The sequence below is a fragment of the Ochotona curzoniae genome, unplaced genomic scaffold (genome assembly GCF_017591425.1).
Source record: "Ochotona curzoniae isolate NIBS_2020 unplaced genomic scaffold, NIBS_Ocur_1.0 scaffold_1037, whole genome shotgun sequence".
Lineage (NCBI taxonomy): Eukaryota > Metazoa > Chordata > Mammalia > Lagomorpha > Ochotonidae > Ochotona > Ochotona curzoniae.
In genome coordinates, this window is record NW_024467083.1 from 34511553 (window position 1) to 34579177 (window position 67625).

General features: G+C 57.0%; 4 protein-coding genes across 5 annotated transcripts; 2 read left to right on the top strand and 2 right to left on the bottom strand.

Moving 5' to 3' along the window:
* Positions 1-713: 713 nt before the first annotated feature.
* Positions 714-2498, top strand: HAPLN2 (hyaluronan and proteoglycan link protein 2). Its single transcript, XM_040998842.1, has 5 exons — positions 714-804; positions 1037-1390; positions 1556-1672; positions 1805-1987; positions 2166-2498. The coding sequence occupies exons 1-5, from the start codon at positions 714-716 to the stop codon at positions 2447-2449; spliced, it is 1029 nt and encodes a 342-aa protein (XP_040854776.1). The 3' UTR covers positions 2450-2498.
* A 13811-nt stretch (positions 2499-16309) lies between these two features.
* BCAN (brevican) lies at positions 16310-28719 on the top strand. The gene is made up of 13 exons (XM_040998843.1): positions 16310-16404; positions 17005-17376; positions 17673-17847; positions 18105-18232; positions 18645-18938; positions 20781-21002; positions 21539-22171; positions 25057-25164; positions 25699-25857; positions 26441-26523; positions 26807-26951; positions 27157-27347; positions 28612-28719. The coding sequence occupies exons 1-13, from the start codon at positions 16314-16316 to the stop codon at positions 28717-28719; spliced, it is 2709 nt and encodes a 902-aa protein (XP_040854777.1). The 5' UTR covers positions 16310-16313.
* Positions 28720-36531: 7812 nt separating this feature from the next.
* On the bottom strand, positions 36532-44416 carry NES (nestin). Its single transcript, XM_040999373.1, has 5 exons — positions 43526-44416; positions 42449-42573; positions 41037-41110; positions 39692-40782; positions 36532-39625 (listed from the first exon to the last, which is right to left on the bottom strand). Exons 1-5 carry the CDS (start codon positions 44312-44314, stop codon positions 36977-36979), a joined length of 4728 nt encoding a protein of 1575 aa, XP_040855307.1. The 5' UTR covers positions 44315-44416; the 3' UTR covers positions 36532-36976.
* A 17777-nt stretch (positions 44417-62193) lies between these two features.
* CRABP2 (cellular retinoic acid binding protein 2) lies at positions 62194-67120 on the bottom strand. 2 transcript variants are annotated; one of them, XM_040999049.1, is made up of 4 exons: positions 67051-67120; positions 63071-63249; positions 62748-62864; positions 62194-62316 (listed from the first exon to the last, which is right to left on the bottom strand). In XM_040999049.1, the coding sequence occupies exons 1-4, from the start codon at positions 67118-67120 to the stop codon at positions 62266-62268; spliced, it is 417 nt and encodes a 138-aa protein (XP_040854983.1). In that variant the 3' UTR covers positions 62194-62265. The 2 variants fall into 2 exon arrangements, with proteins under 2 accessions (XP_040854983.1, XP_040854984.1); XM_040999050.1 differs by lacking the exon at positions 62748-62864.
* Positions 67121-67625: the final 505 nt, after the last annotated feature.

A 67625-nucleotide genomic window follows, 5' to 3' on the forward strand; every position in this document is an offset into this window, starting at 1 on the left:
CCCAAGGCTTTGGGCTGTCCTTGACTGCTTTCCCAGGCCACAAGCAGGGAGCTGGATGGGAAGTGCAGCAGCTGGGACACAACCAATGGCTATATGGGATGCCAGCTCTGCAGGCAGCCCCTAAAAGCACTTTCTGAGCAAAACCCCTGGCCAGTTGCGATGGAGCACGTTGCACAACAGTGTGGCAATCTAGGGGTTGAGGAATGTTCCCTGGAGAAGGAATGTCTCCCTCAGACTGCCGCCTGTGAGAAGGAGGTGACCCTGGACGGGAGCTGCTGCTCAGGTTGCCCCAGACATGGGGCAGAGGACAAGGAGCGTGGAGCGCCCTAGGGTGGGGTCAGGAGACCAGATGTAGGGACCCCTGGGCCCAGCACCTGAATGACCCACTTGGGGATGGAGGAAGGGAAGAAGATCCATTCAGGCGGCCCTCCTGATGGCCAGCTCAGGAAGCAGGGCTTGTGACAAGAGGGAACAGCAGGACAAAATGAGAAGACAGGACCTGCTGACTTTGGATGAGAGAGAAAAACAGAGAGAGAGAGAGAGTTGTTGTTGTCTTCTCCTCACACTCCAACCTGGTTATCTTCCTTTTGCTACTGTTTCCAGCCCCCCTAGGTTTCAGCTGGACAGGCCCCTCCAGGATCCACCATCCTTTCCTGAAGTCCTTTGGGAGCCCACCCTTGTGGCCTGCAGGCGCTGCCAGGCGACTCCCTGCCATGCCCGGCCAACTCACCCCCCTTGCCCTCTGCGGCTTCCTTCTCCCTTGGATCTTCGCCACCATAATCCACAAAGCACTGGGAGATCCAGGTAAGACCCCAGCCCAGCCCTCGGACCTGGGTTCTGCCTGGGGAAAGGTGGGAAGGGTAGCAGTTGCAGGTCCCCCCTGCGGGGTGGAGTCCTGTGAGAGGACCACACAGGGCGGCATGGAGTGGGGGAGGCCGGCAAAGCAGGATGTGCGGGTGTGTGGAGTGGAGTCTGGATGGGCACACGGGGCAGCGAGGGTCAGGGGGTTGCCGCCACTGTGGCCCCCTCTGCTCAGCACCCCACCCGGGCCCCCACTACCTCCTGTCCCCCATCCACGAGGTCATTCACTCTCGCCGTGGGGCCACGGCCACGCTGCCCTGCGTCCTGGGCGCCTCGCCTCCCAGCTACAAGGTGCGCTGGAGCAAAGTGGAGCCGGGCGAGCTCCGCGAGACGGTGATCCTCATTACCAACGGGCTGCACGCACGCGGCTACGGGCCCCTGGGCGACCGCGCCCGCATGCGGAGGGGGCACCGGCTGGACGCCTCCCTGGTCATCGCGGACGTGCGCCTGGAGGACGAGGGCCGCTACCGCTGCGAGCTCATCAACGGCATTGAGGACGAGAGCGTGGCGCTGACCTTGCGTCTGGAGGGTGAGTCCGCTCGCTCGCAGCTGGCCAGCTCTGGGGCTGCCCCGCCTCAGGACCCTGTAGCTCCTTCCCGGCGTCTCTCTGCTCTGCATCCCCTCGACGCCCCACCGCACCTTGGTCTGCTGGCCCTCCCCAGCTCTCACCGCCGACCCATTTTCAATTCTCCAGGTGTTGTGTTCCCGTACCAACCCAGCCGGGGCCGGTACCAGTTCAATTACTACGAGGCAAAGCAGGCGTGCGAGGAGCAGGACGGACGTCTGGCCACCTACGCCCAGCTGTACCAGGGTGAGCGGGCCAGGGTTGTGCCAGGGACCCCCATCGGGGGGCACCGGCAGGGGAAAGGGCCTGGCCCCTGCTGTGACACTTGTATCCCTCTCCCCGTTCCCCTCAACTCTGATCCCTGCTGCGTCCCGCTAGCCTGGACAGAGGGTCTGGACTGGTGCAACGCGGGCTGGCTGCTCGAGGGCTCGGTGCGCTATCCGGTGCTCACGGCGCGCGCCCCGTGCGGCGGCCGAGGCAGGCCGGGCATCCGCAGCTACGGGCCCCGCGACCGTAAGCGCGACCATTACGACGCCTTCTGCTTCACCTCGGCGCTGGCTGGTGAGGGCGGAGGAGGCCGGGCTCGGGGAGGGTCTGTGGGAGCCGGAGGAGAACTGTCTCCCGGAGGGAAAATCAAAGACATCGTCGTGCCCCGCTCGGCACTGCCCACCCAGCTCTCCGCGCCCCGCCAGGCAGGACCCCAGCCGGGGCCGTGCGGTGATGCGCTCCACTCCCCCAGGCCAGGTGTTCTTCGTGCCCGGGCGGCTGACACTGTCTGAAGCGCACGCGGCGTGCCGGCGGCGCGGGGCTGCGGTAGCCAAGGTCGGCCACCTCTACGCCGCCTGGAAGTTCTCGGGGTTGGACCAGTGCGACGGCGGCTGGCTGGCAGACGGCAGCGTGCGCTTTCCCATCACCGCGCCGCGGCCCCGCTGCGGGGGCCTCCCCGATCCCGGGGTGCGCAGCTTCGGCTTCCCCAGACCGCAGCAGGCGGCCTACGGGACCTACTGCTACGCTGAGAAGTAGCGACGCGACTCCAGCCTCGGGCTCGGGGGTCGCCTCGGGGTCTGCTCACACCCCTGCACACCTGCCGAGGCTGCGGGCCACAGACCCCGGCTGGCCGGGCCTGGAGGAGGGAGGACGTGGCACCCTGGGCGGTGGAGGTAGGGGTGTATTCCTTGGGGCCGCGCACTGCAGATGTGCTGAGCGGTTCGTGAGCCTCATTGGGCTCTCAGGAGAGAGGGGCGCACTTGGGCCTCAGCTGACCCCCCTGTACATCAATAAAGTTAACTTGTGGACCTCCTTGTATCGGACGGTGCTGCATGCGCTGCGAAGCGCTGGGCCCGTTGGGGATATGAGGGCCTTGATCCTGGACCATTTACCTGAGAAAGCAGAGGTGTTCCCATGCAGTGGGTCTGCGCAAGAGAGGGTCCCCTCGCCCCAGGGCACCCCTTAAGCCAGTAGAGTATGAGACCAGAGCTGTGGTTGTGCCAGGCGCCACGAGAGGGCGCCGCACACTCACCTAAATTCACTCCGGTTCCAGTCTCTCTCTCTCTCTCTCTCTCTCTCTTTCACACACACACACACACACACACACACACACACACACACACAAGCAGACGCAACCACTACCCGCTAGACTGCAATGTTAGTAAGCTAAGCCTGTACAGATTTCAAATGTGTTTGTGCACTTTCGGTCTCCAGAAGCGATTATTGGACGTTATTATTATTATTATATAAGCAATTATATATATAATTGCAAAGTCAGCTATACAGAGAGGAGGAGAGACAGAGAGGAAGATCTTCCACCCGATGATTCACTCCCCAGGTAAACACAATGACCAGTGCTACGTTGATCCAAAGCCAGGAGCCAGGAGCTTCTTCTGGGTCTCCCACACAAGTGCAGGGTCCCAAGACTTTGGGCCGTCCTCCACTGCTTTCCCAGGCCACAAGCAGGGAGCTGGATGGGAAGTGGAGCTTTCAGGATTAGAAGCGGCGCTCATATGGGATCCTGGTGCATTCAAGGCGAGGACTTTAGCTGTGCTGGGCCCTGGGCTATGATATTTTGAGGGACGTATTTATTTGCAAGAGTTACAGAACAAGAGGGAGGGACACACACACACAAGCTCTTCCCTCTGCTGATTCACTCCTTAGATAGCTTCATTGGTCAGGGTTGAGCCAATCCGAAGCCAGGAGCTTCTTCCGTGTCTCCTATACGAATGTAAGGGCTCAAGTACGTGGGCCATCCTCTGTTGCTTTCCAGGCCACAAGCAGCTAGCTGAAAGGGAAGTGGAGCTGCCGGGTCTTGAACTGGTGCTCCTATGGGATCCCAGTGCATGCAAGGCAAGGACTGTAGCTGCGAGACTACCGCACCAGGCCCCAAAATAAATAAATCTTAACAACAACAACAAAAATATAAAGCCAACAATAATGATTATTCTGGTTTTTCACAGTTTGTAGGGTTGACTATTGCATAGCGTGGTATTATTCAGGATCAACTTGATTATTCAGGGTGAACAACTCTATAAATTGCAGGGCTTAAAACAAACATCACCTGTGCACCGTCAACAAGAAAACATTAAGGGCCTAGGTCGATAGAGCAGCGCCGTCTCCAATGCCGTCCGTCACTGCCCAGACGGAAAGAAGATAGAGGGCTGGAGCGGGGAGGAGGATTTTACAGAAGATTCAGAGCGCCTGCCCAAAGTGACACCTGTGGGATCCCTCCACCATTCATTTACCAGTTAGGCACCTGGCCCTCCAACCACTAGGGGACAGAGGAGAGCAATCCTACCCTGGCCTAACCATAGGGGACCTGGAACTGCACAGGACCCAGAACATCCACTGCTGCAGAAGGCTGGTGGGGACCCACCCACTCACCCCTCTTCTCCTTGTCTGACTTCTGGCCTATGATGAAGTGGGAGTTCCAGAAAACCAGAGCGGGGCCCCAGTAGCTCGGCATTAGCGGCTTTTCTTCAGTGCGGTGCTTTCAGCCTGGGTCAAGAAAGCATTTCTTAACATGACCGGGAGGGGGCAGCATTGTGGCGAGCATGGGAAGCTGGCATCCCCTTTGAGCAAAGGTTCAAGTCCTAGCTGTTCTGTTTCCACTACAGTTCCTGCTAACACACCTGCACTTGGATCCCTCCCACCCACCTGGAAGACTGAGAAGGACTTCCAGGCTCCTGCCTTTGGCCTGGCCTGACCTAGGCTGTTGTGACCTTTTGGGGAGTGAACCAGTACCAGTGCATGGAAGATCTCTCTGTCTCTCCCCCTCCCCTGTCAAATAAATAAAATATACAAAAGAAATGATCTTGGGCCTGGTGCGATAGCGTGATGGCACAAGTCCTCACCTTGAATGCGCCAGGATACCATATGGGCACTGGTTCTAATCCTGGCAGCCCTGCTTCCCATCCAGCTCCCTGCCTGTGGCCTGGGAAAGCAGTCAAGGACGGCCCAAAGCCTTGGGACCCTGCACCCGTGTGGGAGACCCGGAGGAAGCTCCAGATTCCTGGCTTTGGATTGGCTCAGCTATAGCCATTGCGGTCACTTGGGGAGTGAACCAGCAGATGGAAGATCTTCCTCTTTGTCTCTCCTTCTCTCTGTAGATCTGTCTTTCCAATAAAATAAATAAATCTTAAAAAAAAAAAAAAAGAAATGGTCTTGGCAGAGTTTCACATTTGCTGGGAAGCTTCATTTCTTCACCACAAAACCACAATGCCACTAATACTTACAACTACTCTGAGTATTGTTATCATCACTTTAAAAAGATTTACTTACATTTATTAGAAAGGCAGATTTACAAAGAGAGGGAGAGACAGAAAGATCTTCTATCCACTGTTCCATTCCCCAACTGGCTGCACCAGCCAGAGCTGAGCTGATCCAAAGCCAGGAGCCAGGAGCTTCTTCCAGGTCTTCCACATGGATGCAGGGTCCCAAGACTTTAGGCTGTCTTCCACTGCTTTCCCAGGCCACAAACAGGGAGCTGGATGGGAAGTGGAGCAGTCGGGACACAAACTGGCGCCCATTGGGATATGAACCTGCACCCACATGGAATCCTAGCATGTGCAATGTAAGGACTTTATCCTCTAGGCTACAGTGCCAGGCCCAAGAAGAATATTATTGAAAAGGAACACAATCCAGAAGTATTAGTCCAGTTCCTAAATAGTAGTGTAATCCCCAGAGAGAGTTCCCTTGTTAGTAAGATTTCCTTAACCACCAGAATTGACTGCTTCATTTCTGCAGTTAAGGTGAAGGAAGCACAATTAGAACTCCCGAAGGGAAAAGCTGTTCACAAGTGGCGGCCCGGGATGAGTCCCTAAAGTGTCTACTTATATGTTGGCTTCTGTTTTCTACCGGCCCCAGAGATGCCTTCCAGGCTGACTACGATTATTCCTACCTCTTACGACGGAAAGCTACATGACAATTGTGCATGATATTGGGACATGTTCTGTGATGTTTAGAAACACTGGTTCCTATGAAACAGAACTCTCAATAACAATACCCCAAAGGCAATCGGTCATATTTTCAGATGCCACAAGAAGAGAGTGTAGAAACGAGATGGGAGTAACTAGGCAACACTCTGCTTACAGGACAGCCAGGCCCCAGGTGTAGCTGGTAAGCCTGGGGTTGCAGTTCATTCACGAAAGGCGTTTGTGTAACTGACCTGGAAGCGGTGTTCGGTCCAGGTTACAAACAAACCTTGTAAACCGTGAACAGACACAAGGAGCAGGAAGAGCCCTCGCCATCTGACCTTCATGGTTCACGGCCTGGGATCTTGCAGCAAGCAGGAAATCCGCAAAGTTGTATTTAGTTACTGTTTCTTTGTCAAGTGGTCGTGGCAAATTAATGCTTTTAAAGTGTCTTAAGGGCTGGTTGCAGTAGCAGCCTAGTAGTTAAAGTCCTAAACTTGCATGCACTGGGATCTCATATGGGTCCTGGTTCATATTGTAGCTGCTCCACTTCCCACCCGGCTCCCTGCTTATGGCCCAGGAAAGCAACAGAGGATGGCCCAAAACCTTGGGACCCTGCACCCATATGGGAGACCCAGGAGAAGCTCCTGGCTCCTGGCTTCGGATCAGCTCAGTTCTGGCCATTAAAGCCACTTGGGGAGTGAACCAGCACATGAAAGGTCTTTCTCTCTGTTTCTCGTTCTCTCTGTAAATCTACCTTTCCAATAGAATAAATTAATCTTTTAAAAATGTGTTGTTTTTTGAAAGGTTATATAGAGTTATATAGAGAGAGCTGTCTTCCATCTGCTGATTGATCCTTTAAATAGCCACAATAGTTAGGACCGAGCCAGGCGGAAGCCAGGATCCAGGACTTCTTCCAGGTCTCCCACATGGGTGCAGATGCTCAGCGTTTGGGCCCTTCTCTGCTGTTTTCCTATGTGCACTAACAAGGAGCTGGAAGGGAAGTGGAGCAACCAGGAATCAAACTGCCACAGCGCTGGCCCCTATAATTATTTTCTTAAGATTCATTTTATTTGAAAGGCAGAGTGATAAACAGAGGAACACACACACACACACACGTATACACACAGTGCTCCACTAGCTCACTATCCACATATCCATGACAGCTGGGGCTGAGCTGCCACCAGGAACTCTGTCCAGACCTCTCAGGTGAGTGGCAGCGATCCAAGTACTCGAGGCGTCATCTGCCACTTTCTCAGCCACGTTGAGACCGACTTGGAAATGGGGCAGCCTGTACTTGAACCGGGGCTCACCTATGGGATGTCGGCATCACAGGCAGAGGCTTTTACTGCTGCTCCACAGCACTGGCCCTGGCTGTAGTGCTTCTACCACCTTCATTTATCTGTGCCATTTTAGTGGTTCTTTTGTCAAGCTTCCCAGATTCTGTATTTGACTGAGTGCATCCTCATGACATCATTTGTTTGTTTATTTGTTTTTAAAAGATTTACTTATTTTTATTGGAAAGTCAGATTTACAGAGCGAAGAAGAGACAGAAAGATCTTCCATCTGCTGGTTCACTCCCCAAGTGGCCACAATGGCTGGACCTGAGCCGGAAGCTGGGAGCCGGGAAGCTTCTTCCAGGTCTCCCACGCGGGTGAGGGTCTCAAGGCTTTGGGCCATCCTCCACGGCTTTCCCAGACCACAGGCAGGGAGCTGGATGGGAAGTGGAGATGCCAGAATACAAACCGGTGGGATCCTGGGCATGTGACACGAGGGCTTTAGCCATTAGATTACTGTGCCGGGTCCTTCATGTAATCATTTAACATGCTCTTCTGTCCCCTGTAATTACACGCACAAGCTAGTTTAAGCTCACCATCATGTTTTTCCTGGGGTCGTCCTGTGTGCTTCCTCTTCCACAGCATCAGGTGGCACCTGGTGTTCTGTTTTCAATGATGCTTAATTGACCAGAAGTCCCAGGCAATGTCAATCTGCCCATTGCTTACAAAGCTTCCTGTGGTGCCAGTGTCTTGTGGCTGCTGTAAGAGGTTCCTCCACACTTGTTGGCTTAGAATGAGACACTGGTTCTCGTTCCCCTCTAGGAGGTCCTGACATCAGCAGCTGTCCTCTGGGTCTGGGTAGAACTCTCCAGGCCCCTCCCAGTTTCAGGTGGCTGCTAAACGCACCGCACCGTGACTACCTCGCCCCACTCTGTGGCCGGTTGCAGTAGCAGCCTAGTGTGTCAGGGAACATGATTCTTTCATCCAAGAAAGAGAGGCAGGAATGGGCTAACCTGGATCTCCAGGGAGGGCAAGGGCGGGCTCTTTCTCTAGAGCAGATGTGCTGGGTGTCAAGTCCTGCCCTGGTGCTCCAGCTGTTTATCCTGGAAGTGGGTGATCACTGCCAGCACCTGGCTTTGCACCACTTACCTCCAAGGTCTGAACAGCTCAGGGTGTGGGACGGGGCAGCCGATGGCTCCCAGCCTATAGGACCCAACATTGTCTCCCTTCACCCCCAACCCCACCTCCACTGCCTTGCCGTGGAAGCCCTCCAAGCTACACACAGCCGTTCCTGGCCCCTTTCTCGCCTAGGCTGGGGTCTCGTGCTTCCTGGCCCCTTTCAGAAGCTATCAAAGCCAGCATTCTCTGCACACAGCTGTGCCAGAGCTCCATCTCGGACACCCGGTCCCCTCCCCATTCAGCCTTTCTCCCACGTCCCCACGCATAGGTCCCAGGTGCCCATGTGACGTGTCAGCAGGATCTCAGAAAAGAGCTCAGCTGCCCGGGTCCCCTTCCCACAAGCCAGGGAGCTGAAGGCCAGATGTTCACCAGGCTGGAAGGACAAGCTGCAGGGCATCTAGCGAGCCAGCGAGGCAGTCCAGGGCCAGTTCTGCAGGCAGGGGGCGCTCAGGACGCAGGCCGGAAAGTTTTGCTTCCCCAGCTTGGGTCATGGCCTCAGCTTTGGCCTGGATGGGATGGGGGGGGGGAGCGGGGGGGGGGGGCAAGAGATGGATTGTTCTCATCCACAGAGGTTGGAAACTTCCCCAGGGCCTGGCAGGCTGGGAGGCAGCCAGCCTGGCTGCACGCGGGACAGAGAGGAGCCCTCTCTCCCAGTCCTCTCCACCTCCTTCTCTCGCTTTGCCCTGAGATGACTGCAGGGACCATAGTGAGAACTCTTGCCCACGAGACAGGAGACTTGATTTGGATTCTCATGGTCCAGTTCCAAACTGTGTGACCCTAGTCAGTCGTTTTACCTCTCTGGGCTTCTATTTTGTCATCTGGAAAATACGAGAAGGTACAGGCACTTCTCCGGCTACTAATAGAGGAGGAGGGTCTGCTTGTACTCTATTTATTTATTTATTTATTTAAATTAGAAAGTCAGATATACAGAGTGAACCAAGTGACTGCAATGGCCAATGAGTCGATCTGAAGCCAGGAGCCTGGAGCTTCCAAGCAGGTGCAGGGTCCCAAAGCTTTGGGCCATCTTCTACTGTTCTCCCGGGACACAAGCAGGGAGCTGGAAGGGAAGTGGGGCTGCTGGGACATGAACCAATGCCCACATGGGATCCTGGTGCATGCAAGGTGAGGACTTTAGCTGCTAAGCCACTGCACTGGGCCCAAACTTTTCATTCTCCCTACCCCAATGGGTTCCTGGTGCTTGCAGTTCTCTCCCCCACCCCACCCAGCCAAAGATCCCTTTGTGAGAAAGGGACCGGACAGAAGGAGGTCTTGTGCCTCTCAGAAAACCAATAGAAATTGAGGAGGGGGAGAGGAAGGTGATCATGACTATAAGTCCAGACACAAAGTTCTGCAATTGTGAAGTTCCAGATCAGCAATGGCTGGGCTCAAAGGACAGGTTACGTTTAGGCAAACTTTTTTCCTAGGTAGAAATGCTAGGAAAGCCTCAGGGAATTGCTCATTCCCCCCTCTCCAGCACCCTTCACCTCACTCCCACCAAGAAATCTACAGGAAAGCCCCCATCCCATTCACAGGGGAGTGATCCAAGGCGCTCCTGGCCAGACCTGCGCAAGGTAGAGGTCCTAGCTGTAGATGTTGTCCAACCCAAGCCCTCTGTAGGGAGTAGGAGTTACCCAGCGTGGCAGAGATCACCCAGCCACTGCCCCGAGATGCACCCAGGGTGAGGTGACCTCTCTGAGGACAGTCCCTGCCGCTGGTACACGGGAGCGGGGCCTCAGCACCTGTGCGCCAGAGTCCTTGCGTTCACAGGAGCAGCTGCCTAGCCTCGCACCGAGTCTGTCTTCCCACCAGGAGTCTGCCTCTTGGAACAGTCTGATGCCAGCTCTTGTCCAGGCCCCAGATGCTGCCGGCCTTGATCAAGGTTGGACACTCTCAGGACACCAAACACGTGTGCCCACATTTTCTGGCCATGAGATTTGATGGCCAGAAAGGTCACTTTCTTTCTGCCTGCTGTATCCCAGCCAGGTCTCTCCCGCACCAGAACTGTGGTTACATCTGAGCTGCCCCTGGGATTGGATCTCAGTGGCTGGGTCTCCTGGTTCAGCCCAGCTGGCTTACCAGCCCTGCAGTGCCCACATGGAGGAGGCAAGCTCCACAGCACGTGTGTGTGTGTGTGTGTGTGTGTAAGGGGGAGGGTGACAGAGAATGTAAGAATGTCAGGCTGCACCCTATAGGGAGGGGCTTTCCCTTCAGGTCTGACCTCGCAAAGCCTGAGGCTGTTCAGACACTGCTCCCACGGAACCCTCGGAGCCCTCCCTCGGAACCCTCCCTTCTCACCAGAGGACTGGCAACTGTATACCTAAGCCCTGAAACAGTGTCTTGCCCCTGTTAGTATTTGACTCCTATTGGCTTGATGAAATGAGTAAACCGGGCCCAGTGCAAAAGTTCAACTGGTTAATACTCCCCTTGTAAATGCCAGGATCCGATATGGACACTAGTTTGTGTCCCAGCTGCTCCACTTCCCATACAGCTCCCTGCTTGTGGGCTGGGGTGACCCAAAGCCTTGGGACCCTGTACCTGTGTGGGAAACCCAGAAGAAGCTCCTGGCCACTGGCTTCAGATCCATTCATTTCTGGCCGTTGCAGCATTTGGGAAGCAAACCAGCAGATAGAAGATCTTTCTCCCTGTCTCTCCTTCTTGCTGTAAATTTGTTTTAAAAAAGTTTCAATAGGGCCCGGCGCGGTGGCGCAAGTGGTTAAAGGTCCTCGCCTCGCACGCCCGGGATCCCATATGGGCGCCGGTTCTAATCCCGGCAGCCCCGCTTCCCTTCCAGCTCCCTGCCTGTGGCCTGGGAAAGCAGTCGAGGACGGCCCAAAGCTTTGGGACCCTGCACCCGCGCGGGAGACCCGGAAGAGGCTCCTGGCTTCGGATCGGCATAGTATCGGCCCGTTGCGCTCACTTGGGGAGTGAATCATGGGACAGAAGATCTTCCTCTCTGTCTCTCCTCTCTGTATATCCGCCTTTCCAATGAAAAAATAATAAAAAATAAATCTTTAAAAAAAAAGTTTCAATAAAAATAAATAAGTCATTTAAAAAAGAAGAAATGAGTGAACTGATGTCTCTCCCAGCCCCCACCCCCACCTTGCTCTTTCTCTTTTAGTTGTATCACCTCTGGAGGACACACTTTCATGTTGAGAATTTTCCACCTATCTCCCCAGGTCCTGCACGCTGCAGCAGGTGGATCTTTTGTGATGAGGCAGAATCCTCCCTTTTTATTCTTCAGGGTTTTGGGGGAGAATTTGGGGGGTGATATCCTCAAATTCTTCCAGGCACACATCCACAGCCCTGGGAATGGGGGCCCAGGCAATGGGGAGTGAGGAGCTGCAGCTTCCAACAGGCAAAGCTGGAAGACAAGGCTGAGGGGCTGGCCCAGGGCAAGCACCTCACTCAATGTGGGAGATTCAGGGTGCTCCAGGACTGATGGGGATCAAAGCCACCCACAAGTCATCAGAAGTGCCAGCACTGTTGGCTGGTGATGAGAGTTCAGGCACGGGGCTGTTCCGCTCAGAGTGGAGGTTCTAAGGACTGGAGGTGGGGGTGGGGCGTTGCCAGGAGCCCCTGGAGGGAGGAGGGGAGAGGCAAGAGAGCCTGGGAACCCAGAGGAAAGCCCAGCCCTGGGAGTCGGAGGGGGTGGCACTCATTGGTATTCTGGGCACCAAGGTGTCCCCGCTGCCAGGCAGAGCGCAAGGCCCACCCCCTGGCACCAGGCTACACATTCAGCAGCCCCGGTCCCTGGCCCCTGGCCCATATAGGCCCTCTGGGATCCCAGCAATGCTGGCTTTGCACGCTGGTTTGTGTGACCAGCAATGTCCCCTCACTGTGCCACCCACTCCCTCCACACTTCAGACCTCCGCCCCCCACCCCCAGGCCTGGAAACGGTCTTGACTTGTCCCGACTCTGCTGCCTAACCTCCACCCCTCCCGCTGCAAAGTCAGCTCCTCCCTCTGTGCAGGGAGTGCCAGCAGCACGGGGCGACAAAATCCAATCAGCGCTCCCTCCAGGAACTCGGCTTCAGTCATCTGCACCTCATCCCTGCCTCCTGAGAGAAGCTGCCCACTTTTATGGGGGAGGGGTATGCCCCTCTTTCCAGGAGCCCTTCATCATCTCCCCACCTCTCCCACCCCAAGCCTTGAGTCCCTTTCCTTTCCCCTTTAGCCAATGGGAAGTCCCACTGGCTGTCTAACCCTCATCCCTCCAGCTGTAACATCTTCCTTCAGCTCGGTAAGCGCTCTCTCTCCCCACCCCCTCTGCCCTTCCTCTTCACTCCAGGTTCTCAGCTCCTTATCCGCAGAAACGATGTCCTACTTCGCTTGTCCTTGCTCTTGCCGCTGCGGTCGAGAACCAACGCAGAAAAGGCTGTCTGTCCCGTGACCGTCCCGAGACCCCCGCTTTCCAGGCCGGGGAGGAGGGGAAGCAGGGGGGCGGCTCCGGGGAAAGGCGGGGCGGGGGCGGGGGTAAGAAAGGGGGTTTTGTGCTGCGCCCGGCGGGCCGGCGCCCTCTCCCGAGCGAGCGCGCTGCGGGGCGGGCCTCTCCTCGCGCCCGCGCGGAGTCCCCCGCCGCAGTCTCGGCTGCAGCTGCAGGGCCGAGCCGTGGACCCAGAGGATCCCAGCGCGAAGGGGGTGGTCAGCTTGGCAGTGCCGCCCCCGGCAGCCCCGACTCTCTCAGCAGGTGAGTGTCATCGCAGTCCGGACACCGGTCCCGGGAGGGAAGTGGGAGAAGGCAGCGTCCTCCCACCTCCTCCCCGGACGTCACTCCTGTGGCCGGTGCCCTCGACCTGGCAGTTTTCTGCTCCCAAGTACCCAGCCGGCTCGTTCCGGGACATCTTGGTGGGGTCCGTGGCCGTGGCCGGCAGCCACGAGTGTCCCCGCCCCCACCCCCAGCTCGTGCGGTCTCCCTTCTACAATGCCTCCAGCTGCGCCCTGGGCACCCCAACAGCGGCTTGTAGTGCCAGGGGCAGCCCTTCCAGAGGGAGAGAGGGTTAAGGGGAACATCCTTGGGCTTTCCGACCTTGTCCTGGACTAGGTTGTGGCATCCATGCCTGTCTGGGACTCCATGCCCTCTGCCTGCAGCCCCTTAGGGGTGCCTCCCTGGAGCCCACTCTGAAGCTAGAATCCCAACTTCATTCCTCACTTGCTGTGTGACCTTGGGCAGGTTAACTCCCTGCCCCTGGTATAAGGAGGAGATGCAGGTGGGGGTTATCCTTGGCGAGCTCAGCTGGGTAGTCAGGAACTGTGAACTGAACTCAATCCCACTCTTGCTGTCCCTCCTGGCACTGCCACGGGGCTGGGAATTCCTGTACAGGGATTCCCACGTCCCTTTTCACACCCCCCACAAAACAACTCTGCCCACATGGACTCACACATCAGCATCAGCCTCCACTATTGTCAGCACCACTCACATGGCACCATGCACAGGGTTACCCCCTGTCTGTGTTAAGGCCAGCTTGGCCACTGCCAACTGCACCATCCACCTTCCAGATTTTCTGCTAGGAGGCTCTGCAATAGCTCAGCTGGTGATGCTGCTTGCACTGTTATTAGCTGTGTGCCAATCAATAGGTCCTGTTCCTAGGCAATCGCAGAGGCTCCTGCAGGCCTGGAGTCCTTGCTGAGACTGTGTAGGTTCATGTGGCTCTTCACACTGCAGCTGCCAAGGGGAGAGCTGAGGGCGTCGCCCCTGCTGTGACCCGAGGCCTGGCCTCCTGGGCCTCTCTGCTGACCCTGCCTGGGACTGGAGTCTGGTTGCTATGGAAAGACCTTGGGTGCCCAGTTGGTGGGCACTGGACGTGAAGGGGAGGTGTGCTTGGCATCTGCACATAGGCACACACAGCCCTGGTTTCTGGGCTTGTAGGGAGCTGGGCGTCTGTGATCAGAGAACAGGGACAACACAGCCACAGCAAAGCTTCCTGAACAGTTTGAGAAACTCAAGGGCAGATGGCCAAAAGCTGGAGAGGAGGAAGAGTTGGGGAGAGAAAGGGATGGTCTGGCAGCAGGAGGTGGGATTGCAGCTGCAGCGCCCCCTCCTGGAGAGAAGGAGTGATATGTGTGGCCTAGAAAAAACAGTAGGCATGAGTACCCTAGTGAGAAGCAAGGCCTAGGGCAGGCAGGAGTGGGTACCTGAGATTCCTGGGGGTTCCAGCTCCATGAGGAAGGACTGAGGCTTGAGTTCAGGCAAGGTGAGCAGACAGCACTCTGTGCACTGCATGGGCCAGCCTTTGTGGTCAATCACCCCCATGCCAGCCTGCCCCACTTCGCTTGCCACACTCTCACTGTCTCACCTGAGACACGAGGTACAAGCAGTGGTTCAGGGTGTTGGCCCCAGAGTGCTTCCAACTATATGGGTTTCTGGGCCGCCTGGTAGAGCTGGGAGCTGGGTGTGTGAGCAGCTCCCAGGGAGAGAGAGAGGAGAGAGGAGAAGGGAGAAGGGAGGGTGCTGGGAAGGGAACCTGGCACAGTCCTGATGCAAGGCAAGCAGCACCCAGCGGGCACCAGCTGCTCACACCAGAGGGTCCACACTCCAGTGTCAGAAGCCACTCCCCCAGGCACTCCTGTGTGAGTTGGCTCTGGCCCCATCCAGGCCCCTTCTCCTCTTCCTCAAGGGTCAGAGAGGGGGTGGCGGGACAGCATGGCCTCAAGTTGTCATGGTGGGGTGGTGGGACAGCATGGCTGGGAGGCTCAGGGGGCCAGCTTGAGTGGGCAGAGTATGCCCAGCAAGGCTGGCATGGGAGCAGGAAGACCTATCTGTACCCTCATTCCTGCTCCTCCCTTGCTGGCCTGTTCCGTGGCTAACCCAGTCCTCCACATCCTCGTAAGGCTGGCCCAACCCTTCAGGGAGCTCTTGAACCCTTCGTCCTCTACCTGCCCTCCTGAAGAATACCCAGGCTTGTTGCTTTCCCCCTCCCCAAAACTGGGCTTTGAAGGGGCCACAGGATCAACCCTGTCCCTCTCTGAGCCTCAGTGTCTAATTCTCAATGTCACACCTCTCCCTTCTGTCGGGCGGGAGGGTCCTCTGGCTTCTAGAGCTGCCCATAGCTGGGGGCTAGGGGAGGGAGAGTGGTATGGCACTCCCACCCCTGTGAGCCACCCCTTTCCTGCCCTGGGCTCTCACAAAAGGTAGGGTGGTAGTGGGGGCGGGAGGCTGGAGGGAGGCCAGACTGGCAGAAACAGGGGCTTTGTCCCAGCTGGTGTTAGAGCCAGGAGATCCGGTGGGAAAGCCCGTGCCAGGCGGAAAGGCAAGGCTGGGAGGGAGAAAGGAGGAGGCAGCCAGGGAGAGGGGGCTGCAGGACGCTGGGAAGGAAGAAGCTAGGCTTCCTTCTAAGCATTGATGGGAAGGAGCCAAGAGAAAGGGAGGGTGTGGGGGGCATGGGCTTGCAAGAAGTTGTGTGTGCATTACTCAGCTTCAACCCAGGAGGCCTTCCTGGAGGAGGTAGGGTGGATATTGTGCCTGGGAAGGGGAGATTGGAGGAGGTACCATGGAATAAGGAGGGAGGGAGGCCTCCCCCACAACCTTCATAGTTTAAGGGTGAAGTCTGACTCTTGGAAGGGGCAAATGAAATTCTCAACACGATAGCACCCTCCACTCATGCTGAAAGCATTTATTAGGTGCCTACTATGTGTCTGGTGCTGTACATTTTAGTTGTTATTATTTTTAAATCTATCTATCTGTCTGTCATTGGTTGCTCTCAAAGCACATAGAAATAAGGATTTCTGCCTGGGAGGTGGCAGCAGTGGCACTCTTTGAGTTCTAAGAAAGCAGTGTGTTGTTGCCCAACAAGGGTGAGGTCCTTGCTGGGCCACACGGCAAGTTGACCAGGACCCAAATCTTGGCTCCCAGGAAGAACCCCTTGGCAAGGAAGTAAGAATCAGGAATGGAGAGTTCATCGTGACTGAGGGGCAGTGGGCTTCTGGGGCCAGCTTGTGTGTGAGCACACTCAGGATGGTGGGAAGCCAGAGGAAGTCCCTCTTGCAGTCTAACCTCATCTCTCCTCCTCAGGCCCCTTCATCAGGCTGTGGCATGGCCCCACTGCTTCTGCCCCTGCTGGCAGCGCTGGCCCTGACTCAGGTCCCTGCAGCTTTAGCTGATGTCCTGGAAAGGGACAGCTCAGGTAAGCAGTCTCACTCCCAGGGTTACTAACCCCAGCTCCTGCATGTCCCCAGTGGGAGGCTACCAGCCTGTCTTTTGTTCAGCCTATATCAAGGGCTTCCTTCCAGCATTGGGGACCTGGTCGGGAGCAATCCTGGATGAGCCAAGAGTGTCTGGGAGGGTGGGAATGCTGTGGACAGGGCCAGGGGAGGGGCACCAGCTGGGAGAGGGCCGGTGGTTGGGAGGAGGAGGATTGGAAGGACACTGGGAGGAGGTGGACTGGGCAGGAGGATCCAGGGGTTGAAGTTGGGGGAGGTTAGGGTTGGGCAAGGAATCTTGGGTACACCTGGGAGACCTGGGGAGTAGAATAAGGGGATCCCAGGGGTAGAACTGACAGAGAGACTTTGGAGTACAGGTCTGGGGATTTCCAGGATGGGCCTGGGGGTGTCACAGATAAGGTCACGGGATCCTAATGGAGACCTGGAAGATGCAGAGTGAGGCTGGGGAGCCCGCAGAATTGGGCTGCAGGTTGTGGAGAAGCAGCCTAGAGTGGTGCGGAGGGGCGACTCGGTGGCCCCTCGGAGCCCCGGTACCAACAGCCCGTTTATCTACCCACCTGCAGAAGACCGCGCCTTTCGTGTGCGCATTGCTGGCGCCTCACCGCTGCAGGGTGTGCTGGGCGGTGCCCTCACCATCCCGTGCCACGTTCATTACCTGCGGCCGCCGGGCCGCCGGGCTCCACCTGGCTCTCCGAGGGTCAAGTGGACCTTCCTATCTGGGGGCCGGGAGGCCGAGGTGCTGGTGGCTCGCGGTCTACGCGTCAAGGTGAGCGAGGCCTACAGGTTCCGTGTGGCGCTGCCCGCCTACCCCGCCTCCCTCACCGATGTCTCCCTGGTGCTGAGCGAGCTGCGGCCGAATGACTCGGGCATCTACCGCTGCGAGGTCCAGCATGGCATCGATGACAGCAGTGATGCTGTGGAGGTCAAGGTCAAAGGTGAGAGGGTGGGGACACAGGACGGGGCGGGGGAGGGGGGAACTTCTCAGTTGTGGGGGAGGGGGCTGAACCATGCACTGAGTTTGGAAAAGAAGTGAGGAGACATAGATATTAGTTACCTCCTCTCCTTTCAGGTGCAGGAAGTTCTACCTATGGTGTAACTTAAATCCCCTCATGCTATAAAACAAACACAATTGGGAATTTACCTTTTGTGTACAGGAGAGTGACAAGGAGGGGGGCTGGAGGGGCCAGGGTACCAGTGATATCCAGGCTCAGGAATTCTCTCTGTCACTCAGGGGTTGTCTTTCTCTACCGGGAGGGCTCTGCCCGCTATGCTTTCTCCTTTGCTGGGGCGCAGGAGGCCTGTGCCCGCATCGGAGCCCGAATCGCCACCCCAGAGCAGCTCTACGCTGCCTACCTTGGAGGCTATGAGCAGTGCGACGCTGGCTGGCTGGCAGACCAGACCGTGAGGTGGGCTGGGGTTTCCGGGCAATGGTGGGTGAGAGCGTTGTGGCTGCCGGTCCTGTCTGTCTGGCTGTCCACACAGGGCTGCTTCCTCTGCAGGATGAGCTTGGTCTAGAGGAGGTTATGGGAGGTCTCTGCCCTGGGAGGAGGGGGTTGTGTGTCCCAGCAGAGCCGAGGAACAGCCAGGATGGCCACAGTGCTGCACTATGATTTACTAGGGTCCCCTAGGGGACCTGTGCCAAGACTCTGTGCCCTCTCTGCAGGTACCCCATCCAGACCCCACGAGAAGCCTGTTATGGAGACATGGATGGCTTCCCTGGGGTCCGGAACTATGGAGTGGTGGACCCAGATGATCTCTATGATGTCTACTGTTACGCTGAGGACCTCAATGGTGAGGGGGCTGAGGGAGAATCAGAGGATGAGCTCCTTCTCTGTAAGTCCTCCAGGAGCCCCTGCTTGGCTTTATGGTCCCTTATGCATGGAGGGTACAGGCAGGGTGAAGAGGTGGCTGCCATCCCTCTGTCCAAGCACCATGATGGGCCAGCCTGTGTTCAAAGCCCCAAACAGGTGACAGGAAACAAGCTGGGGTCCTGCCCGCTGAACCTGCTCTGCAGAATGAGGTGATGGTGCTAATCACCTTGAACTCTGCTGTCCCTCTTAGGGTTCTATCCAGACTCGGACCCCACAATATGGGGTATTGGATCCTTTGTCACAGACAAGGAGAAGGATTGAGTCCCAAGGGTGCTCAGAGTGGAAAGGGACTACAAACCACTTGATAACCCAGCCTCCTTTTCCCCCTCCAGGAGAACTGTTCCTAGGTGCCCCTCCAGGCAAGCTGACATGGGAGGAGGCACGGGCGTACTGCCGGGAGCGGGGTGCCGAGATTGCCACCACGGGTCAGCTGTATGCAGCCTGGGATGGCGGCCTGGACCGCTGCAGCCCAGGCTGGCTGGCTGATGGCAGTGTGCGCTATCCCATTGTCACCCCCAGTCAGCGCTGTGGTGGGGGCCTGCCTGGCGTCAAGACCCTCTTCCTCTTCCCCAATCAGACTGGCTTCCCCAACAAGCACAGCCGCTTCAATGTCTACTGTTTCCGAGGTGAGACATACTGCAAAGAGGCAAGACATACAAACAGACACATACACACACACCCAAAGTCCCAGGTCAGCTGCTCTGAGGCAGTTGGCCTGAAGGAACCTTGGCTGGTGTCCAGCTCACTATGATTCTGGCCATGCCCCTGGCCCCTGGGCTCACTCAGCTGGGTGGCCTCAAGGACTGGTCACCTCTGTGTCTCTGTACCTGCCCTCTCCCCAGTCAACCGTGTCTTCTTCCCAGTTGCAAGACTGAAATACACACCCAAGCACCACCATGTCAAGCCCCATCTGACCTGACTGTCACAGAGTAGATGCAGTGAATGCCTTTTGAAGCCAATGAATTAATCAGTCAAGTTCATCCAGTTAACCAGCTCCATTCTCATGAGCACACGGAAGGTTTTCAGAACCTATGGCTTAAAGAAAGTGCCAGACTGTTATAAGCACCAAGTACAGATGGGAAGATACAACTCCCCTTACCCTGCTCCACCTGCTCACACACAGCAGGATCTCAAGGATAACTGGGTATAGAATTGCCTTCCTGCTCACACCTTTAATAGGAGCTATGGGGAAAGTATTGTCTGATGCCCCAAAGACATGGTGCCCAAGCCAAGGGTAGCTGACAGTTAGGGAGACACTCCCAAAGCTGGGGAGCAGGTCTGCATCTTGTCCAGCACAAGAAGAATGAGAAAAGACACAGGTTTGACTCTCAGGGAACCCCAGAGCCTGAAGAGGCAAGATGTGGTCTGGCAGGGAAAATGAAAGCCCACACTGCCAAGATGGGGAGAAACAGAGAACAGAGGAGCCCTCCTTCCAGCAGGGTCGATCTGGGAAGGTCTTTGGCCTGGGCCAGGAGATGTTGAGGTCCATAGGGAAATAGAGATGGGTCATCTGGAAAGATAAGCCCAGCATGACAACAAGAACAACAGTCCAACTTCTAGTTGTTGGGCATGATTCTGTGGCTCCTTCTGGGAAGGAGGAAGATGAGATCAGGAAAGGGGAGTGGGGAAGGTGGGAGTGGGGGAGAGAGAGAGAATGGCCATAGCTGAGAGCAGCTAGAGGCTGCCAGAGCCTAGGGCTGCTTGCCTGGTGTGGAGCAAGACTCACTGGAGCGAGAGAGGAGGGCAGGACGCACTGGCCAGTCCTGCCTGACTGAGCACACGTCAGACCTCAGGGTTTTCCCCTAGTCCGATTCTGGTGTTGCTTTGTTGGTGTTCTGTTCTTTCTCCCTTGTCCCTGGAGGATCCAAGGAGCCCTTCTAAACTGTGGCTAGTTGAAGGGCACAGATCGCAGATGGAGATTGCAGATTCCCTTTGTCTCCTGTCCCAACATGGTGTCCTCAGGTGATGACCACTGAGTCGTTCCTGCACTTGCCACTCCCGCAGTCCTGTGGGATGGCGTGTGTCCTCCTTCCCTTCCAAGAATCCTGGGACAATCAAGATCCCTTACAGCTAACCCCCAAGTTCAAGGGTGCTGAGGCACTTCTACTCACCATTCCACCTCCATTGCCCACTCCAGGGTACATCTGTTACTGGAGTCCTCCCTGACTAAGCTAATGCTTCACATCCATCTAACTCTGCATTTTCATCCTGTCTCTGTAGGTTAGACTAGGGTTAGGGGTAGGGTTTGTCTGGTATCTGTACCTAGAATAGAATCTCCCCTGGGGACATACTATGTCCTCAGTGCCCAAGAAGGCAGAAGGAATGAATGATGAAGTTCTGCAGTGACCCCTGGGCTCCAGAGGGTGCTCCTTAGGGGATATGGGAGAGAACTGAGTGAATCTCTGGGTCTCTGATCATCTCACTCACAGCAGCCTTTGCCTTCCATCCACACTCTTCTCCTGCCACAGACTCTGCCCAGCCCTCTGCCACACCTGGGGCCTCCAACCCAGCCTCTGATGGACTAGAGGCCATCGTCACGGTGACGGAAACCCTGGAGGAACTGCAGCTGCCTCAGGAGGCTGTGGAGAGCGAGTCCCGTGGAGCCATTTACTCCATTCCAATCCTGGAGGATGGAGCAGGTGGAAGCTCAACTCCAGAAGACCCAGCAGAGGCCCCTAGGACCCTTCTAGGTAACTCAAATCCCTTATCCCGGGGACTTCTCTCTACTGGGAGAAGTTGGAGGCAGAAGGGGCAATTCCAAGTTAATGCTCATGTCATGACTAGCAAATTTCTGTCATGTCCTTTACTCAGTGGCTACATGGTACAAGGCATAGCTCCTGTCCCTTTCCAACCTTTGCCTTTCCAGTAAATTCCACCCCTAACTCTCTGGGAGTGGAGATGCTTGGACCAAGGAGCTGCCTCTGAGAAAGTGAAGCCTCCCTTGTTTGGTTACCCCCCTCTGCCTCACTTTTCTATAACAGACTGGAGCATGAAGACTAGGAGAGGGGGATGGGACAGCCATGGTTTACTTATTTCATGCTGCTCACAGAACCTTCTCAAGTGTTGCCTCAACAGTGCAGCTCAAGTTGAAGTTCTTCCAGTGTGGAACAAAGACCATCTCCTCCTTGTACCCTGGATCCCACCCTCTCCAGTGCCCCCTGTCTCCCGTTGGCCTAGCATCTCCTGGGTGCTGTCCCTGGTGCTGAACTTTCTGTGTTTTGCCCAGAATTCGAAACCCAATCCATTGTACCGCCCATGGAATCCTCAGAAGAGGAGGGCAAGGCGTTGGAGAAAGAAGAGAAATACAAGGATGGAAAAGAGGAGGAAGAAGAGGAGGAGGAGATGGTGGAGGAGGAGGACCTGTGGGCATGGCCCAGTGAGCTCAGTGGTCCAGGCCCTGGGGCCTCTCTTCCTACTGAGCCAGCCCTGGAGGAGTCCCCCTCCCAGGCCATGCTGCCAGCAAGAACAACCCCACAGCCTCTTTCTGATGGAGATGCAGAAACTCCCAGGCCTCCAAGGATCCGAGGACCACCTACAGAGACCCTACCCACTCCCAGGGAGGGAAGACTAGCATCCCCAGCACCTGCCACTCCCCTTGGGGCCAGAGAGGTTGGGGAGGAGACCGGAGGTACTGAGTTATTTGGGGTCCCTCGTGGAGAGAGTGAAGAGCCAGGGAGCTCCGAGGAGACCCCCTCCTTGCTGCCAGCCACAAGGCCCCCCGAGGGTACCAGGGAGCTGGAGGCTCCCTCTGAAGAAAATTCTGGAAGAACTGACCCAGCAGGGACCTCAGTGCAGGCCCAGCCAGTGCTGCCCACTGACAGCGCCAGCCGAGGTGGAGTGGCCGTGGCCCCCTCATCAGGTAAATCTGCACAAGACTCAACCTGGCTCTTTATCCTCCTTTTGCTGCCTGCCCTGAGGCTCTGGGTCCCCTGACCTGTGGTCCTTCAGCCCCTATCACCCTAAACTCTTCTGTCTTTCACCTTCATTGTCTTACCCACTTGCCCCACCCATGGTCACCAGTCACGTGGGACCTCCACCCCAGTTCTCTGCTCATCCTGGGACCCCTATGAACTTCACCACTAACCACTGTGATCTTTGCCTGCCCGCAGGCCCTCTGCCTGTGGCTCCTAACACCCCAACCCCACAGAGTCTCCTGGGGTACTCCTGTTACCTTTGCACTCTTTGGGGCCAGACCCATCTTCCACTACCCCATTCCCCTTTCTGTGTGCCATTCCCTGTAGCAGCCTCCCATTGGTCTTGGGGAAACTCTGGGATCCCACCCACCCATCCCACCCTTCCCACCACTCCTCCACCTCTGAGGTCCAGGAGAGCCTGTACCCCTACAGAGCCTTAAGAGACTACTTCTGTGAAGTATTTTTTTGACTGTTTCATGGAAAACAAGCCTTGGAAATAAACCGCTATGAAACCTCTTTGTAACCAAACTCTGTCGCCCTCTCCAGCTGTCTGCCTCTCTCTTGCCACTGATCCGTGTCCTGAGTGACTCCTGGGTGCTGCTCTTTGATGCCTGGTCTATCCTGCTCTCCTTGTGTGTGTCCCTTCCTGTCTTCAGCCTGCACCCTCTCCTGTGCTTGCTAACAGCCCCTTGCTGTCCCCCCTTCCTTCTCCACACTGTCCTTCCTGGCCAATGAGACTCCAAGACTGACTGCATACATATCCCCCCTAGAGAAGCCAGTGTCCACAGGGGATATGGGAGTTATAGTTCCCCACCCCTCAACTGCGAGAAGCCCATGCAGCCTAGGACCCCCTGAGTGGATCATGGAGAGAAGTGCCCAGCCAAGAGACTGTTTCCTGACCCCCAAGTACCCTGACTACTCACCCAACTCACTTATCACAGTAGGAAGTGGTATCTAATGCGCCTCCTCTAACCCTGGTACTCGGAATCAACCCTTATCCCCAGGAAGAATGGTTCCACCCACTCCAGATGCATAGATTCTGATTCTGGTGAAGACTCAAATCAGAGGTGTGGGTGGGGGCATGGGGAATCTGGGGTCTGGGGTCTGAAGAATGCCCTCCCACCCTGTTTGTGGAAGGTTAAGTCTCGCCATGGAGACCTGTGGAGGAAGTTGGACTTCTTCTAGTCCCAGCACCATCCTCTCAGATGGCCTTAGGCTCACCGTCATCAGTGCTGGAATTTGGATCTGTGTGGGGGTGGGAAGGGGACGAGTGTGAGAAAGGACCCATGCAGAGATTGGCAGTGTCTTAGCTATCTGGCTGGAGGGTGAGTGTGAGCTCTCCGGCCTGTGCTTCCCACAGGGTTTTTGATTGTGTAGCGTAGAAGGGACGAGGAGCAGAGACAAGAAAGTTGTGAGAAGTTCCTTCATGAGCTCTGCCTATCCTGGATTCAGGCTCTGCAGCCCACAGCCACACAGAGGGATCAATGGTCTGGAGAGGGACCAGGCTCTAAGGCCGAAGGTTGGACAGGAAGGCACAGAGAAGACAACAGGCAGAGCGGGACAGCAGGAAGACTGGGATAGGGAGGAGTGGTCAGGTCTCCCATCTTCTTCTGTTGGGTCTGGCACTTAATGAGTTAAACAAAGTACCTCCTCCTTTGGGGGTGCATGGGGGGCAGTCCTACCAGTTGGGAAGCAACCATTGGCAGGGGAGCCAGCTCAAAAGCTGACTCATTTTATCTGAACCAGCCAGGTCATTCCAGCAGAATTTCTTGGATCAGTTCCAACGTCCCCTTCCCCCACCCCTGCTCTGTTCCCTCCCAGGCCAGCGTGAAGCACCATGGCCTTGGCTGCTGACAGCTGCCCCTGTTTTTGTGGGTCACCCTCCCTACCTCAGGTTTTCTGGATCAGAAAGGAGGGGCAACTGACAGCTCCTCCCATGCATGGGTGTGGCCTAAGGGAAGCCACCTCCCACTTCAGGCTCCACAGTGGCAGGTGGCCCAGCCAGATGGAACTGCATCCACCTGACAGATTGCAGGCCTTCAGGGTGGCATGCTAGTCTAGGAGGACTGCCTGCAGGAAAGGGAGTCAGGGAATCAAACAGATTTGGCTAGGGCAGATCCAAGAGGGAGGTGAACCACAGCCTGATAATGAGGGTAAGAGTCTGAGCTGAGAAGGGGATGCAAAAGGCCGGGTGCTGCTGGGAGGGGAGCAGCTGAAGCTACTGTGGGAGGAGGGGTTGGGCTCAGAATGGGTAAAGTGGGCTGGATCTCCTCTAATCACAAATACAGCTGGCTGCCCTGGCCCAGGGGACAGCAGGTAGCGCCTCAGGAGCAGAGAAAGGAGGCCACAGCAGCTGTTGCTAGGGTCATTGTCCCCTCCTGCAGGCCCAGCCCCATCCCTGTCTCTACTGCATAGAACTGTGCTGGTATCTGCCATAAAGACAAAGACTAGAAGACAGGGACCTGCTCCGGGTCACCCGAGAGAGCGAAGATCCCACTCAGGGTCCAGGATTCCTGAGTGACAGCTAGTGGTAGTGGTCCTGAGGGTCTCCCTGACAATTCCCCTCAGGCAGGCCCGGTTGCATAGGTGCCATGTGGAGAGCCTGACAGATGGCCTGTACAAGGCTAACGCCATGTGGAAGTAGGGTACAGGTGAGGAGGCAGGGGTGATAAGAGCACCCCAGAACTCGGGGCTAGGTTGTGACCGAAGGTAGACTCCAGTGACGACTCATGTTCAGGAAGGTCAAGGCTGGGCACCCTGGGGCTCCTCACATCCCATTGTGGGGTGGTGTCTCCCTGCTCCCCCCACCTCACTTCTTTCCCCCTCTCAGGTGACTGTGTCCCCAGCCCCTGCCACAATGGTGGGACGTGCTTGGAGGAGGAGGAGGGGGCCCGCTGCCTGTGTTTGCCTGGCTATGGGGGGGACCTGTGCGATGTTGGTGAGTGTGTTGGGGGAGGGAGGGACCTGAAGGCGAGGCCCCGCCTCCAAGTGCTAGTTCTGGGAGGGAAGGGAGGACACTGGTGGGTGAATCCCTGTTTTAGGCAACTTTCACGCTTCCTCTGGGTCCTCCCCTCAACTTCCCCCTTGCTAAGCCACGTGGAGATGTCTCTGCGGGGTCCCGGTGGGAGCGCAGCCGGGTGTGCTCTGGACGCTGTGGGGGCGCCAGCACCTGCTTTCCAGTCTTCAGGGAGAAGGGCGCGGTTCCTCTGTAGGGACCAGAAGGGAGTGCCAGCACGCATCGGGGCTCTGGGACTCAGTGAGGGCACCTGGTCCCTTTCCAGGCTCCTGCACCCCTACCCGACCCCCCGTTTCCCTGCCCTCTCCTCGGCTCCGCCCTGCTGCCCGGAGTCCCGCCCTTCCAGGTCGGAGGAGGGGTGGGTGGGAAGGGACACACAGTCCTTGGCCAGAGACCTGACCGGGCGGGGTTCTCGGGTCCTCCGGCCTGAGCTGCCCACCCCTTCTTGTGCCCCAGGACTCCGCTTGTGCAGCCCGGGCTGGGACGCCTTCCAGGGCGCCTGCTACAGGCACTTTTCCACGCGGCGGAGCTGGGAGGAGGCGGAGACGCAGTGCCGGATGTACGGCGCGCACCTGACCAGCATCAGCACCCCGGAGGAGCAGGACTTCATCAACAGTGGGCTGGGGAGCCGCGCCGTCCGCCCTCTCACGAGCTCGCTCATTAACTCATCGACTCCCTCCGTCCTTCACTCACTCAGTCGCACACTCATGACTCGGTTTCCCACATCCATTCTTCTGCTTTTCTATCCTCTTCCCTTCCTTCCCACTCGACACCTGGGGCTCGCGCAGGAAAGTGCACCTGCCCGGGTGGAGCGGCCTCCCGCCTTTCCAGACTTCCCTGGCCTCCTTCTCCTCCTCCCCTACCCTCTTCCTTCCCCTACCCCCTCCTCCCTCCCTTCCACCCCTCTCCTTCCTCTTCCTCCCATCCTCTTCCTCCTGCCTTCCCCGACTCAGACTTTTTGCAAGTTTTTTACTTTGTCCAGAGTCTCCCTCTTCCTTCTGGGGGCGGATGATTCTCGTCTCCTCCACCCCCTGCCACCATCTGGCCCAGTAGAAAGTCTGGGGATGAGGTGTGGGGAGGAGAGAATCAGAGCAGCCCATATTTTGCTTTTGGGCAAGGACTTCCCGGGGACGGGGAGTGACCGCCACCTGCTGGACGGCGGGGCTCACTGTACGCCTCTCCTCGTGGTGGTTAACAGATAGATACCGGGAGTACCAGTGGATCGGCCTCAACGACAGGACCCTCGAAGGCGATTTTCTGTGGTCAGATGGCGTCCCCCTGGTGAGAGGCTCCCCCTGCCCTGGTTGGCTGCCTCGAGGCACTTCCACCGCGATGGACCCCAACTCCCTCTGCTTCTGCTGGCCTTCTCCCCCAACCGGAGCCCCTCTGCTCCTGCCCCTGGAACCTTGCTCTGGTCCTGTGTGGCTCCCACTTTCGACCACAAGTCCCTCCCCAATCCCCAGACCCCTAGCCTGCTCTCTCTCCTGTGGCCGATCCCGTCCACCACTCCCTCCCCTCCCCAGTTCACCTCCCTAGGAATTCCTCACTACCTACCCACCCGCAGCTCTATGAGAACTGGAACCCTGGGCAGCCCGACAGCTACTTCCTGTCTGGTGAGAACTGCGTGGTCATGGTGTGGCACGACCAGGGACAGTGGAGCGATGTGCCCTGCAACTACCACCTGCCCTACACCTGCAGGATGGGGCTGGGTGAGGGCAGGCTGCGGTGGAGAGGGAGGTGATGACACTATTATGGGGGCTGTACCCAGCCAGGGGAAGGACCTCCGTCCCTTGGGTCCACTTGGAGTCCTGGATCCTGCTGTTAACCATCAGGACTCTGGGAGCTGATTTCCCATACCTCCCCGCCCCTCAGACAGGCTCCCTGTGGGTTCCTAACTGTGTTTCCACCCTGTAGTGTCCTGTGGACCCCCACCAGAGTTGCCCCTGGCTCAACTCTTTGGCCGCCCGCGGCTGCGCTATGAAGTGGACACAGTGCTTCGTTACCGGTGCCAGGAGGGGCTGGCACAGCGCAACTTGCCCCTGATTCGTTGCCAGGAGAACGGCCATTGGGAGCCCCCCCAGATCTCCTGTGTGCCCCGAAGGCCTGTGAGTGGCAGGGGGAGGGACATGTTGAGGTGGGGGAGGGGATCCCAGCCAACAGTAGGAGCCCTGGCCCCAGTCCCAGCTCTGTGTGTGGCCGAGTGACCTTGGGTTGGTCATGGGCTCTCACTCTAGGACAGACAGAAGGAGGTGGGCTGGCTGCGGTGGCAGTGCTCATGCCTGGAGGCACATTGTCCCACTCTAGGCTTTTTATTATTAAAAATTTATTTATTTTTATTAGAAAGGCAGATTTAGGACCTAACACGGTGGCCTAGCAGCTAAAGTCCTTGCCTTGAACATGCTGGGATACCATATAGGCGCCAGTTCTAATCCCGGCAGCCCTACTTCCCATCCAGCTCCCTGCTTGTGGCCTGGGAAAGAAGTGGAAGACGGCCCAAAGCCTTGGGTCTCTGCACCCATGTGGGAGACCTGGAGGAAGTTCCTGGCTTTGGATCGGCACAGTACCGGCCATTGCGCTCACTTGGCGAGTGAATCATCAGATAGAAGATCTTCTCTGTCTCTCTTCCTCTATGTGTATCTCACTTTGCAATAAAAATAAAATAAATCTTTTTTTTTAAAGGCAGATTTACAGAGAGAAGGCAAGAGAGAAAGAGAAAGATCTTCCACCCACTGGTTTACTTCCCAATGGTCAGAGCTGAGCAAATCCAAAGCCAGGAATTTCTTCCAAGTCTCCCATGTGGGTGCAGAGTCCCAAGGCTTTGGGCCATTCTCCAGTAATTCCCCAGGCCATAAACAGGGAGCTGGATGGAAGGTGAACAACTGGGACACAAACTGGTACCTATATGGGATGCCAGTGCTTGAAGGAAAAAGGTTAGCCAGTTAAGTGATTGCACCAGCCACCCCCCGCCCATTCCAGGTGCTTTTTTTTTTTTTTTTTTTTTTTAAGATTTATTTATTTTGGGAAGTCAGGCCAGAGCTGAGCTGATCCAAAGCTGGGAGCCAGGAGCTTTTTTATTCTCTTACATGGGTGCAGGGTCCCAAGGCTTTGAGTCATGCTCTACTGCCCTCTGAGCCCACAGAGAGCTAGATGGGAAATAGAGCAGCCGGAATACAAACCAGCATCCATATGGGATCCCTGCAGATGCAAGGCGAGGACCCTAGCCACTAGGTCATCACGCCAGACCCCCTCCAGGCTCTTAAAGCTGAGCCAGAGTCCAGTGTTTTGATGAGGTCAGGAGTCAAGGAGCAAGGACCCCAGGGGGCAGGTTTTGAGAAGGAGGGACCCACTATATGTGTCTGTCTTCCCCAGGGCCGGGATCTGCAACCCAAGAAGGCCCCAAAAGGACACCAAGGGAAGCTGCTGGGACGCTGGAAGGCGCGGTTGACCTCCCCGCCAAGGCCTGCTCCGGGTCCCTAGCAGCCAGATCTTGACCGTCCATGCGGTGGCACTGGTCTCACCTCAACTGGTCCTCACCACAGCAAGTGACAGCATGAGAGGGGTGGAGCTAAGTGACAGTGCCTGTAAGCGGCTTCTGGGACACTCCTGCAGGCTCTAGCCCAATGCGGGCCCTCTCGCCCCTCTCACCTGGCCATCAGGTCCCCCTCCCCCACTCAGGACAACTGGTCAAAGTTCCAAGTGCCTCAGCTGCCCTCTTGCCCAGCAGCCGCCGGGCCCCAGTGGCGCTGTGTCCATGTCCTTCTCGAGTCGCTGAGAGAAGGGGTCTCCAGGGGGGAGGGCGAGTAAACCAGCAGGAAATAAAGCTGCATTTGAGCCCGGACAGTAGGAGGCATCTGTGTGTGTGTGTGAGGGAGCAAGAGGCTGAGCAAGGTCTCACGGAAGAAATAAGAGCTCCTGAGCATGTTAGCATCTTGAAAGGCAAAGGAGTTGACAAGATGGCATTAGAGGGCGCAGAAGGTGAGTCCTGGGGCGGAGGGGGGGGTGCTGGGGCACCGCAGGTTGAGGTGGCATGACGCTGTTTGGAAAGAGGTGGAACATCCAGAGCAGGCAAGATCCATCCAGCTGACCTGGGTGACCTCAGGCTGCGCCAGAGAAGCCAAGGTCTCAGAGGAGAGTGGAGAGCAGGGTTGTGTGCGTGACCCGGTTCTGAGCTTCTGAGACGGGTTCTCTCAGGGAGTAAGCGTGAGGGTGACTGGAAGGCCCTGCTGGCCATACAGGTCTGTGAGAGAGACAGAAAAAGTGGGAAGAAGCAAGGGCTCAGGGGTGAGTCGCGCTGAGCTGCGCTCTGTGAACTGCAGGCTCATGTCTGTCCGGTTGGAGCCGGCAGGGGGCGCTGCGGATGCAGGCCTGTGGCTCGGAGACGGTCCTGTGCGCGTGTGTGCAAAGAGCGGCCGGAGCCGCCAGGGGGCGCCGCGGTCTTTGTGAGGAGCGCGGTGTGTGGGGGGGTTAGACAGAGGGGGAAGGCTGGCGTGGTGGGGAGGGAGGACTAGGAGGACTAGACTTCCGGTCAGGCTGAGCTGGCTATGCGGGCTGAGAGTGAGTCAGCGGAGGCTCACACGATGAGGTCACTCTAAGAAATGGCGAAAGAATGACCGTGTGTGTGTGTGTGTGTGTGTGTGTATGTGCGTGTGTGTGTGTGTGTGTGTGTGTGTGTGTGTGTGTGTGAGAGAGACAGTGCTTTAGGGAAAGTGTGTGTCAGGGTGTGGTCTCAAGCTTTCAAGATTTAATTATTTGAAAAAGGGAAGGAGCAGCAGAAGGCAGAGAGAAAATTTCCATCTGCTGGTTCACTCTCTGGATAACTGCCATGGCCAGAGCTAGGCCAGGCGGAAGCCAGGAACCAGGGGTCCCGCATAGGTGCAGGGGACCAGCCTGTGCCGCCCTCCCAGGTGCATTAGCGGAACCTTCTGGGCTGACTCCTCCCCACTAGCCACCACAACCGCACATGGGCACACTATCCTATTTCTGCCCACTTGGTTACGCCAGATTCACCCACACGGGGAAATATTTCTTTCTTTCTTTCTTTTTTTCTGAGTTGGTCAAGCCAAGGGACAGGAAAACAAATCAGAGGAGCACAATGGCTGAGAGAGATGTGGGAAGATAAAGAGAGGGTCGAAGCAAGACAGAGGCTGGCTTCAGACAGGTGCTTGCTGGGGGTGGGATGAGGCTGCAAGCTTTCCCCACCCTGTATCTAAACCTGACAGCAGCTGGTCCCGGAGGCACCAGCCCTGACCCCCAGTCCCACTAACACCACATTCCTTCCTCACCCTCCCCTCCATCCGCCCCACCCCACCTGCTCCCAGCTGTGGGGTACTGTCTCCTCTGGAGTTCTGGGGAACAGGATGATTCTGGGGTCAGAGTGGACCCCCTCTTTATCTTGAATCACTCTGTGGTTCATTCATGGAATGCATGTCCAAGGCCTACAGGGCGAGAGAGTGGAGTGAGGTGTGTCTTTGAAGCCAGGAGGAAAGGCTGGGAGGGGTGGGCTCCTGGAAGAGGCTTTAGACCTTGTGGGGTTTCACCACTTCTCCACAGGCCCCTCCTCCAGGCTTGTTCCTTTCCTCCGCTCCCCACACCTGCTGGGCCCCTCTGGCAGGGGCCGGAAACGGAAGCCTTCTCCTGGCTTTGTCAGGCTTCCTGGGGAAAGGGGCGCTGGTCCAGGGATGACTCAGCAGCGTCCAGCTCGGAACCCAAGCCCCGGCCCAGTGTGCAAGTTTGTGTGTGTGAGTGTGTGTGAGTGTGTGTATTGGGGACGTGGTAGGAGAGGGCTCACCTTGCCCTGGGGAGGGGAACCATTCTCCTCCAGGGGGAATGGACTAGGTCTGTAATCCAGTCATCCTCCCTCCCTCCCTCCCGCCAGTCCGGGAAGATGCCTAAATCCACAGCTTCATTCCCACATGCTCAGGTGTGCTGGGGACCAGACAGGCCTGGGTGACAAGTGGGGAGCCTTGATGAGGGGACTTTTCAGAGTCTCCCCATGTTTGTGAGAGTACCCAGCTTCCCCCTGGTGGCTCTGACTCACCCCTACCTCCTCATTCCTCCCCCACACCCCCTTCCCCAGTGCAGGGGGATCCCCAGCACCACCCTGACCTCCCTGTGGCCTTTGTCTATGGGCCCAGCAGAGAAAGAGCCCCATTGTCCCAGCCGCCTGCTGCTGGCCTGACACAGCAGCAGCTCACACACACTTCCAGAACTGCTCAACCCACCAAACCCCAGGCTGCTAGGGCTGGGAGGGCTGGGAGGGCTTGCCCCACCTCCAGGGGATACAGCCACAGCCTTGACAGCTGCTAGGCCCCTGGGGCCCTGCCTGCAGGCGCAGGCCTCCTTGGAGACCTAAGTCCTTCCGGAGCCTGTTCCTCCTGGGAGGGAGGAAGAGAGTGCAAGTGAGCCAACACAGAGCTGATCAGGGATGGGGGACAGGGAGGAGAGAAAAGCCAGGGTTGGAGGATGGGGGAAGGGAGAAGGATGGTTCCCACCATCCCAGCCCAGACTCGTGCTGGAGTGGGTGGCCCTGTGGCCTCTGTGTTTACTCCCGCTGCTCCTGCTTCTTCCCCGGTGTTTAGATCACAGGGTCACAGAAGGATGGCTACTGACCGCTCTGGCTGCAGTCTGTAAGGGGAGCAGCCTCCAGTGCCCTCCTCCAGCCTGTATTCTTGTAAACTCCAAAGATCGTGCCTCAGCTTCCCCACCAAAAGAAGCAGGAGCAGAGGAGGGACTGGGCTGTAGGAAAGTAAGGGGGAGACAAAGCAGTGTAGGAGGGTGTGTGGCAGGAAGGAGAACTGCGTGCCTGAGGGGCCAGTGGGGCTGGGCACGAGGGAGTCTCTTCTTAGTGGAGAAGATGGGGTCTTAGGGGACCTAGGGGGGCCAGGGCTAACTAGGCATCTCCCTGACCCTGTCATCTCCAGGCCACCCTCTTTGGGGGCCCCCCGGGACAGGAGATAGCAGCTCTGGTTTGTTAAGCAGCTGAGTCCACAGCTGTTGGAAGGGGAGTTCCTTGACAGGGGGCCTCCTGGCACCTGTCCTGGTTTATTTCGGGAGTCACAGCTGAATCCTGGGGGTAGGGAGACTAAATGGGGCTGCACGGGGTGAGGTGGTGGTGGTGGAGATTATACCTGGACAAGGAGAAGGCTGAAGGGGAGGGGAGAGGGCTCCTGGATCTGGGGACCACCCTTGTGGGACCAGAACATAGCACAGGAGGGACTTCGGCATCAGAGTCCCCAGATCAGCAGGGCTTGAGGCAGGGGCTAGGGAGGGGAACAGGAGGCAGACCCAGCATTCCTTGATGTGTTGGCCAAGAGATGGACTTGGCCCCTGTGGCAAGTAAGGGGAGCATGGCTGGTGAGGGGATTCCAGAGCAAACTGTGTGTGCCTCTGCAATTCATTCATCCTGATGGAGGGCCTGCTGTCCTTTAAGCTCCTATCCTGGAGTCTGGCTGCTGGACACTGTCACCAAGGCTTTGCAGAAACATGGGGTCCAGGCCTGTTCTTGGCCTACCTTCTCTTTTCACCTCTGGCAGACACTCCAGGCTCACTTCCATCTGTCCTGCTGCAGGACTGCCTTGGGCCTGACTTTGCCCCGTGGGGTGACACTGGGTGTCCGGCAAGCACCCAAAGGGCCCCGTTCCCGAGCCCAGAGTCCTCTTGGGTTTCCAGGGCTGTGTGCTCAGTTTCTCTCCCCCCGCCTTCCACAGAGGGTGCATTCCAGCTGAAATGAAGTCACATTCCTCCCTGGCTTCAGACAGGATGGCACTGCTGACAACAGCTGTGACACTACAGGTCAAGTGGCAGCAGCTGGTCCCCTCACCCCAGTCCCTCAACCCCAGGGGAGAGAGGCCAAGAACTAGGGGCTGTGGAAGCCGCTGTTGGCCAGCAGTGAATGGACTCTGATTCTGGTTGAGGATATGGGGAAGACAGACCTGTGGGAAGGCCAGAGGCTAGACCCCTGCAGGGGTCCCAGCCAGCCAGCAGGCTGCCTCTGGGGAGCAAAATATCCAGCATCACCTCCCGACTGCATCCTGGCAGCCACCCCGTCTCCCCACACGCTGAGGCCAGGCCAGGAGCCTTGGGAGATGCCACATTCCCCTCTCTCTTGGCCACAGCCCAATGCCAGGGCCTTTGATTTCCTCTGAAACATTGGCAGCAGCGGCAGCAGCAGGGCCAGCCTGAGGCTGGGCCGCTTAGAGTGCTCAGCCCCCTGACCTCTCCCTCCCAGGCGCCTGGGCCAGCACAACCCTATAAGGAAAGGCCCCAAACAAAGCTGGGACGCTACCTCCGGTGCACACAGCGCCAGGGAGCCCCCCCACTCCGCCTGGCTCCACCCTGTTCCGAGGCTATATTTACCCAGAGGAGGCCCCAGAATAACCCCCCTTTAGTCCTATGCCTGTGTGCGCCCTGGCAGAGGGTGGGGGACGGACGGCTGCCCTTCCTGCTCCCTGCTCTTTCCCTCCCCTGGGAGCTCTAGCCTTGGATGGACAGTATGCCCCAGCTCTGTCCTGACCTGCAGGCATTTCCCTTATAGCCAGTGGTGTTTGTTGAGCACCCATTGGTCCTCAGGTGCTGTGCTAGACTCCGAACCAAGGACCAGGCCAAGTCTTCACTCTCCCCTCAGGCTTTCTGTGGGCATGGTGTCCTCCGAGACAAACTGTCCTGTGTTTTGCCCTTACCTTTGACCGCCAGTAGCCGCTTGCCTAGCCGTTCCTCTCTGCTGGGAGCTCAGTCAGAGTCCTGGCTGGGCTCTCTCAGCATCCTACCTGCTTTCTTCCAGGCCATCTCTAGGCCAGTAGCCCCAAAATCTTGTCTCCTCATCTCCAGGCCCCGTCAGTCAACCTGCGTGCCCCAGGGTTCCATCTCTGAGAGAACTTGGCATCATCTCCCAAGTGCCCAAGCTAAAAGCCTGGAAACTTCCACCGCCCTCTGTCTCCCCAACTGTCTCCCCAAGTCCACGGACTCCACTTCCCCAGACCTCCCAGCCGTCAGCGCTGGCCTGCAGCACAGGAGGCCTGGCCTGCTGCAGCCTGCTCACACACAGCAGTGGAGGCTTTGATGTCAATTTGGACCTGAAAAGTCACTGCTACTTTCAACCCCATAGGAAGCGGCTTCCTGTTTGTTGGCTGCCTGGTGAGGCCCCATTCTGCTGCACCCTGGCTGTCTCCTCCAATCTCTGGAGAAACTTCTCTTTTGCCCACCTTTTTTGGTCCCACATTCCCCATTCCCCCTGTGTCCAAACACTCTCCTCCTGCCTTAGGCTGGGCAGACAGCTGTCCCATTGGCTCGAATGCTTGTTCACCTGTCCCACTGGCTAGCAATCCTGAAGGTGCTCGAGCAGCCTTTTCTGACTGCTCCTCCCATCCCACCAGCCCAGGCCGGGTGAGGTCCCCTGCTTTCTGCTCCCCTAATCTAGGACGCATCTCTGCTGCTAGATGGGGTTTCCAAACAACAGTCGTAGTTCAGTTAGGAGGCAGAGCTTGCTGGGCAAGGAGCTATGTTGTTTATCTCTGGACTCCCTTTGCCTACACACTTCTAGTGCCTAAGTGCTCAGGAAATGCTGTAGGCAAATGGCAGCCACCCCTTTCATCACCACCTCCTGCTATCAGCCCTGGTACCACCCACCCTCCATTTATCTTGCTGTGTGGATAGCCTAGCACCCCCAAATAGAACATGTCTCCTGTTTCAAGGCACCTTCACCCCTGTCTTAACTTCCATCGCTCCATACTGTTGGGGGGTGAATGGCAGCAGGTGACCAGTTTGGGCAATTGTGTAATAGCCCAGGGCCGGAGAGGAGGAGGCCAGGCAGCTGGGCACAGGGGCAGGACTGTTTGGCTCAGCTCTTGTTGTGAGCCCACGCCCAAGAAGTGTACCCCAGGGCTTGGGGAGTGGATCACACACAGGGCACTCCTGTCTCCGGAGAGGGGTGGGAATTGGGCTGGACTTCCCTGAATGCTAGTGTGCCGGCCTAGGCTGGACAGCCCAGCAGGATCCCACACTGCCTTGGGCATAGGAAGGAAGAACAGAGCTTGTACTGCCAGGAGGGTGGGGTGGGAGAGGCAGGATCCTGGACCCTGGGTGGGGATGGGATGTCCCTGAGACTCAGACGAGAAGGAGAGAAGCAGGGGAAGAAGCAGACAGTGAGGCTACGGGGAGTTGGCCGGAGAGCAGCAGCGAGCCGGAAGTGCCCGAAAAGCTGGAACTTCCTCCTGTCACCCATCCCCAGCCGTTGGCCTCAGTTGGGGGCTGTGGGAGGAACAGCCCTGTGGGGCCTGGGACCGTCTCCAAATGGGGTACATTTGTTTGGCAGGGTCCAGCATCCTCAACCCGGCATATTTCAAGATGTCGCCAGGTCTTCCTGCTCTGTGGAGCTCAGCTCAGGAACGATTTCTACTTTGGTCTCCTGACTTAAAGGCTGCGGGCACCACCTGATCCAGGAACCCTGGTCTCCTCCCTGCCCCATAGAGGGACCCAGACATTCCTGGGAAGGAAGGGTGGTAGAGTTGGGGGCAGTCCCCAGCCCAGCCCGCTGACAGCACACCCTGGGCTCTCTCCCCTGACAGCTTCTGTCCAACACACCCATCCCTCTCCCCTCTCTGCCACTCCTTTCCCCTCCCCCACCACTCTCCCTTCTTCCCTGCCTCCTGCTTGGGCTTCTGACAAAGTCCTGCTGAAGCCAGAAGCTGCATCCTGCAGCTCCCCAGCCTCCCTTCTGCAGGGGAGCCCCCAGTCCAGCCACCACTCCCCTCTACTTCATTGTGCAGCTGAGTCTGAGATTCAGAGAGATTCCATGCTGAGCTGAAGCCACACAGCTAGACCAGGGACAAACAGGCCTCCCTCCCCTTCCCCCGGCTCTGACCCAGCCAGGCTCAGCAGACATCACAGGCGGACAACTGTTTAGATTTGGGAATAAGGGGGCTTATTATGCTGGCGGCATGGAGGGGCCGGAGGAGGCCATGGAAAGGGCAGGGGTGGCTCTAAAGCCTGATCCCTGTAATCAGTGCTGGATGGGGGAGGGGCAGAGATGATGATGAGTGTTCCGGCTTCTCCAGTCCTGACTTAGGTCACCTGCACTGGTGTCCCCCCATCTCCACTTCAGGACAAACAGCAGTCCCCAGCCCTCACACCACCACCACCACGAGAGTTTTCCTGCATCTAATCCCCACCCGTCATCCACTGTGGCCTCCTCCCTCTACCCCAGGCAGGCTCTTCTACCTCCTCCCCACGCTCTGCTCCTGTCCCTTCCTGGTGACCCTTTGGACTGGGGAAGGACACAAGGCCAGACACTGCGGGGAGACACATCCTTTATTCAAGCTGGGATAAGCTGCAGGGTGGGATGGGGCCAAGGACAGAAGAGAGACCTTTCTTCCTCTTCATTGGGCGCAAACCACACAACCAGGGAGGGTGGTGTTGGTGCTGCAGCTTGGGGTGAGAACGGAACTGCCAGAGGAGCCCAGGCCTTTTCCAGCCTGGAGGATGGTGTGCACAGAGAGGGGGTTCTGGTGCTACGGGGGATTCTGCAAGCCTAAGGGGCAGAGTGGGCAGTATGGCCCCAGGCAGGGTCCTGGAACCTCCATTCTCATAACAGGCTCCTTTGCCAAGCCCATCACTTTCACCAGCCAGGCCTTGGAGATAAGAACCATGGGTCAGGAGATCATAAGTTAAGGGGGTTGCCCCTGAGAGGGAATGGGAGGGGACTGCAAGACATCTTAGGGCTAGAACTAGAGCACCTTCCCTAGTCCTCCCCTGAGGACCAGGAGTCTTCCTCCCCTTCCTTCTGTGTGAACTTCAGGAAAGGGCGTGGGCCCACCTGGAAAGGGACCCCCGCCCATGGTGTCTTCAGGGTGGCCCCCTCTTCCTCCTCCTCTGCTATAGGGCTGTCTCGGTCTTCGGCAGGGGCCTGACCCACTCCTGCAGGCCGCTGCAACCCATTCACCACGCCTCCATTCACCTGCTCTGACATGTCCATGTTGGAACCCTGGCCGTTGATGGCAAGGGTGTCTCCAGTGCCTGGACTTGTGTCGCCATCCCTCTGGGATGTCTCCGTGGGAACTTGGTCCTCCCCAGCCCACGGAGCAGAGTCAGACTCCTCCTCAGAGCCAGAAGGCTCAGCGCTGTCCTGAGACTTGGGGGCCTTGGCACTCCTCAAGCCATCATCATCTTGGGGGATGCCCACACCCACCGTCTCAGACTCAGACTCCAGGAAGTCCCCTCTCGGAGGGCTATGCAGGGCCTGAAGGCTGCCTGGAGGGGACCCTGGCCCCCACTGCCCAGCCCCTGGCTTCTTCCTCTCCTTCTCCTCTTCTTCCTCTCCCTCCTCCCCACTCTCTTCCTCATCTGCAAACCCATCAGACTCCCCGTCAGGATTCCAGATGGCAGCCTCCAGTAGCTGGGGCACCTGGCCAGGAGGTGCTGCTGCCTCCCTGGGAAGCCCAGGAAGAGACACCTGGGTCCCCAGATCTTCGAATTCCTCAGACAGGTCAGAGCCTCGGTCATGCTCCTCCTCCCCAGAGGGCTGGGCCTCAAGGCCCTCCGAAGCTGGAGCAGCAGTATCCCAGCCTTCCTCCTGGGCCTCACCTTGAGGGGAAGGCCTCTGCTCTCCAGCTAGGCCCCACCTGGGGGAGCTAGGGGACCCCAGGTAGAGGCCTAGTGGGGTGGAGTCAGGTAGGGTTTCTCCAAGCTCATCAGCCTCACTTCCTTCTCTACTCTCTTCACCTTCCTCCTGCAGGCTCTCAGAACTCTCCCCGGAATCTAGATCCTCCTGCTCGCCCTGCTCCTTGTGCTCCAGTCCCCAGCTGACCAGCTGGTCCCCCTCAGCCTGGGGCTGGGTCTCATGGGCACCTTCAGGGATGGAGGAGGGCACACAAGACTCTATGGGCCCAGGGATAGGGGTGTCCTCCTCAGCTGCCTCCAACTCCAGGGGCCTGGATTCAGGTGCATTGCGGTCCAAGGTATTAGCAGGGGCCTCTTCCTCTGCTGTCCAGAGTATTGGGGACTCTGAGGCCTCCTGGCCCTCCTCAGGGGACTTCTGAGGTTCTCTGCTGGCCCCCAGTGGGGAGGGCTTGGCTTGCAGAGCATCAGCCTCCTGCAGGTGCTGAGCTGGGGCTTCCAACCCTGGAACCCTCTTGGCCTCCAAACTTTCCTCCCCCAAGGATGGCTGCATTACCTCCTCTCTGGCCAGATGGTCCAGGCTATCCAGGCCCATGTCCTCCTGCTCAGTCCCCTCAGCAGATTCCCCAGTGGCTGTCTCTGACTCCAAGGTGACCTCTGGGGAGAGCTGGTCATCTTTCCACAGGGACTCTGTGGCCTCTGCTATTGCCTGGGGTGCACTAAGGCCTTGGGCTCCCAGATGCTCTACTTGCCCCTCAGGGTCCTGCAGACCCTCAGGGCCTCCCATCCCACAAGCTCTGCTAGCTAGGATGCTTTGCTCCCTGGGCTCAGGGCTCCCAGGCTGCTCTGCAACGAGCTCCTCAGCATGTAGCTGTAGCTCTGTTGACATCACAGCCTCCTCCTGCCCATCAGAGCCCTCGAGCTGCCTGGGATCCAGCTCAGCCTCCTCCTCCCCAATTATCGCCTCCAAGACATTACCCCAGTTCTGCTCATCTGCCAATGGTGGTGGCTTTTGCCATTCCTCTGCCAGCTGCCACAGTGGAGTCTCCACCTGCTCCTCAGCTTTCTCCTCTTCTTCCATCCCTGCCACATCTCTCTGACTTTCCTCATCCTCCTCTTCCTTCTCCGGGCAACCCTCCCCCGGAGATCTCAGTGTTTCTTGGTCCCTGTCTTTCAGGGTTTGCAGCGCCTCTGGGTGCCCTTCCACCGGCCCCAAGGGTTCTAGTGCAAGCGGTGTTGCTTCCAGGGACCACAGTGGCACCTCTGGAGACTTCAGTACTTGCAGGCCCTCTTCGGCCAACTTCGGTGGCTCCAGGTCCTCTGGTTCTGAAGACTCCCCAGCTTTGGCAGGCTCATCTTCCTGTGACTCTGAGAACTCTGTAATCTCTTCTTCAGGTCTAACCTCCTCCTGATCTGCACCAAGACACGGCAGAGGTTCTGGACCCACCTTTTCCACAGGCGTCAGGGTCTCCTCTAGAGCCCTCCATGACTGCAAAGTTTCGTTTTCTAGACCTCCCAGGGCCACCTGCTTCTCTTCCTCTCCCAACCTCAGTACCTCTTGATTCTCCTCTCCTGGAGCTTCCAGGACTGCCTGGTCCTCTTCCTCCCCCAGCCTCAGGGGCTCCTGGAGCTCTCTTTCTAGTGCTGTCACAATCTTCTGGCCCTCTTCTTTTGCATCTGGGTTCTGTTTCTCTAGAGCTCCCAGAGCCTCCTGCTCCTCTTCCTCCCCTAACCTCAGGGGTTCATGGGGTTCTCTTCCCAGGGGTCTAAGCACCTCTGGGTTTTCATCTTCAGAAGACCCCAGGGACTCCCCAGTCTCCTCCCCTGGAGCCATCCGTGCCTGCTGGTCTTGTGCTTCTTCAGGTCTCAGTGGCTCCCAAGTCCCATCTTCTGTGGTTCTCGGCACCTCCACTTCCTCCCCTTTGGGAGACAGCACCAACTCCCCATTTTCCTTTCCTGGAAATATAAGGGTCTCTAGGTTAGTGTCCAGAGACACTGTCAATCCTTGGTCCTCCCTTGCCGGGGACGGCAGGGTCTGTGGATCCTCCTTCCGTGCAGCCTGAAGCAGTGCAGGACACTCCTCTCCCATCAGCCCCTCTGCCTCTGGGTCCTTTTCTGCTCTGTGTTCCAGGGGCTCTGAGCTCTCTGCTTTGGGACTGTCTAATGTGTCTAAGCTGCCTTCTTTCAGAGATCTCAGAGGCTCCTGATTCTCCTGCTCCAGTATCTGCTGGCTCTGGTTTGTTAGAGGTACCCATGGCTTCATAATCTCCTCTCCCAGAGCTTTTGGGCTGGCTTTATCCAGAGGACTCTGAGAGTCCTCAGTTTCCTCCATGGCCAGGGCACCATCTTGCTCTGTTTCCTGCTGTAATTTGCTTGCCACCTTGACCTCCATGGCAGTTTCCTCCTCAACCAGTTCAGCAAGGTGCCCTTCTTCTTCCTCCTGGAATATGCTGTCCACCCTAGACCCACTGGGCTCTCTGTCTTTAGCATCTGAACTTGGCTGCTCAGGGCTGAGTGGTAGGGCTTGATTCTCAGGAACCTGGCTGGAACTGGGTTCTGGCTGTTCACCCCCAGGCTCCTCTGGCCCTGGCAGGATGTTTGCAGGGGTGGACGTCTTGGCTTCAGCCCACAGGGGCTGGGCAGCCTGTTGCCTCCCATCCTGTGGTGGGAGCGTAGAGACAGGGTCATCTGGGGCTCTAAGCTCTGTCTTGGATGCAGCACAAGGGGGCTGCGGAACAGGTGGGATGGGAGTGCTAGCCAAGGTGGGTGCTCTGGGCTGAAGAAATTCCTGGCTCTTCAGAAAGGCAGGTACAGGGGTTTCAAGGGGATCAGGCAGAGGGGAGGGAAGGGGTGCTGGGCTCAGAACAGGAAGCACAGGTCCCACACGTCGGCTGTCTGGTGTCCCAGGAAAATGCAGCTCCAGCTTGGGGTCTGGAAAGGTAGAGAGGGAAGAAGCAGTGTCAGTCTGTCCTGGCAGTGGGAAGAGCTACAGCATTGGGGGCCCCCCCACTTCTGACAATAGTGTCCATGAGCCCTCCCTGGCTCCCTTTAGTTGGACTGGGGATATGTTCACCAATGCAGGGGGTGGAAAGCAAGGAGTTAAGGCACAAATAGGTGCCTATGGTCTGGGGCGAGAACAACAAAGACGGGTAGAGTTGCAGGTGAACCTGGCCACCCCCTCTTACCATGGAAGCTGAGGAGAACCTTGGAATTGCAGCCAGGTGTCTGTAGCCGGGAGTTCTCAGCCTCTAGGAGGGTCCTGGGATAAGGGAGGAAAGCCCTGGTTGGTCCTCTGCCTTGGGAACCTTGCAGGCAGGGAGCCAGAAGGCCACAGCTCACAGCCGAGCTGGTTCACCTCCCCCTCTGTGTTTTGGCTATTGTCACACAAACGTTGCACACAGGGTCACACAGCACAGGCATCACACACTTGGGATACACAGAGGACCTCACACAAGCAGATTCCCATGCAGCCAGACACAGTGCTATGCCCACAGGCACTGATGCCTCCCCCTCCCCATTCCCACCAAGGGACCAATGACCTCATCCTTGGGGGTGGGGGCTCATTCTCATGCTAACAAATGCCTTTGTGTTCACGCAGCCATCTGGAGGGGCTACGAAGGGGGCTTCCTGGGGAAAGTGGGAATTCTTGGCCGTTCCCATGGGATGGGCCCCTTCCCCCTCCTCTGGGGCTTTTCCCCCTAGAGCTGGCCACAGACAAAAGGAAATGAATTCAGCTCCATGCTCTCCAAATCCTTTTCATGCCCCATAAGCCAGCGGTCGAAATTCCAAGGGGCCTCCCCTCCGTGGTTTTGCTGGGTTAGGGGGATCCCTAGCCCCTGGGGACATGGAGGCCTTTGTGTTCTTGTCCTCGGGGAGGGGACCAATGAATCTCCGGCTAAGTGCAGGGAGGGCCTGCCCGATTCCTCCCACCAGCTGGGTCTGGTTGGTGCTTGCCTGCCACTCTAGGGCTGGAGGTGAGGGAGTGCATGCTGCCAGGCCCCCATACTTTGCAAGGCACACAGCCCCTGCCTGGCCTCTGGATTGGGCTCTGAGTCCATGACAACATGTATTGGTCTTTCCTGGAGCAACAGGAAATGTGCTCAGCGAAGGCACTGGGCAGAGCCAAGGACACTAGGGCTTGAAAAGATCCAGGCTCCAAGAAGTTCAGGCTGGGAGAAGGTCTCAGAGGTCACCCAGTGTGGGCCGTAGTCACTAGGCAAGGGTGAGGCCAGGGAGAAAGCAGTCAGTGTCATGGCTGCTCTTGGGAGAGAGCTCCTTCCGAGGCATGCAGAGCACCCCTAGTGGAAGGGGGAGATGCAGGGAGATGCAGGTGCCACTTTACTGGAGGCCACCCCACTCAGCCGCATCATCTCTGCTTGTGGCATCTGGCTGGGTGCCAGACACTTCTTGGCTCCTGAACCCATCAAGGCGCAAGTGCACATGGGTTGGGGCATGTATTGGTATAGAAGTGACAGGTCTCGAGTCACAGAACCCAGCAAGGGCACAGCTGCCCCCACCAGCCCCTTTGGGTCCCTTCAGTAAAGGGGTCTCTGCCTCGATATGTATATGCACATATGTGGGTCAGGGCCACCCCTACCTGTATGTGGCCACCTCCAAGCTGAGGGACATCTTGAGATGGGCCAGCTGCTGCCGACCTTCCAGGATCTGGGCGATCTGACTTTGTAGGCCCTGCTTTTCCTGCTCCAAGGCCTCCACGGCAAGCTGCAGGGCAAGCCAGAGGAAGTCCATGAAAGGTCCCACCCCCACCATTCAGCTTCTCACCTGCCCCTTCTGACCTCCAACCTCCAACCTCCAGGGGAGCCCCAGCTGGGCTGGCTGAGCTCAGCACAGGGCCCCTCTTTCCCCTAGCCTGGCTCCCCCTCCCTTGGAGGAAGCTGATGAACTGGTTGCACATGTTGCTTAGAACTCAACTCTCCCACAGGAAGAGGGAAGAAAGGGAGGGCAGGAGATGGTTTACAGAGCAGAGGGGAAAGGAAAAAAAAAAATGGAGACAGAAGGAAAAACGATTCATCAAGAAGCCTGGAGGCTGCAGTAGGACTGGAAGCCAAACAGCCTCAGCCCCCATCACCAGGCCCCCACCCGACTACTTCCCACATGTTCTGGAATCTTTCTCTTCTGAAAAGAGCGAGGGGGGCCATCATAGCAGCAGCGGCGAGACTTGTGTCTGGCCCACGCAAGAAGCTGTTTTCTCAGCTGTTGGTTACATCTATGCGGGGTGAGGGGGAGCAGCTGTCCCAGGCCTCTGGAATGTGCTCCCAAGAGCCCAGCAACCCAGACAAGGGAGAGGGGCCACTGGGCACAGAGCCAGGCCCCTGGGCGCTCCAGTGGAGAGGGAAGGGATGCAGGACCTTGGGGATGGGAAGTCGAACCCAGGGTGGTGGGCTGAGGGGGTGTGCCCGGTGTCTTCCGAACGGTCTCACACAACCCCGGGACGGGAGGGTTGCTGCAAAGGGTCGTGGGCCTGCCTGCCCATCTGAAAATATGCGCACACGGAGACAGGCACACCTTCCCATCGAAACGGGCCAAATCTGGCTGTGGCTTTGCTGAGAATCCGCTCCGGCAATCAGTTACTCGTTTCCCAGAAGGTGCCTAAGCCTCCTGCTTGGGAGGCCCTAGAGGCTGGCCTCCATGCAGGGCCCCGTGTCCTGCTCACCTGGAAGTTTTCAGTGGCGCGCAGGCGCTCCTGCCAGCGGCCCTCCAACCTCTGTTCCAATGCCGCCCTGCGCTCCTGGAGGCCGCCACGCTCGGCCTGCAGCTGCTGCAGCTCCAGGCGGCTGTCGCGGACACCCTGCACCGCACGGCCTAACCTCTCGCGGGCCTGGCCCAGGGACGTCTCCATGTGCGCCACGCGCTCCTGGTAGCCGCGCACAGCTCCGCGCCACGCCTCGCCCAGCCGCTGGGCCAGCTCCTCCACCTCGGGCGCTGGTGCTGGGGGCGCGCGGGGCGGCGCGGGGCCCCGGGGGACGCAGGTGGCCCGCGCATTCAGGTTGGCGCACTCCTCCTCGTGCGCGGCGCGCAGAGCCTCCAGCTCGCGCTCCAGCTCGGCCACCTGCGAGCTCAGCCAGCCCCGCGCGCACTTCTCCGCCTCGACGGTTCTCCGGCTGCGAGCTACCTCCTCGGTAGTGCGTTCCCGGGCCAGCCGCAGCTGCTGGCACCGGCCTGCCACGCCCTCCAGCTCTTCGGCCAGATTGTCGCGCGCCACCTCGGCTGCGTACTTCTCTCGCCAGCGCTGGTCAACTAGGGCACGCAGGGCCGCCAGCTCGTCGTCGGCGCGCGCTCTCCAGGAGTCACCGGCCTGTGCCCGGAGACCCCCGAGCTCCGCGCTGAGCAACTCATTCTGCTCCTCGAGCGCCTTGACCCTTGCCAGGTAGGCCTCCAGGCGCCGATTGAGCTCCCACAACTGAAAGGATTCCTCTCCCATGCAGCCCTCCATCCTGCTCATCGGACCCGCTGAAGGGCGGATAGACGGTACGGGAGAAGGGAGCGGCCCTCAGACCGGAAAAGAAAAGAAGAAAGAAGGGGACAATGACAGGGCGGGGCGGGGAGCAGCCCAGCGACTGGGAGTCTACAGTGGGAGCGGGCGCTATTCATACTCCCGCCGGCAGCGGAAAGGGGGGCGGGTCCAAGGCCTTAACCCCTTAGAGCTCAGCGAGGGGCGCTCTCTCCCGTGCCTGAGGGCAGTGCAGAGTGGAACTGCGTAGGGGCACCTTGCAGCGGGGGACCCTAGGCGCTGGTGGTGGCTTTCTCCGGGGAAGAGACTGTCAAAAAGAATCGCTGCCAAGAGAAGCGGAGCCTATGGGGGGCTGCTGGGGCCAGAGCTCGCGTCTCAGCTACTGCCCACGCCGGAAAGAGTGGTCATTTGCTGAATTCTCTTAAGACTCAGTTTCTTCATCCGTAAACTGGGAGGGGCGGGGGGGGGGGGACAGTCTCATGGGATGCTGGAAGGATGTGGCCTTGTATAAATAGTAAATGCTTCCCCCCGGGAGGCAGACTACAAGAACACAACTCTAATCTGGGTACACACACACACACACACACACACTACTGCCTGGTCTCTATCAGGAACCGGAGAAGCCAGATACAGGGAACGCATGGAGTGGACTTGGGGGTGTGCTTCGCACTTTTCACCTCCGTGCTTCCTACGGCCCCTTCCCATAACCCACTCTGGGAAGTTGTCCCCAGTTCTCAGGGAAGGCTGCCCCCAGCTTGTCCCAGTGTCAGTTTGGGGGGGGGGGGGTGTTAATTATTATTATTGAGCAGATAGCACCCCCTGGTGGCACACGATCAGAGCAAGAAGTGTGATGATGTGATGGTGAGCCGTTGCTCTCATAGCGTACTTACAGGAGCTGACTTAACCTTCCAAACAGCTCCCCCACCCCCAGGATCCTGCAGTTGGGGCTTTAAGGAGCCCACGAAGGTCCAGCGGGATCTAGGTGGGGTAAGTGAAAGGAAGGCTAAGTAGAGTGTGGGAAGGGGACTTCTCAGGGATCATGAAGGGGAGGGGTCTTTGGGAGGGAGATGCTTAGTATCCAAGACCCCCTGGGATCCTTGGAGGGCGTCCACTGAGTGGTGGGTGGCACTGAAGTGGAAAGTTTCTCTCCTGGTCTCTTGGCCAGGAGAGGAGAGACATGGCATGGGAGTCTCAGGCAGAGCAGTGGGCTTGCCTTTGACCTTGGGCAAGCCACACAACTTGGGGAAAGGAGCTTTGGTCTGCCTAGTTCGTGAAGTGAGTAAGGACCTGCTTGGCCCATGAGTCTGATCAGAGCACAGGTGAACAGGGAAGCCTTGGTACTCAACTTTGCATGAAAGTTGCTCCCTAGCAGCTGGGAGATCATGAGGCGCATAGATGTTCCAGATGGCAGGGCCACTGACTGGCATTGCCTCACCCAACAACAGCATAAGGGAGAGTAGAGATCAGCCAAAGAGTGGAGCACATCCAATGAAGAAAAATGGGGGTCATGGTAGCTCACACCTTGCTGGGGACCCTTGCTATAAAGTGGCTGCCCAGATTAATGAAGAAAAAAAAAAAAAGCTGGAGGTGATGAGCAGATGCAAGGTGCCCAGTTCCAGTCCCAACCGACGCCCAGATCCTGCACCCCAACATGGCCAGACCTGCCCCCACCCATTCCAATCCCCGGAGAAGCCCCAGCTCCACCCGCCCACCAGCCCAGCCTTACCCTAGCCCAGCCTAAGCCTTGTTCAGCCGCTGTCCAACCTCCCATACCATTTTCAACTCTTTTCCCAGCCTGGCCACTGCCACAGATGAGCTCATCCACACCCTAACTCAGTCCTGGCCAGACTTACCCAGCCCTGCGCCTAGCCAAACCTCAGCCAGTGTAGCCAAGTCTTGCACAAGCCATTCCCCAACACAGAGGAACCAAGCACAGCTCTAGACACAATCACATCTTAGTGCAGCCGGTCAGCCCCAGCCAGGCCCAGCCACAGACAAGAACCATCCCAGCACCGCCCAAACACCGCCGCATACCACCCCAGAAGAGGCCCAGACCAAACTTTCCTAGGCCAGGTCAGCCCATCCCCAACACGATTTGAAACACAGTCAAAGCCCAGGCTTGGCCACTGCCGGCCAATCACCCAGACCAATCAAGGCAAACCAAGAGTCAACCATCCCCACCTCAGACAGACAAGAGCCAATCACACTTGAGAAATTGACAGGATCAGCACAACAAAAACACACCACACCTCGAGGCCTAATCCGAACCCAGCGCAGTCAAGCCAAGCCTAGGCAGAGTAATAGCACAGGCCAAGGTCCAAATGCCCAAGTGCATCCCAGCAAAACCCTAGTAGAGAACAAAACTAGCCAAGGCCATACCAACACAAACCTGTCCAAGCCATGCACGTCAATAATTCCTGGTGAGATGGGGTGTGAAAGGACAAGAAAGGGAACAACATGGAGGATAGGGGAGAAACAGGAAAAAAGAGACAAAGGGGAAGAGAGAGAGGGAGGTGGCACACGTGGAGGCTCACTTATACAAAACAGGTGAACCTGCAAGGTTGCGTGTAAGGGAGAGGAGCGGAGCCTCGACAATTGGTTGGAGTTCTCCCAGGGATTGGCGACTGAGATTGTAAGAGCTTAGAATAACCGCTTGATTTTGCTTCTGTATATTGCTTTCTGCTGAGCAAGAGTAGAGCCATGTTGGAATAAATATAGAAAAGTTATTTCATGAAGCAAGCAAAAGTTTCAGTTTCCCAGACATGAACAAGGCAGCTGCAGGAATAAAAGAGATAAAGTAGCAAGGCCGGAGCAGCAAGGCCAACACAAGAATGTAGTGGATAAGAAAGGGAGGCACAACAGTCTGAGAAAGTGCAGACTGTTATGCCAAGCCAAGGGAGCCCTGGCGCTGTCTAATCTTAAAGTAAAATGCTAGCTGTTATGCGAAGTTTGCGGTTTTGTCCTTTAAAAAGGTGCTTTAACCTGCTTGGGGCGCGCAGAGTCCTGGGTGCCTCCAGATTACTCTGTTGCCCATTCGCGAATGCTCAATAAAATCCTCACGCTTTTTACAGCCTCTGCTTTATGACTTGTCTTGCCGAACGGAGTGGCTCCCCTTCCACGGGGTTGGACTCTCCCCGAGTCTAACAAGATGATCTGAGCCACAGCTGAGTGGGGGGGGACCAGGGGGAGGAGCCGCTGGGATTCTCAGGTGAGACATGCAGCGGTTCCATCTCATTGGCGGATAACCAGAAAGGAACGAATTTTGCGAGCTGTGGGAAAGGGAAAGCAGGAAGTGATGCCAGGGTCGGGATGGCATGTTTGAAGGACTCTCACGAAGGCCATCCCAGCTGCAGCCCTGACCAGCGGTGGCCAGGCCTGGCAAGACCCTGGCCCCGCCCAAACCCAGCCCAGACAACCTTGTCTCAGCCCAGCCCTAAACCAAGCCACTGTCAGTCCTAGCCCTGCCCACCCGCAGGCCCCGCCCAGCCCTGCCCCAGCACAGTGTAACCCAGCCTTGCCCCTGTCCATCCCACCTTCAGTCCTGCCCCAGCCAGTCCGAAGCCCAATCCCAGCCCCAGTCCCTGCCCAAATCCAGCCCCCCAACCGTCCAACACCCAGCCCTGCTCCAGGCAAGCCCCAGCCCAAACCCATTTCCTCCTAAGCCCTACCCCGGCCCAGCCCCCAGCTATTTCAACCCCAGCTATTTCCAGTTTCGCCCCTCTCCAGTCCTGCCCAGGACCCTCCCCCCAAACTTCTTTTTTTTTTTTTAAAGATTTATTTTTATTATTTTTGTTATTGGAAAGGTGGATGTACAGAGAGGAGAGACAGAGAGGAAGATCTTCCGTCCGATGATTCACTCCCCAAGTGAGCCGCAACGGCCGATACTATGCCGATCCGAAGCCAGGAGCCTCTTCCGGGTCTCCCACGCGGGTGCAGGTTCCCAAAGCTTTGGGCCGTCCTCGACTGCTTTCCCAGGCCACAGGCAGGGAGCTGGAAGGGAAGCGGGGCTGCCGGGATTAGAACCGGCGCCCATATGGGATCCCGGGCGTGCAAGGCGAGGACCTTTAACCACTTGCGCCACCGCGCCGGGCCCCCCCCCCCCAAACTTCTTTGTAGTCCTCCCCCTCCTCAGCCCATTCCTGCTCCACCCCAGCAGGGGAGGAGCCGCTGGGATTCTCAGGTGAGACATGCAGCGGTTCCATCTCATTGGCGGATAACCAGAAAGGAACGAATTTTGCAGGCTGTGGGAAAGGGAAAGCAGGAAGTGATGCCAGGGTCGGGATGGCATGTTTGAAGGACTCTCACGAAGGCCATCCCAGCTGCAGCCCTGACCAGCGGTGGCCAGGCCTGGCAAGACCCTGGCCCCGCCCAAACCCAGCCCAGACAACCTTGTCTCAGCCCAGCCCTAAACCAAGCCACTGTCAGTCCTAGCCCTGCCCACCCGCAGGCCCCGCCCAGCCCTGCCCCAGCACAGTGTAACCCAGCCTTGCCCCTGTCCATCCCATCTTCAGCCCTGCCCCAGCCCATCCCAAGCCCAATCCCAGCCCCAGTCCCTGCCCTAACCCAGCCCCAACCCACACCCAGCCCTGCTCCAGGCAAGCCCCAGCCCGAACCCAGTTCCACCTAAGCCCAACCCCTGCCCAGCCCTTCCCCAGTCCAGCCTAGGCCCCAGCCAAGCCCCTCCCCACTCCAGCCCAAACCCCAGTCCAGACCCGCCCATGCCCAGCCCCAGCTCCTCCCCAGCCCAACCCATCGCCAGCCCAGCCCAGGCCCCAGCCAAGCCCCTCCCCACTCCAGCACAAGCCCCACTCCAGCCCCTCCCAAGCCCAGCCCCACCTTCTCCCCAGCCAAGCCCCTCCCCAGTCCAGCCCAAACCCAGCTCCAGTCCCTCACCAGCCCAGCCACAACTCCTCCACAGACAAGCCCCTCCCATGTCCAGCCCCAGCACCAGTCCGTCCCGGGTCAGCCTCATCCCAGCGGCAGCCCCGCCCAGCCACAGCCCAGTCCAGTCCTGCCCCACGGCACAGCCAAAACCCCAGCACAGCCTCAGCCCAGACCCTGTCCACCCCCCGTGCCTGCCCATCCCCAACCCTGCTCCGGCCCTGCCTCTGCCCCAGCACAGCCTATTCACAGCCCAACTCAGCCCTGACCAGCCTTGCCCAGCCCTGCCCCAGCCCTGCCTCAGCCCAGCTCTTACTTCCTAAGCACAATTCAGGTTCCCACACGCAGCTCATTCCTCCAGCCAAGTCCTCCTTTCACGATGAGTTGACCACAAGCCAAAATCCCAGACACAGCGAGGTGTGCTTAGGAGGTCCTTTATTCCATCAGGGGAGAATTGGGAGTGGGGGTGCAGGGTGAGGAAACCAGAAGGGAAACATCTCCTGCCATGGTGGCAGGACGGGGTCCTCCAGGACAGAGGAAGGGGCAAGATGAAATATGGGGGAGAGCCAGGAAAAGAGAGAAGAGGAAGAGAGAAAGAGAGGTGGCACACGTGGAGGCTCACTTATACAAAACAGGTGAACCTGCAAGGTTGCGTGTAAGGGAGAGGAGCGGAGCCTCGACAATTGGTTGGAGTTCTCCCAGGGATTGGCGACTGAGATGATCTGAGCCACAGCTGAGTGTGGGGATCAGGGGGAGGAGCCGCTGGGATTCTCAGGTGAGACATGCAGCGGTTCCATCTCATTGGCGGATAACCAGAAAGGAACGAATTTTGCGAGCTGTGGGAAAGGGAAAGCAGGAAGTGATGCCAGGGTCGGGATGGCATGTTTGAAGGACTCTCACGAAGGCCATCCCAGCTGCAGCCCTGACCAGCGGTGGCCAGGCCTGGCAAGACCCTGGCCCCGCCCAAACCCAGCCCAGACAACCTTGTCTCAGCCCAGCCCTAAACCAAGCCACTGTCAGTCCTAGCCCTGCCCACCCGCAGGCCCCGCCCAGCCCTGCCCCAGCACAGTGTAACCCAGCCTTGCCCCTGTCCATCCCACCTTCAGTCCTGCCCCAGCCAGTCCTAAGCCCCATTCCCTGCTTTTCCCTTTCCTTGCCAAATCCAGCCCCTTTCCCATCCCTGTCCCAACTTACACCCAGCCATGCTCCAGGCAAGCCCCAGCCCAAACCCATTTCCTCCTAAGCCCTACCCCGGCCCAGCCCCCAGCTATTTCAACCCCAGCTATTTCCAGTTTCGCCCCTCTCCAGTCCTGCCCAGGACCCTCCCCCCAAACTTCTTTTTTTTTTTTTAAAGATTTATTTTTATTATTTTTGTTATTGGAAAGGTGGATGTACAGAGAGGAGAGACAGAGAGGAAGATCTTCCGTCCGATGATTCACTCCCCAAGTGAGCCGCAACGGCCGATACTATGCCGATCCGAAGCCAGGAGCCTCTTCCGGGTCTCCCACGCGGGTGCAGGTTCCCAAAGCTTTGGGCCGTCCTCGACTGCTTTCCCAGGCCACAGGCAGGGAGCTGGAAGGGAAGCGGGGCTGCCGGGATTAGAACCGGCGCCCATATGGGATCCCGGGCGTGCAAGGCGAGGACCTTTAACCACTTGCGCCACCGCGCCGGGCCCCCCCCCCCAAACTTCTTTGTAGTCCTCCCCCTCCTCAGCCCATTCCCTGCTCCACCCCAGCCCATCCCCTCTCCAGTCCATCCCCTGGCCTGGTCTTCCCCAGTCAGCCTCCTCCCTGTGGCATTCCCACCCAGCCACAATTCAGCCCATTCCTTCTGCACCCCGTTCCACCCCAGGCATTGCACAAGCCCATCCCACCGGGTCTCTCTTTCGATCTGTTGTTCGTTTCTGGCCACATCTCTCCGTTCAGTGTGGATGAGTTAGGAATCTGTGTCTTGCGTTCCCCATCTTCCCGGCTCCAATCCGGCTCCCTAGGATGCCCTGTCACTCTGAATTCCCATTGGATGTTTGTTTTCCCTGTGTCCAATCTCATGTTGGTCTCATGAAATCCAGTATTGAGTGGCTTAGAATACCCCATTGGAACAGGGCACAGCTCAGGCTCCACCTGTCCCTCAAGTGGAGGTGGAGCCAGCAGTCAGCGGTTTGGGTACCAGTCAGAGCCCAGGCTCTGGTGGCAGCCTGTATCTGAGTCCTGATGAAGCACTTCACCATTCTGAGCCTCAGCTTCCTGATGTATGAAATGGGACATTAACAGAGCTCTCATGTGAGCAAGACCTGCTCACCTCTGTGAGTTTGGGTGGGAACTGGGCCTTCCTCTTTTGTATTCACAGCGCTGGGAATGAGGTCATGGCATAGCAAGTTAAGCTTCTGCCTGTGACACTAGCAAGCTAAATAGGCACCGGTTTGGGATCCTGATGCTCCATTTGTGAATCCTCTCCCTGCAAATGCACCCGAGAAAGCAGCAGTTGGAGACTCAGATAAAGCTCCTGGTTCTTGGCTTGAGCCAGGCTCAGCCCCAGGTCCTATGACTATTTGGAGGGTGAAACATCAAACAGAAGATCTTTCTAAGTGTCTCTCCTACTTCTCTGTGACTCTGAATCTCATACAAATCTTGAAGAAAAACTTCCCAGTACCAAGTTTTCATCATGTATGTTTGTGCAATGAGCCTGTGGAGTTCTAGGCTCCTGGCTTCATCCTGGTCATTGTGCCATTTACGAATATACCAATGAATAGACATTCCCTGCCTCTCCCCATCTCTGTCAGTCTGTCTTTCAAAATTAAAGAAGAAGTGCTGGGGGAGAAAAAAGAATGGGAGCAAGAGGACAGTGTTTGTGGTCAGGAGGCAGGAAGCACTGTGGGTTGTGTTTGCTGCTTAGGCCTGTATGGCTGGAGAGGCACAGGGCTGTGGGACAACCTTTCCCAGGGGCACAACATGCAGAATCTATAACCCATGGTCGGAGTCATCTGAAGTTCTGATGGGCTCTCGCCACCCAGTCCCAGGGTTTTCTCATGAGCATCCAAGTGTAGAACTAGGCCAAATGGGCCCAGGCTGCAGGAGGCCATGACAGCTCTCCCCTGCCACTATGGGGAGGGAGTGTCTCGTTGTTGGAGGTGTTCAAATATGGAGGTCCCATTTCCACCCTCCAGTAGTTTTTTGGTATTTGTTCCATGGGACTTCAGTGTTCTTTTCAATCCCCAGGATCCTAACAATCTAGGAATGAACATTCCATCTGGGGCCCAGCGTCCACTTGTCTCTTAGGAGGGAGCTCCAGTTACTGCTCTGAGCTGTCCCTAAAGGATTCTTTGGCGAAGACAAGAGGTCTGGAAGTTCATTTCAAGAACGTCCTTGCCTTTGGTGCTCTTGTGGGACAATGTGGAGGAAAAGATGCGATAGTTGTCCACTACCAGCCCCTGTTCTCATCCAGTAGGAGGCCCACCAGTCTGCAGGTGGCTTCTGTCTCTGTTGAAGTTCCTGATCCGGAGCCAACCTCAAGCCCCCTTGGTTAGGTGTGATGTCTCAAAATGCCACTAGATGGAGCCAGAGCCCAAAGGCGTTTATGAGACGGTGTGGGGACTCGGCACCAGGTGGACAGATTTAGGGGAGCAGATGAGCAGGTGGCTAGGGTGTCAGGATAAAGGATACCAGGTATGTATGGCAGGGGACGGGGCTGGATTTGGGAGGGGCGGAGATCCATCGAGGGATCTGGAGCCCAGGGACTGTCCTCACCGCCTCAGTTGGTGGCTTGAAAGAAAGCGAGATGGGGAGGGAGAGGTTGGGGAACCTGGGTGACCCAAGCACCACATCAGAGTGGGCAACCATTTGTGGGGACCAGAAGGGCAGAGTGATGAGGGAGCAGATAGTGGGGCAAGAAAGTGCTCCTGCCTTCCTGCTTGGTTGGCTGCTACTGTGTGTGCCAGGGCCCTGGCCGGGATGGGGCGGGGTAGGGAGCTCAGAGCTTGCTAGAGGAGCTGTGAGTTGAGTGGGGGGCTAAGGAGGGAGAAGGGAAGGGGAGAGACTGAAGGCAAAAAGAGAGGTGGAATATTTCCCTCACTTGGAGGCCCACACTCCCCTTCCCTGGCAACAGGAAGGCTCTGCTGGGAGTGGGGGCTGCATCCCAGGGAGGGTGGCTGAAGCTATAGCAAGAGGCACTGAAGTCAGCCTTCAAGAAGGACTTTCCTGGAGGAATGAATAGGAACAAGCCTGGGGAAAGAGTGAATTAGAGAGGGCAGTGACAGGGTAGCCTTTGCCCTCCCCATGTAGGTCCTGGGACTCAGTTGGACATGGGCTGGACCCTGGGCACGATGCCCTCCACTTTGTGCCTCTGTTTTCCCACACGCCCTCAGTTGATTTCTGAGTAAGGGTTGGCAATGACAGGACAATGGCAGGAAAGTGTTGGCTGAGAGATGTAGCCTGCATCTGTACTGTGAGGAAGGGGCTAGAGCTGGGGCCCCTGGCAGCCGCAGGATGGCAAGAAGCTGGTGGTTGGAAAACAGGGCTCCCTGGGCACCCAGCAGGTACTTGAGGGACAGGGCATGGGCAGGAACCCATGGGCTTGGCACGTGGTAGGAGTTTAGGAACTATACCTTGACCCTGCACACTAGGGTTTGGCACATAATTGATGCTTAATACATGCCCTGCCTCTGAAGGCACCCCCCCCCAGGGAATGTGAAAACAGCAGTGACACCTGTGCCTAGCCAGATAGGGCCCCCCCCGCAAGCGGTGGTCTGGCTCCTCCTTTAGGATCCACTTCTGTGCACCCCATGCAGGTTGAGAGGGGTTAGGGAACCAGGTTGTGCCTCTGAGGGTTCCAGGCAGCCACAGGGTGAGCCTGAAATCCCCCTACCCTTGGGCTGCTCCTCCTGAAATCCTAGCCGGTAATCTCCACACCTGTCCTGGCAGCTCAGAAGAGGAGGGAGGCTTAGCAAGGGCAGCACTGGCCTCTGCAGGCCAGGAGGTAGGGAGGCGGCCACGGGGAGAGACTGAAGCTGTTCTCTCCACACCATCCAGGAGTCCAACTGATTGGTACTGAACCTAGGCTACCTGTGTGCTTGGAGGCTTGAGTGACGCTCTGAGCTGGCCATACCCCTTCATAGCCCCCCACCCCCCACGTATGCACGCATGCACGCATGCATACACTCAGGCACACAGAGGAGTCAGCGATCCCTGAGGTGCCCTCCCTCTGGAGGACTCTGGCTCTAGAATTCCCAGCATCTAAAATTCTGCCTTGGGGCAGCCGGAAGGGAGGGCTCCCAGCCAGTAGGGGACTGTGCAGCTGCTGCAGCTTGACTCACCAGCTTGGGTCCCCAGGCCTAGCCCTGACACCACACACCTGTTCACCACCAGAGGCGGGGGTGAGGGGGTGGGGGTGACGGGTGGAGTGGTAACCGAGGGCCAGCCCAGACACCCTCTTCTCCCCAGCAGCTTCCAGGGCTGCCCTCCCCTTGGCTGCTGGGTTTCCCTGTTCACCCCTGCCTGAGGCCAGATCCCTGGGTGGGTGGGGGGAGCTGAGACAGGAACCAGGCTGAGTACGAGGTGGGGGGATGGAGGGGCAGCAGGGGCAGACCGACTTCTGATAAAGAAGGGGAAGGAAAGAGAGGGTGACAATAATCTTTAAAGCTCCTTCCAGCTGGGGGTGTGGGGGGGTGTCCCTGCAGGGGATGTACAAAAGCCTCTAGGGAATGAAGGATGGTTCCAGAAGAGATAGGGGGCTGGGGGTTAAGCGAGGTCAAACCTACTTCACCAGATGCCCTCCAGTGACTGGACCAGGGCTTGGCTCTGCTGCGGGAGAGATGGATGAGAGCAGCTGCGGGGACCCTGGGGAAGGGACAGAGGCGGCTCAGGCACACACTCTTGGGAAGTGGGGAGTTAGGGGAGAAGGGCCCCAGCTACTTGACCACCCTGAGGGTTTCTGGGGAAGAAGCCATGGGAAGGAAGGTCCCTACCTCTGGCCAGCAGAACTTCCCTTGGGCAGCAGTGAAGCAAGGGCAGAACTGTGGAAAGTCCATATGTGGAGGGAGAAAGTGGGATGTCAGGCTGCTGGAGGCAATTCTGGGGTGGGGGTCCGGGGTAAGGGTACAGTGGCTTAGAAGAGCAGGGGGAAACGGGCTCCCTGAGGTCCCACCCACCTGAAGCACAGCGGGGAGCCCTAAGGACAGGGTGGTGGTCAGTCGTGGCAGTGGGGAGGCCTTGGCAACCAGCGCCAGGGCGGGTACTGTCTGTCTGCCAGCTTTCTCAGCCTGGGAAGAGCCCAACCCTGAGATCCTTATCCAGGGCAGGAACAGAACTGGTTTCTCGACTGGCAGCGCCTGAGGGGCACAGGGCAGCAGGAAGCCAAAGGGTCAGGAGGGCAGCACCTGGCCTCAAGGGGAAGACCGGGTGGGAGGACCTCCCCCTGCCCCAGCCAGGGCTGGAACAGCCATCCCGGCCTCAGCTCTACCTGCCTCCCTGAGTCTTTTGTGGTGTAGGCCCTGCTTGTCCCCCATTTCTCCTCCAGGGATGGAGCCCCCACCCCTGGAAACACCCCCGGTGTGGGTCTCCCAGCCCCAGGTAGAGGCCGAGCCGGGAGAAAGCCCTGGTTGGACTCGGCTCCCCTGCTCCTCCCCACACTGCATTGATGCCTGAGGTCACTTCAGGCAGGGGCACCAACAAGAGGTAGGGGACCCCGGGGACTGTCCTCAGAGCTTGTTCCCTTTCATCGCCCTCCCGCCACAAAGGGCCTGCCTGCTGGCCCCATCCATCTTATCCATCTTGCAGCCTCGGCCTCTTAGGCAGCTCTTTGTTAGACCCGGGGTCAAGGGAGCACCTCCACCCCGCTCCTCTGGGACCCTTCCTCGTTCTTCTTCCCTCCTCCTGAGAATCTACCCTCCTCTGCCTCCCCACCCCTTCCCCTTGTACCCCTCCCTGACCTCCTCCCTCCCCTCTGCTCTCCCCACTCTCCCTCTCTATCTTTCTCATCTTCTGTCTCACTTTCTCCATGCCTCTGCCTCTCATATTCTATTTGTCTTACTTTCCCTTTCATTCTGTTTTTAGAAAAACATTTATTTATTTATTTATTTGAAAGGCAGTTATATATATATATATATAGAGAGAGAGAGAGAGAGAGATTGATCTTTGAACCACTAGTTCACTCCCCAGATGGCTGCAATAACTGGAGCTGGGCCAGTCCCAAGGGGGTCTCCTACGTAGGTGCAGGGGCCCAGGCACTTGGATCATCCTCTGCTGCTGTCTCAGGTTCATTAACAGGGAGATGGATCAGAAGTAGAGTACATGGGTCTTGCACTGGTGCTTATATGGGATGCTGGTGTCGGAGACAGCAGCTTAGGCTGCTGTGCCACAGTGGTAGCCCCTGTATCTTTTCGTCTCTTTCTCTCTTGGCATGTGCAGCATTGTCTGTCAGTCTTCCCTTCTCTCTGCCTCCCTGCCTCTCCTCCCCTCCCATGCCTCATCCCTGTGGCTGCTCTAACATGGCTCTCCTGCCACACCTGTGATGCTGGGGCCTCAGAGGCACCCATGGGCTTGGCCTCTTTCTGGATTTTGTCCCCTCTGGTCCTAGCTGTGCCCTGAATCTCTGGCTGCTATTGCTGGGCCTTTCAGCTCTGTGCTTCTGTCTCTTGTAGGGGTGCATCACCGGAGGAAGGTGAGAAGAAGCGGGGGGGCGGGGCGGGTAGGCATCTCTGCCTCAGTTTCCTCTAGCTGTTGGTGCAGCCTCCCCCAGGACATACCCTGTGACCTGTGTGACAGCCATGTCTCTCTGCCTCCCCAAGCCAAGGATAGTTAAGTTTTTCATACCTAACCCTCCCTTCCTCCCACTCCGGACCGCTCTTGGGGCAGCCTCACAGGTCCTGCTCAGTCTCTCCTGAGGTGGAGGTGGCATGGCTGGACCTAGAGAAGTAGCCTGGGTTTCAGAGAAGCTGCGGTTCTGCCCACAGTGATCTCCTGAATTTGAGCTGTGTGTGTCTGTGGGGGGGTGGCAGGTGGGGGTTGTGTACTGTGTCTTGTTTCCTAGGTGCTCTGCTGAGTAACGGGAAGAGGAGCGCAGGAGGGCCTTGGGGCTGGGAGGGGCACCTGGAGGGACTTTCTCACGGCTGGCCCAGACTGGAGGAGCAGGGTGAGCGGTCCCTGCCCAATCCTGTTTCCCAGTCCAGGACTGTGACTGCCCATCACCCTGGGCTGATGAGCAGGAAAGTTCTGGAACACTAGGAGCTAGGGGGTGAGTTGGGGTGGAGGGGAGGGAAATTGGCTCTATGTCCAGGGAGTCTCAGTCTCTGGGGAAAAACACAACCCTTGAGCAGGGAGCTTCTGCCCTTTAGGGTCTCCTAGGAAAAAGAATAGAGGCGTCTCTCTCTCTGCCTTGCTTAACAGCTTCCTTCCGGAAAAAGACTGGATGGACTGCCAACTCCAGCCACTGGGGCGGGGTGGGAGCCGGGGACCCGGATGGGGATCAGATGGGCTGGGAGCCAGGGATGGGTGGGATGAAAGGAGGTGATGCCGGCAGGAGGAGAGGAAGCCAGGCCTCGCAGGCTGAAAAGCTGAATCGCCTTGGATTTCAGCAAACAGCAGTGTTCACACAGACCCTTGCGGCAGCCAATCCTGCCTGAGTCATTTCTCTGTTTCTGAGGACATCAGCAGTAGCCACACACCAGGAGCCCAGGACCTCCTCAACACGCCCTTTCCTCTCACACTTGCACCCCCGTCTATGAGTTCTAGAGGCATCTGCCCTCTGCCCAGCCTTAGCATCTCACTTTTGCTGCTCAGTCTCAACGCTCCCTTTTCTCTAATCCTGAGAGCCACAGGGAATTGCAAACACAAAAGAATGTTGGCCCCTTTTTAAAAAAGCCTCCAAAGCAACTAGCATTGTAGTGTGTAATGTTAAGCCTCCACCTGTGGTGGGTACCAGCATCCCATCTGGGCACTGGTTCAGGACCCCTCCACTTTTCATGGAGCTCCCTGCTGATGGATTGGAAAAGCAGTGGAGGATGGCCCAAAGCCTTGGGACCCTGCACCCATGTGGGAGACTCAGAAGACTCCTGGCTCCTGGCTTCAGATCAGTTCAGCTCTGGCTGTTGCGGCCATTTGGGGAGTGAACCAGCCTATAGAAGCTCTTTCTCTGTCTCTTCTCTCTAAGTCTGCCTTGCAAATAAAAATAAATCTTTAAAAATAAAACAAATAAGCAACAACAAACAGTTGGATGAACAATTGAAAGAGCCCCTCATCTCCTCCACAATCAAAGAGCAGAGTTCTCTGCCCAAGGTCCTGGCTGGTGTCTGCCCATCCTGGCCCTGGGCTGCGGCATGTGGCCCCTTACGAGTTAGCAGTCGGAGGGCTTGGCCTCAGGTATGGTGGTCCTGCAGAGAGAGGGGGATTAACTTGCCTGCTGACTGTATGCAAGGACAGTTCTCTTTGGACTGAGCAGGGAGGAATGAGTAGGGAAGTGGTGCCAGTGGGAAGAAGGAGCAGCAAAGTGGGAAGGAGAAGCTTGGGCCAACTCATCAGGAGCCTCTGCTGTCAGTTGTGACTTTCTTCTGGACATAAAGAGGACTGCAATAGAGGGGAGGCCTGGCTCTGTTGTTACCATTGTGACTTTATAAGCCACTACTGAAAGAGTACTGCCTCCCCAGGCAATCCTGCAGGACTATCACAATATCCTGGCCATTCCTTGACTGTGGAAGGGACATGAAGTCCAGGACCAATCACAGCAATGGAGCATGGAGTGGCTATGTGACCCAATCAGAACCGAAGAGACTCTTGGGATGCTGAAGATACAGACCCAGGAAAGGTTTTCTTTTTGTATTGAAAGTTGCTGCTGTGAGTTAGGGATGCCTTGCCTTGCATGCACCACAATCCCATATGGGCAACAGTTCATGTCCCCAGCTGCTCCACTTCCATTCCAGCTCCCTGCTTATGGACTGAGAAAGCAGTGGAGGATGACCCAAAGCCTTAGGACCCTGCACCCCTTGTGGGAGACTTGGAAGAAGCTGCTGACTCCTGGCTTCAGATCAGCTCAGCTCTGGCCATTATGATCACTTGAGAGTTAACCAGTGAACAGCTGATCTTTTTCTCTGTCTTTCCTTTCTAAACGCACCAGGATCCCATATGCGTGCCAGTTCTAATCCCAGTGGCCCTGCTTCCCATCCAGCTCCCTGGTTATGACCTGGGGAAGCAGTCAAGGACACCCAAAACCTTGGTACCCTGCCCCCGCGTGGGAGACTCTAGAAGAAGCCCCTGGCTTTAGATTGGCTCAGCTCCAGCCGTTGTGGTCACTTGGGGAGTGAATCATCGGATGAAAGGACTTCCTGTCTCTTCTCTCTGTATATATAACTTTGCAATAAAAATAAATAAATCATTTTAAAAAAGAAGAAATGAGATTCAGATTTTTTAAAAATATTTATTTATGTTTATTGCAAAGTCAGATATACAGAGAGAAGAGACAAAGAGGAAGATCTTCGGTCCGCTGGGTCACTCCCCAAGTAGCGACAATGGCCAGAGCTGAACTGATCCAAAGCCAGAAGCCAGGAGCTTCTCTGAGTCTCTCACTTGGGTACAGGGTCCCAAGGCTTTGGGCCATCCTCCACTGCTTTTCCAATCCACCAGCAGGGAGCTGGATGGGAAGCGTGGCTGCAGGGATCAGAACCGACACGCATATGGGATCCCAGTACATTTAAGGCTAGGATTTTAGCCATCAGGCCAGTGCGCTGGGTCCCTTTAATTTTTTTTATTTTTTTTTAATTTTTTTTTTTTTTTTAGTTTCTGCTGTGTACTTTTTATTTATTTCAAAAATATTTATGGGCCCAGCACGGTGGCACAGTGGTTAAGGTCCTCGCCTTGCACGCCCGGGATCCCATATGGGCGCCGGTTCTAATCCCAGCAGCCCCGCTTCCCATCCACCTCCCTGCCTGTGGCCCGGGAAAGCAGTCGAGGACGGCCCAAAGCTTTGGGACCCTGCACCCGCGTGGGAGACTCGGAAGAGGCACCCACGTGGGAGACTCGGAAGAGGCCATGGCTTCGGATCGGCATAGTATCGGCCGTTGCGCTCACTTGGGGAGTGAATCATTGGACGGAAGATCTTCCTCTCTGTCTCTCCTCTCTGTATATCTGCCTTTCCAATAAAAATAAATCTTAAAAAAAATTATTAAAAAAAAAATTTATTGGGGGGCCCAGGATGGTGGCCTAGCCACTGAAGTCCTCACCTTGAATGCACCAGGATCCCATATGGGTGCCAGTTCTTATCCCAGCTGCTCCACTTCCCATCTAGCTCCCTGCTTGTGTCCTGGGAAAGCAGTGGAAGATGGGCCAAAGCCTGGGACCCTGCATTCACGTGGGAGGAGGTTCCTGGCTCCTAGCTTTGGATTGGTACAGCGCCGGCTTTTGCAGTCACTTGGGGAGTAAATCATTGGACGGGAGATCTTTCTCTCTGTATATCTGGCTTTCCAATAAAAATAAATAAGTCTTTAAAAATATATTTATTGGAAAGTCAGATCATATTTATGGAGAGGAGAAATAGAAAGATTTCCCATCCTCTGATTCACTCCAAATCATCTGGTTCACTACAAATGATTGTAGTCTCTGGAATTGAGCTGATCTTGAAGCCAGGAGCTTTTTCCAGGTTTCCCATGAGGGTGCTGGACCTCAAGGCTTTGAGCCATCCTCCACTGCTTTCCCAGTCCATAAACAGGGAGCTGGATGGGAAGTGGAGCAGCCAGGACATGAACTGGCACCCACATAGGATCCTGGCACCTGCAAGGTGAGGGTTTAGCCAATTGAGCCATTGTATTGGGCCCACTATACTACAGTTTTAAAACAACTAATCAAGGCTCAGGGAAACTCAGAAACTTGCATGCAGTCATATTACGGGTTTACTGTAGAGCCAGGTTGGAGCTGCCATCACCCCAGCCCTTGTGAACACATCTGGCTATTTCACACTATAACAGTGGGGAGTAGGGCAGAGAAACTCGTTAGAACTGCTACTATCTCAAACTGGGAAAGTGGAGAGGAGTTGGTCAAGGGCAGGGGCCTGGGGAGGAAGGGAGAGTGGGAGAGAGTCTCGGTGGGATATGGGAAGATCTTAGTGCGCAGCTCCAGGGCGGAGATGAGGAAGCCAGAGGCAGGACGGGTGCGTGGGAAATGTCGAAGGACGGAGAATGGGCAGGGGCAGGGAGGGGCCTGTCTGAGACAAGGGACAGGAAGAGGCCTCTGACCAAGAGACCTTGGCCAGAGCAAGGCCAGCTTGTGGGTTGTGGATGAGTTCATTGGGAATCAGAGGAGGCCAAGGCCAGGCCTGGGGTCGCCCACAGATTGAGGTTGGAGGAGGAACGAGGAGGAGGTGATATCACCATCATGGAAAACATGGAAGTAGAAGGTGGGAGTGAGCTCCCTGAGCCTGCACTCCTTGGGGGAGGTCGATGGGGGAGGAGGAGCCAGCAGGCCTTGGTAGTAGCCTTGTAAGCCAGAACAGGGGATCACGGCGCCTGGAGCGGAGGCGTGCAGGGGTGCTGCGGCGGTCCAGTGGCATGCGGAGAGGGTGTTGGGAGGCATATTAACCTCACAAGGTCTTGGAGGCAAGGCAACTCACCCACCCCTTGTACAATGAGTCAGGGACAAGAGCTTGATACGTTTTTTAAAACCTTTTAATAAAATAAAGAAATAAATATTCTAAACTGACAAGGCAAAAGGGACAAAGAATAGGTGCCAGAGACCCAGCCTTTCCAAATTCAGATCCTTGGGTCTCAGTCAGACACTTGCAACTTGGGGCTGGGGCTGCTGACTTAGGGAAGTGGCAGAGCCGGAGGGTGGGGGATGGGGCAGGTAGTGATTCCGGAAGGAACCATCTGGGCTCTGGCAGTCTGCACCTCTTTGTTGCTATATGGGAAGGGACAAGGGGTCCAAGAAAGCCAGACCCCACCAGAGGTACCCAGGGGCCCCTGAAGGTGAGCGGGGCAAGGGGAGGACTAGCCTAGCAAGGCACAAATGGCAGGGTGGCAGGCAGCGGGCAGTGGGGCAAGGCAGGGAGCATGGGTGGAGGTGGGATTGGGCCACTCTCATGGCCCCTCACTCCCGGACATAGACCCTGGTGCACACGACATCATCCGCAGTCATGACCTGGAAGGACAGAAGGCAGAGTCAGCCTGGCAGACCCTCCCATCCCCAGGTCTTACAGCTCTGGACAAGGTTGAGTGGAGACACTTGGGGACTTCCTGGCCTAAGGAAGGGGCAGAAGCCTGTCTCATGATACCTGAGCCGTGAATACTGCAGGGAAACCAGAAGTAAAAGCCCCAGGGACCAGGTCTTCCCGCCCCTGCCAATGGAACCCTGCTACTGCTACTGCTGGGACCCACCAGCAGAGCACGTCCTGTGCCCCACACCACAGGGGGCACCCCTTCTAGCTCATGCTGTCAGCTCAGTCCTGGGAAGTCAGCCCTACCAGGAGGCAAGAGAGAAGGGCTACCAGTCATCCTCAAACCTCAGCCACCCCTGGGTCTCCCGGGGGCATCTCCAAAGACAGCACTGCAAGGGGAGGAGGGAGGACTCACCAGGATCAGCTCCCCGTCATTGGTCAGCTCCCTGGTCCAGGAAGTTTTGGGGCCCTCTCCCTTCAGGAGCCTCTGCTCGCACACCATTTTGTTCTCACGCTCCCATCTCACCAAGCTCTGCAGCAACAGGTGGCTGAGTGAGCCAGGACTGGGCAGCCCAGAACCCCCAACCTTGCTCCTCCCCACTCTATCCCCATCCTCCCTGGGAACTTGCTCCTCTGGGAAAATGCAGATAGGAATCTAGAAGAGCCTGGAAAGTGGCCTATGGAGAGCTTAGGCAACAGAGGACATAGCTCTGAGAGACCCCTTTTCCCGGCACTCACCTTGCAAGGTTTTCCGTCCACGGTCTGTTCCTCAAACTCTTCCCCGATCTTGAAGTCAATCTCGGTGGTGCGCACGGTGGTGGAGGTCTTGATGTAGAAATGGTCTCCATCCTGTTTGATCTCCACGGTGGGCTTGGATGCTGCGGCTACTGCAATCTTCCTTAGCATCATGTTCACTCCTGTGGAGACAGAGGTGGGCTCCAGGGATCTGCCTCATCCCTCCCTGCCTATGTCACAGTTGGAGCTGACTGACCTCTGCCTTGATGGATGGCAGGGAAGAAAGGTGGTCAGTTCTCTGTCTGGAGCATCCAGGGAGGGTACCTTGAAGGGGACATAGGGTGGTACAACCCTGAAAAATGGCAAGGCTCAGGCAGTAAGGCCAGAGAGGCAGTGCCCCAGTCCTTGGAGAGCCTGTTCAAGCCCCAGCCTCAGCTTGTAAGGCAACAGGCCTGGACTAAGTTCCCTAAATCTCTGTTCTTTATTCCCAGAATTTTCCCACCTGCTGCCACCTCTGTGGGTTTATCTTGGCTTGCTCTGCTTGCCTGTGGCCTTTTGTTCTCTTTCTCCTTTGGAGACCTGCTGTGGTGTGTTCCCCACTGAAGTCCTAAGCATGTGCTCCTCAAACATGCACGGGGACCAGTATTCCTCAGTGGGGAGGAGATGGGGAGGTGCTTTCCCCCCACTACAGAGTGCCCCAGACTCCAAAGTAAGACCCCCACCCCCTGCACCAGACCCAAGGTGTCTTCCTGGCTCAGCACTCTGCCTGGCTGGGTGACAGTGGGCAAAGCGTGTGACCTCTCTGAATCTTGAATTCCTTGATCATCAGACGCTGTCAATGAGGATGCTGGCTTCGGACATGGTCCACGTGTTGCCAGGCCTGGCTGTAGGTCTGCAGGAAACCATATAGCTATGTGCACAGGTCTTATTATTTCTTTTTTTTTTTTTTCTTTTTATTGGAAAGGCAAATATACAGAGGATAGACAAAGATCTGTCTACTAGTTCACTCCCCAAGTGACTGCAATGGTCAGAGCTAAGCTGATCCAAAGCCAAGAGCCAGGAGTCTTCTAGTTGTCCCACGCAGGTACAGGGTCCCAAGGCTTTGAGTCATCCTTGGCTGTTTTCCCAGGCCACACGCAGGGAACTGAATGGGAAGTAGAGTGGTAGAGAAACGCATCAACGCCCATCTGGGATCCCAGTAGTTGCAAGGAAAGGATTTAGCCACTAGGCTACAGCGCTGAGCCTCGTAACTTTTACCGATGAAGCCAGAGTGGGAGTTCAGAGTCCCAGGCTCCTCTCCCCAAGTGGGAAGTACAGAAAGTGACACTGCCTCCCTCCTCCCATGCTGAGTCCCTTACTCCGGGACCGCCCTTTGCTGCCTCATGGCCAAGCCATCTCACTCAGCCTCTGTGTTCTAGTAGCCTTTCTCAGACAGGACCCCTGCCCTCTGCTCCCACAGTAAGAGAGAGGTGGATGGGTTTGGTGCAATGGCCCAATTGGCTATCCTTCACCCTGAAAGCACTACAATCCCATATTTAAAAAAAAAAGAAAGGAAGGAAGGAAGAGAAAGAAAGAAAGAGAAAGAAAAGAAAAAAGAAAAGAAAAGAAAAGGAAAAGAAAAGAAAAGAAGAGAAAAGAAAGGGGGCATAGGAGGCAAGAGAGCATTCTTTTGGGATAGGACCACAAATGGACCAGAAGACACTGCTGGACAGACTAGAGTCTGAGCTCCATACCCCATGTGACCTGGCCTGGCCAGGCAGGAGGAGTGCAAGTGGAGGGCAGCCCTTCAGGGATGCAACAGGGAGGGGTAGCAGGGCCAAGCTGGCCTCAACTTCCTGGCCTCCTCCAGGCCTGGGGGAAATAGCTCCTTGCCAAACAGATGCCCCACCCCTTGGGAGTCCCAGGAACCCTACTTTTTGGCTGCCAATAATTTGGGTCCTGGAGAAATAACTGAGCTCCTCAGGCCTAGTTGTCCTGGTAGAGGAGACACACCCTGCCCCATCTCCCTAGACAAAGAAGCTACTGTAGTGTTGTGGCACAGTGGGTTAAGCCGCTACTTGCAGTACCGGCATCCTGTCATTATAGTGTCAGTTTGAGTCCTGGCATCTCTACTTCTGATCCAGCAACCTACTAATGCACCTGAGAAAGCTGCAGAAAATGGCCCAAGTGCTTGGGTTCTTGCCACCCACATGGGAGACCAGGTTGGAGTTCCCAGGCCCTGACTTTGGCCTGGACCAGATCTGGCCATTGTGGCCATTTGGGGAGTAGACCAGCAGATTGCACATCTCTCCCTCTTGTCCTAACTTTCAAATAGATAAATAAACCATAAAAGACAGAGGGAGAGAGAGGCTGCAGTGCTCTGTTGCCAGCTGGGAAGTCCACCCAGATACCTGACACGCATTGTTCTCGCTGTAACAAAATCTGCTGTGTGACCATCATAGTTGATGGAGCTGACACCCCCAAACACCCCGAGCCTCCTTCACCAGGAGATGGACCCTCGAAAACAGCAAGTGTGGAGGTTAAGAGGAGGGACAGGGGTCCTGCAGAGCTGGGGCTGCGTTGTCTTCGAGCAGCCCCAGAGCTGGGCTCTGCTGACCTTGGCCAACTCCATGTTTGTCTAATGGGTCTGCTTTCAATCTGCCCCCTATCAGGGCCTGAGGAGGGCACGTGGCTCTGAGGGATCCTGCAGTGAGGACAAACAGGGTTGGGCTTTGGAACCTAGTCTCCAGCTGGGCCTGGGGGATGTGCCCAGCCACCACCTCATCCACTGGAGGTGCGGGTGGGGGGCAGCGGGGTGAGGCTAGGATCCCAAGCAAGTGGGGGAAGCGGCAGCAGTGATGTTTTGGAAATACCTCCATCATATTTGTTTCAGCAAGGAAGATTGGACTGCAAGAGGTATTTGTGGTCAGACTGCAGGAAGAACTGACCCTTGACTGGCACGAAGACCATATCAGCTATTCCATCAGTGTTCTAGACCCTTCTGAGGTCCAGGCTTGCTCCTTGCATCTCCTGTCCCACTCAGGGTGCCCTCCCCAGCCACTGAGCCATCTAGAGTCTCTGTTTAATCCAGAAATGGAGGGCAGGCTTACCGCTGGGCTCCCAATGGCTGAAGCCCCTGCTAACCTCCAGCTTGCCTGGAGTGGTCTCCCCAGCAACTAAAAGCTGGCCCCCGTCCCGCCCCTTCAGAATGAACCCCCAGAGAGAACCCTGCAGGAGGTGGGCCAGCAGAGTTGGAGGGGTAGGCTGGCTGCCATTCAGCAGCCCCCACCTCTGACAATAGCCTGCCCCCAGGCAAGGAACAGCAGGTCTCTGGGCAGAGAAGAGGCTAGAAACCTGGATTTTCGGAAATGTGGGATTGGGGTTTCACGCCAGGCCATTTGTTGAAACCCAAGAAAGTGATAATTATCCTGGGCAATTTCAGGACTCTTGGAAACGCTCTGGGTAGGAAAATATTTGTCTCATAGGTGGGGGTGGGGAAAAAGCGCAGGAGGGGGAAGGGAAGATGCAAACCACCTGGCAGGTGGGCGAGAGAGGTGAGGACTTGGGCAGGGATTGGGTCACACGTGGAGCACAGGGAAGGAGTCTGGAAGGCCTCCAAGGGGTCCCAGGCTGGAGGCCTGCCTCCTGCTCTTCCAGCCAGCAGCTTCTGAATTGCAGAGAGCCAGGTGCCTGGCTCAGTTGGCCAAGCCTGGGGCTAGAGCCACAGTCCCCTCCGATCTCGGGTTTCTGCTTTCTTTCCTCTTGATTGGAAGGTTCTGAGTCACAGCTGGGGCTGGTACTGCTCTGTGGGCACTCTGGCCATGCTCCCCCAGGAGGGACTTAAGAGACCTGCTCTTTTCCTTGGAGATATAGGCTCCCTATTCCCCCCACCCCCACACACGCACCCCCGGGGCCAGGTCCAGATCCCCCTTTCTTTCTTGTGCCCGTCTCTGCTGACTCTACCGCGCCCCCAGCCCTCCTGGACGCTGGAATCACCTCCTTACCCAGCGCTTTGAGCATTTCCTCAAAGTTTTCTGAGCGGATGATCTTCCAGTTGCCAGAGAAGTTGGACATGGTGGCTGCACCAGTGGCGGTCCCCTAGATTAGATCCCTCGGTGGGAACTCTGGACTCTCGTTCAAGCAGTCCTTCTGCGCCACCAAGAAACTCTGGGACGCGGACACGTATGAGGGCACCGCCAAAGCTGGCTTGGGTTCCCGCGCGGGCGGTTTTTATACCCTGTGCAGCCCGCCCCTGCCCAGGAATGAGGTGGCCCCGCCTCCCACTCTTCCCCCATCCCCCTGCCATCTGGGGGGGGGGCCCTGCGCCCCGGCCACCAACCCCCCACCCACTCCCCCTCCTCAGGTCTCTGGATTCTGCCTCATGGCAGGGGAGGGATGTGGGGAGTCCAGAATTTGCACAGCGCCAAGATAGGCTTTTCTCGAGTTCCTCTGTGAATGGGGAGGGGTACCGGTAGAGGGCAAGCACTTGAATTGGGGCGCCAGCGGGGTGGGGGTGGTGTGCAAATGTCCTGGTCTTACTGGTATTCTCTGTGGAGGACCACGAGATGCCGTCTCGCCT

Coding starts and splice junctions, on each gene's coding strand:
- BCAN (XM_040998843.1), top strand. CDS start 16,314: ATGGCCCCACTGCTTCTGCCCCTGCTGGCAGCGCTGGCCCTGACTCAG. Junction 17,848..18,104: donor CTGGCAGACCAGACCGTGAG/GTGGGCTGGGGT, acceptor CCCTCTCTGCAG/GTACCCCATCCAGACCCCAC. Junction 18,939..20,780: donor CAATGTCTACTGTTTCCGAG/GTGAGACATACT, acceptor CTCCTGCCACAG/ACTCTGCCCAGCCCTCTGCC.
- NES (XM_040999373.1), bottom strand. CDS start 44,314: ATGAGCAGGATGGAGGGCTGCATGGGAGAGGAATCCTTTCAGTTGTGG. Junction 41,111..42,448: donor TTGGAGGTGGCCACATACAG/GTAGGGGTGGCC, acceptor CCCTTATCCCAG/GACCCTCCTAGAGGCTGAGA. Junction 40,783..41,036: donor GGTTCTCCTCAGCTTCCATG/GTAAGAGGGGGT, acceptor CTACCTTTCCAG/ACCCCAAGCTGGAGCTGCAT.
- CRABP2 (XM_040999049.1), bottom strand. CDS start 67,120: ATGTCCAACTTCTCTGGCAACTGGAAGATCATCCGCTCAGAAAACTTT. Junction 63,250..67,050: donor GGAAATGCTCAAAGCGCTGG/GTAAGGAGGTGA, acceptor CTGTCTCCACAG/GAGTGAACATGATGCTAAGG. Junction 62,317..62,747: donor ATGACGGGGAGCTGATCCTG/GTGAGTCCTCCC, acceptor CTGTCCTTCCAG/GTCATGACTGCGGATGATGT.
- HAPLN2 (XM_040998842.1), top strand. CDS start 714: ATGCCCGGCCAACTCACCCCCCTTGCCCTCTGCGGCTTCCTTCTCCCT. Junction 1,391..1,555: donor GCTGACCTTGCGTCTGGAGG/GTGAGTCCGCTC, acceptor TCAATTCTCCAG/GTGTTGTGTTCCCGTACCAA. Junction 1,673..1,804: donor CTACGCCCAGCTGTACCAGG/GTGAGCGGGCCA, acceptor GCGTCCCGCTAG/CCTGGACAGAGGGTCTGGAC.